The following is a 57,764-nucleotide window of genomic DNA, read 5'->3' on the forward strand; positions in this document are numbered from 1 at the left end:
GCCCCGTGACATTTGTCAATCATTGATGACTCAAATTTTTTTTTAAAGGTACTCAGGCCTGTCTCAGCATGACAATGCCCCGGTGCACAAAGTCACCTCGGCAGGTAGTTAAACTGTTGGGCTAGTAACTGAAAGGTTGCTAGATCGAATACCTGAACTGACAAGGTAAAAATCTGTTGTTCTGCCCCTGAACAAGGCAGTTAACCCACTACTCCTAGGCCGTCATTGTAAATAAGAACTGACTTGCCTAGTTAAATAAAGGTTCAAAAACAAAATGTAAAAACATAGAACATCTTTGGGATGACTTGGAACCCCAACTGCGAGTCGGGCCTAATCGCCCAACATCAGTGCCCGACCTCACTAATGCTCTTGTGGCTGAATGGAAGCAAGTTCCCGCAGCAATGTTCCAACATCTAGTGGAAAGCCTTCCCTGCAAAGAAGAGGCTGTTGTAGCAGCAAAGGGGGGACCAACTCCATGTTAATGCCCATTTTGGAATGAGATGTTCGACTAGCAGGTATCCACATACTTTTGGTCATGTAGTGTATTCATGTAGTGTACTAGCCAATTGCCCTGTCCACAGCAGAGCAGCTGACTCATATATACCACCGGAAGGCTTGAGTCCCTGAGAGGAACAATGTGAGGAGTGAATCCTGGCATCACGTCTGGCCACCTGACCATAGCGTCAGCCTGGACCCAAAGTAACCAATCAGACCACATTTTGGACCCAAAAGAACCAATCAGACAGCAGCCTGGACCCAAAAGAACCAATAAGTCTGGACCAAAGGGAACCAATCAGACCAATCCGACCACAGCCTGGACCCAAAGGAGACAATTAGCTCCTCTCCGAGTCCATAATTAAGGGAGTCTTCTTCCTTTGGCCTTTTTTCGCTCAGTGTTCTGTGCCAGGGGAGTTTCTCCTGAATGTTGACTTTGATTCCTGGACTGGTCTATTGTCTGAATGGGTCCATTGGTCCTTATGGAAGACAAACAGAATGTAAAACAGCATAGTAAAACATTTGACTATATCTATTGTTATTCTTTCTGAATCGGTTATTATTTTCTCACTTTCTTACTTCTTTTGAGTAGTGATTTTTCTATGTACATACGTCAGTGCTCAAACTCTGTCCTCTCCCTCAAAAACAGGAAGTATTTCTAGTGAAGAGAAACATTGACCAAGCAGCACCTTGCCTCCCCTCTGGCTTCCTGAGAATGCTGGGAGGAAACTGGCCGCAGGGGCAGAGTGGGAGAAAAACTGTGACTTCAGCACATATTTCTGCCTCTCAGGCAGGACCTGAGACACCACACACACACATATGCATTCACAGCACGCACATACACATGCACACACACAGTGCCCATGCATGTATAGTACGGCATACACACACACATGAGCGCGCGACCTGGCCAGATGCCCTCTGGACTACCTCTCTCTCTGCCAGTCGTTTATCACGGCCCAGGGAAGAGAGAAAGAGGGGAGAGGGCAGGCCCCAGATTGACTGGATTTTTTTTTTTGGGGGGGGGGTTGACTTGTGTTTTGTTTAAAGAGTTGCGAGCAACTCACTGCTAACTCAGCATAAATTGCTGGCAGCTTGGGCTGGGAGTTTTCATGTTTTTATTTCTGTTTTTTTTTCTCAGATCTGGAGAAATTAGGTTGGGAACACTAGGTACACACTCACACAGTACTACAGACATATATAACATGAGTACAGCACATACAACACATTGATTATACACGTAGCAATACTAACAATAAATATGTGACCAACATTTCTTCAACATGTGACTCTTTAAATAATCCACCTTCAAATCAATATTGATCAAATCAAATCACAACTCTTGTCACCTACGCTTAATACAACTGGTGTAGGCTTTACCATGAAATGTTTGCCTATGAGCCCTTCCCAACGGCGCAGAGTTTAAAAAAATAAGAATAAAAGGAAAAATAGTAACACAAGGAATATAATACACACGAATGAAGCTATATACATGGAGTAGCAAAACCAGATCAATGTGCAGAGGTACGAGGTATTTGAGATATGAACATGAAGGCAGGGTAAAGTGACTAGGCATCAGGATAGATAATAATAAGAGTAAAATAAAGAATAGCAGCAGAAAAAGATGAGTGATCAAACTAGACTTAAACAGACCCCTTTAGTTTAAAAGATCTTCATCCAATAGCCTACCTTGCTGACTGTCTGAGCTTTTCACTCTCTTGCCCCACATCTCTTGATCTCTCGTCATTTATCTAAACACAGCAAACTCCTGCTTCCTGTTGGAATCACATGACTGCTAGATCATTCCGTGGAACATTGTGAATATTCTGAAATGTTCTAAGCTAAAAAAAAATTCGAGGCTATGTTTTATCATACTGTACATATTGTACTTTTGTCATGTTGCACAATATGCCCTACTGTGGTTTCTCCATAAATGTTCTAGGATTACAAGAGTGCAGTTTTTATTTTCAGAGTGATTTCAATGTTTTTAACTCAAAAGCCACTTTAATGCATCAGTTCCAGACGGATCGAGGCAAAATGCTCTCCTCAGTTTTCTAATGTGTCTAGTGTTGCCATCTTGTGGGCGTGTATTGAAACAACAAGCACTACAGACCCACACATGGCCCAGTTTGTGGGAGACAGATTTGGGGCTGGTTTCCCAGGTACAGATTAAGCCTACTACTGAACTAAAAAGAGTTTAATTGAGAATCTTCCTTTAGAATGCTTTCCCAGAATGCTGTCTGGGAAACTGGCCCAAAATGTTTGGTGGACTGTTATGTCAATAGTTTCCATCCATTTGGATCAGATCTTCATGCAAATATTCTAAAATATCACAAAGAAACTATGTGTGTTTTCCCACCAGTGGTGTTTCAAACAAACGGATTTGTGAATAAAAGTCAGTGATGGGTGACGACATAGTGCACACAATTTTTTTTAACCTTTTCGCTTAAGTTTCCAGTTACCGAAAAAAAAATCTGAAATTCAATGTGTTTCCATCACATTTTCAACTACTTATAGTTTTGTCACAAAAACTGTTGCGTTAAATAGAAAATGTGTCTACTCTGGTCTTGACACGTGTGCTCCAGCCAACAGCTCGCAGATACAGTGCAGGTGTACATGATGGAAGTATTATGGATAAGAGCGAAAATATTTTTATTTGTCAACTGGTAGTCAAGCATCAATCAACATGTCACCAACATAATACCGTTGATATTCATTGGAAAGCAGCATCAAGATCACCTTTCAACACCCTGTGAAGTTCATCATAATTTATTTAATCATGGCGTGACTTCAAGTTTACGTCTATATTATGGTTATTATGTAAATATTAAAGGCCTTTCCGCTTCAATTTCTGGCATAATTCATTTTACTGACACAAAAACATCCCACCATGTCAAACGAACACATTATATAAAAAAGAAAGGAGGACCAAGGCACTCTTCATATAATTAATTAAAATGCCTTTATTTGTATGGCATGTTCAATAGAAACAAAGTTTTAAAAACCCGACGTGTTTCGGCTGCATGGCCTTCGCCAGGGAGTACAAAGAAATAATACAATGTCCTCTTTTGAACAGCTTTTCCAATTAGCACTAATTGAAAGAGGGAGTGGTTACAAAATGGATTGGACACACCAAGGAAGCAATACTATACACATTAAAAAGTGAAATACTGTAGCTATGTTATCATAAAAATACAACTCCAAGCTAGAAGTATAAGAAAACTTAGAAAGGTAGTTCTAACCTTATATATGACTGGGAGAAGTGTCAATAATAAGAAAGCAATATATTTCATAGTACACTAGAACACACAAAACATGAACAACAACAGTCTAAACATAGCTGAGGGCAATTAAGTAAAAAGTCCACTAGATGACAGCAAATGGACCTATCACGACCCTACAGGAAGGGGGAGAAATCCATATCTTCATTTAAACCAGGGTATTTAGTGGCCTGTAGTTTGTAAATCCAAAAACTTTCCCTTTGTTTTAGCTGTTTCAGACGGTCCCCTTTTCTAATAGAGGCCGGAATATGATCAATACTCATAGGTTGTAGGGAGGCAGGGTTGCCATGGTGTAAGGACATGTAGTGTCTTGCCATGGGGTAGTCTTCATTGCCTACCCGAATGGTGTACTTGTGTTCCGCTAAGCGGTCTTGAAGGCTTCTCTTTGTCCGTCCAATGTAGAACACCTTGCACTGTGGACATTCCAATCTGTAGATGACATGAGTGGTTTTGCAGTTAATGAAATGCTTGACCGTAATACTCCATTTTGGAAGCTGTGTCAACAAAATACTTTTTCTGTGCAATGGTTTCACTGGTTACATTTAAAAGAGCCCTTGGGTTTGTGGTCAAGCCAAGTTTTTTGAGAGTCACCCGGAAGATAACTGTGGACTAATTGGTCATTTAGGGTAGGACATGACTGGTGGCTCAGGAAATACTTGGCGTAGTAGCGTATCACTTTGGATGATTCCCAATTATTTTTAATGATTATTTTAATGTTCTCTGCTTCAGTGCTGTATTTTGTAACAAAATACACTCTCTGATGTATCACAAGGCACTCCCCTTCACAACAAGTTCTCTCTGTCAAGTAATCCAGCCCTTATACCGGCATCTTTCAGGACCTGAACGCTGTAGCCCCGATTCAAGAAGATATTCTCCAATTCAGCAGATTTTACACTGTAGTCTGTTTCCTGATCGCAAATTCTGCGGACTCTTTGGAATTGTCCATATGGAATATTGTCTTCTACGGACATATTATATGTTGGCATATTCAAATTGTACCGAAACTACCTGTTTCCATCACAGCTGTCCGATTTTGTTTTATATGTTATGACTTTACTCGCATAAAAAATATGGATGGAATTATTCAAATTATCTTGCTCTTTTGTCGATAACAATATTATAATGTAGGCTATATATGCGCTGTAGCCAACAGCATGCAGATATAATTGTTGGCTAGAGCGCATGTGCCATTACCAGAGTGGGCACATTCGCTAAATACCGCAACGTTTTTTTGTGAAAAAAGAAAACTTCAGTAGTGTTGAAATGCGAATTATTTTATTTTATTTTATTCGGTACATCGGAATTTAACCGCTAAATGTATTTTTATGTGCGCTATGTCGTCACGCACAGACTTTTACTACCGAGGGAAAGACAGTTTCAAGTTGGAGATCCGACGGATATTCGCGCTTTCAATCCACTTGAGCCACAGAGTCCAATGTTGGAAAAATTGAGCACAACATTGCACAGGTCTTATTTTCACGATATGGGCATGAATTCCCTTTCCAAAGCTAATACACGTGGAAATGTGAGCAGCATTTTGTATTCCAAGTTGAATTAGTTAGGGAGTGTAAACAAAGTACAAACTTTTTTTACATTCAAATTTCAAAAGCTCCTTGGTCATGTGACCCACTGACTTCAAACAAGGTTCAGAATGTCCACTCACTACCCTTCTATATTGCACACACTTTAGTTTGTCCATTTTCATCTCACACGTATTTACATGAATTTTTCAAATTGTCCAAGGAGCTACTGAAATTTTACATTTAGAAAAATCCATGTAAATACATGTGAGATGAAAATGGACAAACTAAAGGGTATGCAATATAGAAGGGTAGTGAGTGGACATTCTGAACCTTGTTTGAAGTCATTAGGTCACATGTCCAAAGAGCTATTGAAATTTTACATGTGACATAATGACTTCAAACAAGGTTCAGTATGTCCACTAAATGGGCCTAGATATTGCACAACCTTTAGTTTGTCAATTTTCATCTCACATGGTTTTACATTAATAAAAATAAAAAATAATTTCAATTGCTCCTTGGTCATGTGACCTGGTGACTTCAAACAAGGTTCGGAATGTCCACTAAATGGGCCTACACATTGCACACCCTTCAGTTTGTCCATTTTCATCTCACAAGATTTTAAATACATTTTTCAAAATGTAGAATTTCAATAGCTCCTTGGCAATGTGACTTCAAACAAGGTTCAGAATGTCCACTAAATGGGCCTACACATTGCACACCCTTTAGTTTGTCCATTTTCATCTCACAAGATTTTACACACATTTTTCAAAATGTAAAATTTCAATTGCTCCTTGGTCATGTGACCTAACCTCCGCTGACTACCCTTCTATATTGCACACTCATTTGTTTACTTTCATCTAATGCTGTTAGACTTAAATCTGTAAGCTTTGCAGGCCTTCATTTTACATGGGTGTTAATTTTTTATTTTATTTTTAAATCAGATTTTTTTTTTACATTTTAAGATCCGCAAATTGTTGTATTTGGTTTGGATCAAGGACAGGAGAGGTGTTCAAACAGAGGTGCTTAAAGGAAGGCGCTCAGGTAGGCCTCACGAAAAACAATGTTTCATATGCTCTTTTTAATCACAGTAATAGGCAGTGATTTGTCAGTCACAGTGAGCTTGATAACGTGATAGAATCCTTTTCATAGCATCACTTTCATATACTGTACTTTAAGACAAATCCTTCTACGTTGAGTATTAGAACGCAGTTTACAGAACCTGTTAATGACTTGATATTTGAGTGCATTCACAGCAAGCCACCTGCAGACAACTTACAAAATGCAATAGCACATTTGAGGGTTCGTTTTTCTGATGAAAATAGTTATTTGATGCATGGCCTACTATTTCTAACTGGGAAAATAAATTCTTACGTCTTTTGTGAGTAAAATCCTTTTTCCAAAATGGATTTTGGTACATTTTTGGGAAGGGGTATGAGGGTTGTGATATGGGTCATTTAATAGTAAAATCATTTAAGGGATCAATACATTTCTATATTCCTTCCCCGGTATCTGCATGAACCATCAGGCCAAGTGTTTTTGGTTGACCCTGCTGGACAGAAAGAGAAGGAGGAATCGGAACACGCTGCATTCGAATTCAGGTCTTAGTTATTCCATTGTACTGGATCTAATACATATTAGCATTTTACATACATTCCTAAGTGTAATACTTTTTTATGACATACTGTGAAAAACCCCTGGCTGCTGGCTCTGTCACTTTCAGACATGCTCAGAGCAGACTTGAACCACAGGGGTTAGAGAGAGTAATCCAAAAGGCACAGACACACCCCTTGACTTTCTATTGGCACCGTTGACCTGTATGTATTCTCTCCCGATTGGCTCTGTGGTGCACAGTCTGGCAGTTTGACTAAAGTGCCAGAGGTATGAGGAGAGACATCATCCTTTGTATTTATGGGAACAAATATTTCCTAACACTTTGGATCCTATTCTTGGACAGTTAGAAGACACAATGCATCAATGGAAACATTTTTTAAATTATTAATAATTGTCCATGAGTAACCTCAATTTTGTGGGTCTGTGGGTGTTTGTGCCTATAAAGTGCCAACTCAATTCTACCACTGACTAGTCTCTCATGCCCCTATGAATGGGGACACAGGGCAATAGTTTTGAATCTAAACCAGACTTTTTTACCGGAGTACACTAAGCCCTAATTGGGGCTCTTTTCTTGACACACAGTAGCAGTTTACCAGATAAGAAGTCAAGAAGATCAAAAAGTAGCTTGTTGTAAGGGTGTATTACATCCTGTGCTGCCCCCATTGTCATATCCATTCTGGATTCTGAGTGGTAAAATCATAGCTGAAAAATGCCTCTATGTATGTGTATACATTTTCCGCCAAGACAGAACCTCCAAAGGGGGTGGAGTTGCAATCTACTGCAGAGACAGCCTGCAGAGTTCTGTCATGCTATCCAGGTCTGTGCCCAAACAGTTCGAGCTTCTACTTTTAAAAATCCACCTTTCCAGAAATAAGTCTCTCACTGATGCTGCTTGTTACAGATCCCAATCAACCCCCAGCTGTGCCCTGGACACCATATGTGAATTAATTGCCCCCCATTTATCTTCAGAGTTTGTACTGTTAGGTGACCTAAACTGGGATATGCTTAACACCCTGGCTGTCCTACAATCTAAGCTAGATGTCCTCAATCTCAACCAAATGATCATGGAACCTACCAGGTACAACCCCAAATCCGTAAACTCGGCCACCCTCATAGATATCATCCTGACCAACCTGTCCTCTAAATACACCTCTGCTATCTTCAACCAGGATCTCAGCGATCACTGCCTCATTGCCTGCGTCCGGCAATGGGTCCGCGATCAAACGACCACCCCTCATCACAGTCAAACGCTCCCTAAAACACTTCGGCGAGCAGGCCCTTCTAATCGACCTGGCCCTGGTATCCTGGAAAGATATTGACCTCATACCGTCAGTAGAGGATGCCTGGTAATTCATTAAAAGTGCTTTTCTCGCCATCTTAAATAAGCATGCCCTATTCAAAAAATGTAGTACCAGGAACAGATATAGTCCTTGGTTCCCTCCAGACCTGACTGCCCTTGACCAGCACAAAAAACACCCTGTGGCGTTCTGCATTAGCATCGAATAGCCCCGCGATATGAAACTTTTCAGGGAAGTTAGGAACCAATATAGACAGGCAGTTAGGAAAGCAAAGGCTAGCTTTTTCAAACAGAAATATGCATTCTATAGAACAAACTCCAGTCCATGGAGAATAAGAGTACCACCTCCCAGCTGCCCACTGCACTGAGGCTAGGAAACACTATCACCACCGATAAATCTACGATTATCGAGAATTTCAATAAGCATTTTTCTACGGCTGGCCTTGATTTCCACCTGGCTACCCCTACCCGGTCAATAGCTCTGCATCCCCCACAGCAACTTGCCCAAGCCTCCCCAATCTGGACCCTCTCTTTCTAAAATTATCCGCCGCAATTATTGCAACCACTATTACTAGCCTGTTCAACCTCTCGTTCTTATCATCTGAGATCCCCAAAGATTGGAAAGCTGCCGCAGTCATCCCCCTCTTCAAAGGGGAAGACACTCTAGACCCAAACAGTTTCAGACCTATACCTATCCTACCCTGCCTTTCTAAGGTCTTCGAAAGCCATGTTCACAAACAGATCACCTGCCATTTCGAATCCCACCGTACCTTCTCCGCTATGCAATCTGGTTTCCGAGCTGGTCATGGGTGCACCTCAGCCAAGCTCACGGTCCTAAACGATATCATCATCTCCATCGACAAAAGACAATACTGTGCAACCGTATCTATCGACCTGACCAAGGCTTTCAACTCTGTCAATCACCACATTCTTATCGGCAGACTCAACAGCCTTGATTTCTCAAGTGACTGCCTCGCCTGGTTCACCAACTACTTCTCAGAGTGAGTTCAGAGTGTCAAATGGGAGGGCCTGTTGTCCGGACCTCTGCCAGTCTCTATGGGGGTGCCACAGGGTTAAATTCTGAGGCCGACGCTTTTCTCTGTATACATCAATGATGTCGCTCTTGCAGCTGGTGATTCTCTGATCCACCTCTACGCAGACGACACCATTCTGTATACTTCTGGCCTTTCTTTGGGCACTGTGTTAACTAACCTCCAGATGAACTTCAATGCCATACAATTCTCCTTCCATGGCTTCCAACTGCTCTTAAATGCAAGTAAAACTAAATGCAAGCTCTTCAACCGATCGCTGCCCGCATCTGCCCACCCGCCTAGCATCACTACTCTGGACGGTTCTGACTTAGAATTTGTGGACAACTACAAATACCTAGGTGTCTGGTTAGACTGTAAAGTCTCCTTCCAGACTCATATTGAGCATTTCCAATCCAAAATTAAATCTAGAATCGGCTTCCTTTTTCGCAACAAAGCATCATGCTGCCAAACATACCCTCGTAAAACTGACTATCCTACCGATCCTTGACTTCGGTGATGTCATTTACAAAATAGCTTCCAACACTCTACTCAGCAAATTGGATGCAGTCTATCACAGTGCCATCTGCTTTGTCACCAAAGCCCCATATACTATCCACCACTGCGACCTGTATGCTCTTGATGCCTGGCCCTCACTTCATATTCGTCGCCAAACCCACTGGCTCCAGGTCATCTATAAGTCTTTGCTAGGTAAAGCCCCACCTTATCTCAGCTCACTGGTCACCATAGCAGCACCCACACATAGCACGCGCTCCAGCAGGTATATTTCACTGGTCATCCCTAAAGTTAATTCCTCCTTTTACTGCCTTTCCTTCCAGTTCTCTGCTGCCAATGACTGGAACAAATTGCAAAAATCACTGAAGCTGGAGACTCATATCTCCCTCACTATCTTTAAGAAGTAATGACTCAGAGCTTCTAAATGGTGTATAATAAACTGTAGTTGGAGGAAACATGAGGAAGTAATGACTCAGCGCTTCTATCTTTAAGCATCAGCTATCAGAGCAGCTTACAGATCATTGCACGTTGTAGCCCATCTGTAAACAGCCCATCCAACTACCTCATCCCCATTTTGTTATTTATATTTTTATTTATTTATTGCTCCTTAGCACTGCAGTATCTCTACTTGCACATTCATCTTCTGCACATCTATCACTCCAGTGTTTATTCGCAGAATTTTAATTATTTTACCTGGTTGATTAAAGGTGAAATATATATATTTTTTAAATACTGTATGTGGGAATGTCTTATGTCCATCCTACATTAAGTTTTGGTACATGGAATATATATGCATATATCATAAATTGCTATTGCAAATAAAAGTATTATGTTCAGCAATTGTCATTTTCAGGTATTATTTTGACAAACACACTTTGGTGCTTACAATTCATTCTCTATTGTCATAGATTTGGTGGAGACTGTCATCTTTGATCTTTGTGATATGTTTTTCATTAAGCACAAATGGACAAACTATCACTTAATATTTTTTTCTTAAAGTCTACAAACGCTCTACATTTATTCACTCAGTGATACGGTTGGATCCTATATGCTACTTTTATTATTGTCCTGTAAATGGTTCAGTGGCTATAATTTAGGCTATGTAAAATGGGGAATAAATGAAATTACCTCCACTAATAAATTACTACTAGATTATAGAGATAAGGAAAACAGCATACAAATTTGGCTTGTGTATCCATTTGCCAATAACTAATCATAATTACATGTATTTTTACATAAAAAAAGAGAATACTTCAAAATGAGAAGATCCTGCCATGGAAAAGATGAGTGGGCGGACATAAAGTGGAAAGGAGGGGAAATAACTCCCACCATGCAGCAGGACACCTTCATCTGTGGGGTCTTTGTAATGCAGCTTTGACAGTTATATTTTCAATAATGAATGGTTAGCTGTTATGTGACAATTAGGTCAAAAACTCTATTTTAGTTTTTGGTGTACATGGCCAAGGAAGTTGCACATATCTTCCCCAACATCCCCTCCCAAACTGATATGGAACCTTCAAACACACATGGAGCAACTGCAAAAAGAAATGTCTGAGGATATACTAAAAATGTCTGGTATGTAATGACATCTAATTCAAAGTAAATGTAAATTCTTTATTTTTATGTAGTTGTGTGGGACAGCCGTATGTTCAGTTCATGCCTATGATTTAAGAGTTCAACAAAGCCAACAACTGCTTCATGTGTGCCACTGATAAAGAACCTGGATGTGGCCCAAAGACTACCTCTAACTTTATTTAACATGTTTATAATCTTTTGACAACAGTGACAGCATTTAAGACAATTTATGATATAACACAATGGATTGCCAATTCGTCATTCGTCATACTGCATTGGTATTTGATATAATTTATAACGTGCTACATTTTGTTTTAGATTGAATGTTTTGCGTGGATGGGTGCGTCCATTACATCCCCCAGCACCTCCGATCCTACACCTATGGAGCTCAGAGGTGCTGCTCTAAGGATGACCGGAGGGGGGGGGCTGTTTCTTGCACTACCTGTGACCGCAGAGGACACACTGCTAGTCGGTGCTGGAGAGGTTCCCCAGGAAGTCGAGGCAGCAGGCAGGGCACTGGTGGATCATCCCAGGTGAGTATGCACCCAACTCACCCAGAGCTTCCTGTTGCGCACATGTGTAGATCTATAGAATTTCCTGAGATTTCCCAGCATAAGGCGCTAGTAGATTCAGGCGCAGCTGGGAATTTTATTGACCGGTCGTTTGCTCTTAGATTAGGGATCCCTATTGTTCCTGTTGATATGCCCTTCACTGTACATTCCTTAGATAGTTGTCCTTTAGGGTCGGGCCTGATTAGGGAGGTCACAGCTCCATTATGTATGATAATGCAGGAGGGCCATAAGGAGAGAATAAGTCTTTTTCTGATCGATTCTCCTGCGTTTCCTGTGGTGTTGGGGCTTCCCTGGTTGGCTTATCATGACCCCACTATTTGGTGGCAACAGAAGGCTCTCAAGGGATGGTCACGTCAATGTTCAGGGAGGTGTGTAGGTGTTTCCATAGGTGCAACTACGGTGGAGAGTCCAAACCAGGTCTCCACCATCCACATCCCTTCTGAATATGCCGATTTGGCTCTGGCCTTCTGTAAAAAGAAGGCGACTCAATTACCACCCCATCGACGGGGGGATTGTGCGATAAATCTCCTGGTAGACGCAGCACTTCCCAGGAGTCACGTGTATCCTCTGTTACAGGAGGAGACAGCGGCTATGGAAACCTATGTCACCAAATCTATGGGACAGGGATACATTTTCCTTTATGGTTGATATTAACGACGAAAGGAGATATTATCTGTCTCTCTCACTGTTAAAAACTGTGGAAAAATAAAAAAAAACTGGGAAAATAGGTACTTAGAACTACCAATTATTGTAGATAAATATTAAAGAAAAGGGTAAACACAACACTGGACTGAACCCCCTAATTGTAAAACTAATATTAATGTACAACAATATAGAAGATACATGACTAGAGGTTATGTAATATGGGTGTATATCCACTGCATGCTTCTTAGGTCTGTATTTGACATGACCAAGGAGCTATTGCAAATTTGAAACTATGAAAAATGTACGTTACGCCGCGTGATTTTACAGTACACAAACAAGATTGTGCAATATAGAAGGGTTGTCAGCAGACATTAGGTCACATGACCAAGGAGCTATTGAAATTTTACCCCCAAAAATTGTTGTTGAAAACCATGTGAGATGAAAATAGACAAACTAAAGGGTCCGCAATGTGTAGAGCCACTTAGTGGACATTCTGAACATTGTTTGAAGTCACCAGGTCACATGACCAAGGAGCTATTGAAATTCTACATTTTGAAAAATTAATGTAAAACCATGTGAGATGAAAATGGACAAACTAAAAGGTGTGCAATGTGTGTCTATGCCATCGGGTTAGCTACATCCAGTTTTGAAAGTATTTGGAGTAATGGTTAAAGAGCTATTAAAATTCAAATTTTGATTTGTCACTATGTTGACGGTCCCTAACTGCTGTTGGTGGATATAAGGAAAATTACATTCGAATATCCGTTGAATATCCAACCTGAAACGGTCTTTACCTCGGAACTTTACTGTCAATTTGATGGAAACAACACTCGTGGGAAAGTGCGCAAATTATTTTTATACGGATTTTCGAATATTCACATGAAAATCTGTTGCCAATTGGATGGACATTTAGTGAATAACACCACAGTGTAACCAGAATATACAAATAAAGAACTACTTTAAATATTTGCCCTTCTATTCCCATAAACTCCAATGGTCAGGGGGGGCAGCATACCATTTCCCCTAACTCTCTTGCAACAATAGCTTAACTTCGCATATGTTATATGTAGCTAATTGTAATAATGTGTTAATGGAAGATACAGTACATACACTGCTCAAAAAATAAAGGGAACACTAAAATAACACATCCTAGATCTGAATGAATGAAATATTCTTATGAAATACTTTTTTCATTATATAGTTGAATGTGCTGACAACAAAATCACACACAAATTATCAATGGAAATCATATTTATCAACCCATGGAGGTCTGGATTTGGAGTCACACTCAAAATTAAAGTGGAAATCCACACTACAGGCTGATCCAACTTTGATGTAATGTCCTTAAAACAAGTCAAAATGAGGCTCAGTAGTGTGTGTGGCCTCCACGTGCCTGTATGACCTCGGCGGATGGTCTCCTGAGGGATTTCCTCCCAGACCTGAACTAAAGCATCCGCCAACTCCTGGACAGTCTGTGGTGCAACGTGGCGTTGGTGGATGGAGCGAGACATGATGTCCCAGATGTGCTCAATTGGATTCAGGTCTGGGGAACGGGCGGGCCAGCCAAACGTTCTCCACGGCGTCTCCAGACTCTGTCACATGCTCAGTATGAACCTGTTTTCATCTGTGAAGAGCACAGGGCACCAGTGGCGAATTTGCCAGTCTTGGTGTTCTCTGGCAAATGCCAAACGTCCTGCACGGTGTTTGGCTGTAAGCACAACCCCCACCTGTGGACGTCAGGCCCTCATACCACCCTCATGGAGTCTGTTTCTGACCGTTTGAGCAGACACATGCACATTTGTGGCCTGCTGGAGGTCATTTTGCAGGGTTCTGGCAGTGCTCCTCCTGCTCCTCCTTGCACAAAGGCGGAGGTAGCGGTCCTGCTACTGGGTTTTTGCCCTCCTAGGGCCTCTTCCACGTCTACCTGATGTACTGGCCTGTCTCCTGGTAGCGCCTCCATGCTCTGGACACTACGCTGACAGACACAGCAAACCTTCTTGCCACAGCTCGCATTGATGTGTCATCCTGGATGAGCTGCACTACCTGAGCCACTTGTGTGGGTTGTAGACTCAGTCTCATGCTACCACTAGAGTGAAAGCACCGCCAGCATTCAAAAGTGACCAAAACATCAGCCAGGAAGCATAGGAACTGAGAAGTGGTCTGTGGTCACCCCCTGCAGAACCACTCCTTTATTGGGGGTGTCTTGCTAATTGCCTATAATTCATTTGCACAACAGCATGTGAAATGTATTGTCAATCAGTGTTGCTTCCTAAGTGGACAGTTTGATTTCACAGAAGTGTGGTTGACTTGGAGTTACATTGTGTTGTTTAAGTGTTCCCTTTATTTTTTTGAGCAGTGTACATTGTATTTCAAGAATATATTCTTAATCTGCAATAAAATGCAAAATAGGGGATAGTCCAGTAACTCTCTTTACCATGAGTCCACTGATTACATTCTGGGTTGGGTTTTTCAATCAATCAAAATACAAACGCAACACTGAAAGGGCAAACCACCACGTTTAACCATGGCAAGGTGACTGGGAACATGGACGTGTACAAGCAGACCAGCTATGACCTTCGTAAGGCAATCAAATAGGCAAAACAACAGTACAGGGGATAAGTGGAGGTGCATTTCAACGGCCCAGACAGGAGACGTATGTGGCAGGGACTCCACACAATCACAGATTATAAAGTGAAAGCCAGCCATGTTGCGGACTCCCTCGCCTGGCTCCTGGACAAGCAAAACAACTTCGCATGGTCTCGTTCTCCATGGCTGTCGTGAGTGAATCATTTATGCTCTCAAGGCTGCAGGCCAGACAAGATCCCAAGGCGCATCCTTAGAGCATGTGCAGTCCAGCTGGCTGGAGTGTTCATGGACAATCTCTCTATACCAACTGTTGTCCCCACTTTTTTCAAGATGTCCACCATTGTTTCTATACCCAAGAATGCTAAGGTAACTGAACTAAGTGCATTGAGGTGCTAGTTAAGGATCATATCACCTCCACCTTACCCAAGCTCATCATTAAGCTCAGGGCCCTAGGTCTGAACCCAACCCTGTACAACTGTGTCCTCGATTTCCTGACTGGCCGACCCTAGGTGGTAAAGGTAGGTAACAACACCCCCGCCACGCTGATCCTCAACAAAAAGCCCCACAGGGGTGTGTGCTCAGCCTCCTCTTGTACTCCCTGTTCACCCATGACTACTTGGCCACACTCATGTCCAACTCAATCATCAAGTTTGCTGATGCACAACAGTGGTTGGCCTGATTACCAACAATGACGAGACAGCCTACAGGGAGGAGGTGAGAACCCTGGCAGAGTGGTGCCAGGAAAATAACCTCTCCCTCAACATGAACTAAATGAAGGAGATGATCGTAGGTTACAGGAGACAGCAGAGATAGCCCGCCCCCATCCATATCGACAGGGCCACTATAGGGTCAAAATCTTCAAGTTCCTCAGCGTGCACATCACTGAGGACCTTTGACGGTCCCTCCACACCGATAGCATGGTGAAGAAGGAGCAAGAGCGCCTCTTCAACCTCAGCAGGCTGAGTAAATTCGGCGTGGCACTTAAGACCCTCACAAACTTCTACATATGCACCATTGAGAGTATTCTGTTGGGCTGTTGTGTTATTATAATTGCTTAATTTAACCTTTATCTAAATAGGCAAGTCAGTTAAGAACAAATTCTTATTTACAATGACGGCCTATCCCGGCCAAACCCTCCCCTAACCTGGACGACGTTGGGCCAATTGTGCGCCACCCTATGGACTCTTGATCACGCCCGGTTGTGATACAGCCCGGAATCGAACCAGGGTCTGTAGTGACGCCTCTAGCACTGAGATGCCACTGTGCCACTCAGGAGCCAAAATCACCACCTGGTACGGCAACTGGACTGCCCACAACCACAGGGCTCTCCAGAGGGTGGTGCGGTCAGCCCAATGCATCACTTGGGGACACACTGTCTGCCCTCTAGGACATCTACAGCTCCCGGTGTCACAGAAAGGCCAAGAACATCATCAAAGACCTCAGCCACCCGGGCCACAGCCTCTTCACCCCGCTACCATCTAGAAGGTGGAGAAAGTACAGGTGCTTCTATCTCCAGGCCATTAGACTTTTAAATGCTTCCCTTGGCACGCTCTCCGTGAGTGTTACTACACATCCTTATTGTCTGTTTGAGTATGTGAATGAAACGTATAAACCTAGTGATATTCGTCCGTGAGATCTGATATTGCCATCTGTTGAAGTCTTGCCATTGCCATCTGTTGAAGCTTTCCTGGAAATAATTTAGGCCTATGGCGATTTGTGCCTGTCTTGTGACACAGAAAATGAAAATAAATAGTTTTTGCACCCTGATATTGTTGTCTGATTCCCATGCTCCACTCCTTGATGTAAATAACCTGTTCTGTGCAGCTTAGTCCAGAGGACCTAACCTCACGTATAATATATATATATATAAAAAGGTGCAGTATGGCTAAAGAAATAGTATTTGATGTGTATTTTCCCCCACGTTACACACCCACGGCCATGTCTCTCTTTTACACTTCACATCAAATGTTATTTCTCACATGCTTCAGAAACAACAGGTGTAGACTAACAGTGAAATGCTTACTTGCGGGCCCTTCCCAACAATGCAGAGAGATAATAGAAAACTAATAATGAGAAATGAATACACAACGAGTAATGATAACATGGCTATATACACGGGGTACCACTACCGAGTCGATGTGCAGGGGTAAGAGGTAATTGGGGTAGATATGCACATATAGGCAGGGATAAAGTGACTAGGCAACGGGATAGATTAAATAGTAGCAGCAGCGTATGTGTCAAACGAGTCAATGAAGATAGTCCGGGTAGCTATTTAACTATTAGCAGTCTTATGGCTTGGGGGTACAAGCTGCTCAGGGTCCTGTTGGTTCCAGACTTGGTGCATCGATACCGCTTGCCATGCGGTAGCAGAGAGAACAGTCTATGACTTGGGTGGCTGGGGTCTTTGTTAATTTTTCGGGCCTTCCTCTGACACCACCTGGTATAGAGGTCCTGGATGGCAGGGAGCCTGGCCCCGGTGGTTTACTGGGCCGTACTCAGAGCAGTTGCCATGCCAAGCGGTGATGCAGCTAGTCCAGATGCTCTTCACTGTGCAACTATAGACATTTTGGAGGATCTGAGGGCCCATGTCAAATCTTTTCAGCCTCCTGAGCGGGAAGAAGCGTTGTCGTGCCTTCTTCGACTGTGTTGGTGTGTGTGGACCATGATAATTCCTTAGTGATGTGGACACTGAGGATCTTGAAGCTCTTGACCTGGGGGTGTGCTTGGCCATCTTGTTTCCTGTAAGTCCACGATCGCCGCCTTTGTCTTGTTAATTTTGATGAGGTTGGTGTCCTTGCACCACACACTTGCAAAAACATTTAAATACACTCACACAGTCAGGAATCGTGAATTTGCCCAAAGTGTGGAAATGCTGGATACAAGGATAAAGCAGACTAATTATATACTTTAAAAGGTTTAATAGACAAACAGACATACAGGTGCAACTGGAGACAGACACGATCCTCAGATGCTTGCATCAATCTACTCCAGAGTGAAGGACAAACGTCTCGTTATATGCTCATTCCTTATCTGTTCGTTCCCTCAGTTCCAGGCCCATACCATAACAACTGTCAGAGCTGGGTCAGAGTGAACCATAGATTATTCGATCATTTGGACGGGCCTTTAGCTGAGTTACAGCCACCAGCCTCAGGAGAAGGTCTCTCAGGGTGCTAAGTCTTGAGTTATGGTGACATTTAACCTCAGAGGGGGTCATCCAGAGGCCACTAATAGATTTAATGGGCAACTACAATGTTGATCCTGACCACACCCACACACACACAACTATGTGTTACTATACTTGTGAGGATTTTTGGGGACCAGCAATTGATTCCCGTTAAAAAAAAACTATTTTCCCTAACCTTAACCCTAATCCTAATGATAACTCCTAACCCTAACCCTAATTTGAAAGCTAATTCTAACGCTAACCCTACCCCTAAGTCAGAAATAGCCTTTTTAAGGCCGACAAAATGTCCTCACTTTGTCTGAATTTCTGTTGGTTTACTCCTCTTGTAAGGACTTCTGTTACTCACAAGTATAGTAAAACATGCACACACTCAACACCCACTCTCCTTCCCAACTCCAATGGCTCGGTCTCCTCAGATGAGTAGGGCAAGGCGCTGGTGGATACGGTGATGACTGCAGTCAGAGGCGGAAAGTCGAATGGAATAGAACTGAACCGAAACAAACTGAATGTTACAGTAAGTCAGTTTGCTTTCCTCCTGTCTGTCTCCACTGTCAGCCGGAGCCCATCCAGACCCTGATCCCACTGAGCATTCCCAATGCCAACACCAGGAGGCTTAACGTGCAGAGAGCCACTCGGGAGTACGAGGCTGAGTACATTATGTGCAAGTGTAAAGAGCTCTACGCAAACGGAGCCGAAGGAGATCAGTTTGTGTCGCGTTCCAGAAATTCAGCCGCACAAACGTACAGACCTCCTTTGGCTCTGTTTGCGTAGACCCCTTAAACCCTGACACAACAGGGGCACTCTGGATCAAAGAGGTGTGGGGGGCTGCTGTAATCAACATCCACAGCACACAAGGAACAGTGGGTTAACTGCCTTGCTCAGGGGCAGAACGACATTTTTTGTTTTACCTTGTCAGCTCGGGATTCAATCCAGCAACCTTTCGGTTATTGGCCCACCGCTCCAACCACTAGGCTACCTGCAGCCCCATTAACACTCCTACACACACATGCACTTTAAACATTGTTTTCTTCTTCAGATAAGGATACTAAAACCCCAGTGGAGTGTTCCTCAGGAGGTGATCTGGTCGTGTTGGGCAGCAGTGAAGGAAAACGTACTAGGATCTGCAGCTGCAACACACAGGGCTTCAACTGGCGCCACCTGCAGGGGAAACACAGTCAGTGAAGACTACTGCGGAACACACACATGTTTTGATGACACAGCACTCATGCACACGCACTCACACAAAAATGCCTATTTAATTTTGCGATGCCTATTTAAAATTGTATCGACTCCCATGAAGTAGGCCTAGTTGTGTTCTACAAAGAAACATTTTTCCAATAAAGTTGGACCTCTTAAGTGCATCAAAACATGATCCAATGACATTACGCACGATACGTTCCCTCGTAATCTCAACAACGTGTTCACTGGTGGACTGTGGACTGGAGTAGCCCAGTTTGACTGATCATCTAACAAGAAAAATGAGGCCGTCTTGTGGCTCACAGTGGTTAATATAATTCATACGGTCCTTCGAGACCTTAGGTACAGTATGTTACTGATCATAATGAATATCTTTCAGAACCTCATAATCTTGGGAATTTAGGAAAACGGAGACGGAGACAGCCGTATAACATCTTTGAAAGGCTAATGTGTTTTATCCCATTCAAATTAATAAACCAAAACCTATCATTATGGTTTGGCACTCATAATATTATGATCCTAACTTCAGGAAACAAAACTGTATCTAGAACCATAATAGTCTCATATTTAAATATATATAAGCAGTTGAATACATTCTCCATAAAGAAGTTATGCTCTTTTTTTCTACTAAGGAAGTGTAACTAACGGCACTGGAGGGGCGTACACAGTACATTTAGAGAGACAAAATATGCCATTAAATCTTCTCAGCCCCTTGATATCACAAACAGAAAGAGATAACTAACATTTCAAACTAATTTTCCAAAACCGAGGAATCTTTCATGTATCCTCCTTTCCAAATATGCATGAAACCATTAAAAGTCACCCGAAACAGCCTCGTTCCCTTATCTAAAACACAGTGCTGTACTGCTGTGTGTCTTTCCACTTTGGCCAACTTCAAATAGTGTTGGGTAAAGTATGTATTAATGGTGTAATAACTCATCTTTAAAAACATGGCCACATTCCAAGCAGCTACGCCAGTGGAAATGAGAAACAGATGGAGCTGAAGCTTCAGAGAGAGATAGCAAGAGAGGGAAAGAGGGGGGGACGGGGGGGACGGACGAGAATTGAGATCTGGACAGGACATGGAGACTGATGAATGAAGGTGCTTGAGATTCCAAGATGGTTTATCTTAACATGGACAGGGGGTAAAGAAGAATGGAATAGAGCGATATCAAGACCTCATAAATGACGGTTGCAGTATGTAGTAATCTTTGGCTAACATTAGGTATGCATACAAAGAGAGCTTTCTTTCGATACGAACATATTTGGGCATTACCTCTCACATAGGCATGTTTATCGTTTGGCACAAGTCTGAACTGGTAACAGCAGTGCTCCTAGATTGAGCAAACTAGAACCAGACAGGCCAGGTCAAAAATATTTTCCTTATCCTGATCCTCTCTGGTCCTCTCCCGCTGGTCTCTGTGTCCTGCTGGATATAACCTGAATAACGATTTATCTGGGGTTTCACAACCAAAAGGATTGAAAGTGACAGTGGATGTTGAGGTGGCAGAACGATTGCATCTTGCCATTGTTTTTACCCTCTGCTCATGACAGTACTGATACACAGACTTATGCTGCGTATGGCCTACGCACACACACACACACACACGCACACACACGCACAGACACGTTCCATTCACAACCACAGGGTAATAACCCTGTTACTACATAGCACTTCACTGTCAAGGCCATTTTGCCTTTGTTAAAGCCTCTGCTAACAACCACAAATGTCCTGCCCCATTTTGTGACTTTGTGTATATGCTTCCATCAGAGAGCTGTGAACAAAGCTATTAGCACTGGGCTAATGTTCCTCGATCCTGCTCTCACAATGGGTAGAAGGGACTTGAGATGAACTGTGATATTTGCCTAGCTCAGCTGGCTTGGATTTGCCTGTTTGCTCTCGGATTTAAATTGAGTCATTTACCGTCAACACTGCAGGCATGACTGGAGATCCTTGTGCCTGAGCCAAGCTTGTTAAACAAACAGTGGTGGAGTGGTGGAGAGCGGAGAGAAGGGGAGGATAGAGAAAGAAGGGAGAGAAGGGGAGGATAGAGAAAGAAGGGAGAGAGAGAGAGAGAGAGAGAGACAGAGAGAGAGAGACAGAGAGAGAGAGAGAGAAAGTGAGAATGTGGGGGTGTCGAAGTGTCATTCTGCTTACAAAAGCAATGCGAGTGCTGGCTGCCACAGTTGCACAGTAATACCTCAAATGAACTGCAGTCCAGCAGCATACCTTAAAAGTGTGTGTTTATAACACATTTAAAACACTGGCATGAGATTTTGTAGGCGAGCTTTGCAATGTGATCACTTCTCCATTGCTGTAATGGTTAGGTATGCATGAAACAGAATATGAGGGTGATAAGACTGAGTTGCTTATCTTGTTTCAATAGACTCTCTCTCTCTCTCCTTAAAAGCCACATACACTTTTGGCTTCAGTCATCAACCTTGTTCTCTCTCTCTCTCGCTCTCTCTTCACTCAAACTCTATTGTTCTTTCCTCTTGTAATTCCATGCCATCTATCTCTCATATCCAGTGGCTCTCCCTTCCTCTCTCTATCTCTCCATCGCTTCCCCTCTCAAGGGTCTGACCTACAGTTTGTTTTTCAAAAATAACACCATCGATCCTCCCTCCCTTTATCGCAAAAAAAGAAAGACACAGAGCATAGAGGAGGGAGAGAGAGGGAGGAATGTGTGATGGATGAATACCTAGTCGACGGCAGCTAGGGGGGGGGGGGGGCCCCTGGCCCTCAGGATGTCAGGATAATAGAGTAAAGCTTTAGGCCCCCATTCAGCTTAGAGAGACCCTATTCACTGCCGACAGCACCCCAGCCTCGAGCCATTATCTTAGGTTAAAATGTGTTGTTCTCGCCGCTCTCTACAACAAAATGGTTAGCAGAAAATAATGAACCTCTCACCATCGATAGACTCTCCCAGTTCTCTGTTTACTCATGTTTTTTTTTTATATCGGTTAATCGTTGAGCACGCAAAAGGGGAAAACGACTTTGAAACATTATTTGAAGGAAGAGTATAGTTTTGGGAGTTGTTTTTCTATTCTGTTTTTATGCTAAAACATGTTGGTTGTGTTATAATTGGCAATCTGAAAGTTTGAGGTTGGTTTAGTGATGACATGAGTTTGAAGAAGGGAAGGAGAAGTTAAAAACCTTCACTGCAAAACTTTCTTGATTCAATAACGACACACAAAACAAAAACATGTATAGCAACAGCAATGTGAAAACTGGTCAAATGACATGACATCTGTATCTCAACGATTTACTTCAAAATGAAATGGACAATAATAGTTATTTCACAAGAATGACCATGCACTCAAATCCTATTTAGGTGCCCTATGTATCTACTTGAGGGAAATGATGTGGTTTCCTATAGGCTGTGTAAAGTCATGTTCCACGTTAGAATAGATTATTTTCATGTTTGTACATTTTTCAAACACCTATTTGCAACTTACAGGATGGTGACAATAGCTAAAAGTAAAATAAATAACGGTCATCTAACTTTCCCAAAAATACTTTCCCAAGATCAAAACTCTTCCGTATTTGAGCTGTATTTAATTAGGCAAGTCAGTTAAGAACAAATTCTTATTTTCAAAGACATCCTAGGAACAGTGGGTTAACTGCCTTGTTCAGGGGAAGAAGGAGATATTTCTACCTCCTCAGCACAGGGATTCGATCTTGCAACCTTTCGGTTACTAGTCCAACGCTCTAACCACTAGGCTACCTGCCGCCCATATAGGGATGTGTCTGATTGTTTCCCAGCTCATTGATCAAACAGCTATAGAACTAAGGAATGAATTCTAAGTTTGCTTTAAAAATGACCCATTGTTGTCTCCTTGGACCTAAACACACAGACCCCCATACTATCAAACCTTCTCCTCTTAGAGAGGTAAAGGGGGGTATATTTCTTTAAGACAAACCCCTGAATGGTGTGAAAGGGGCTCCACTCCCTGGTCCTCTCCTCTAAACGGCTGGACACAGTTGGAGTCTCCCCCCCCCCTGGGGTCAGTGAAGCCATTGATGTTTTAGAGCGCCGCCATGGCAGATTACTGCGCACAGCTGTCCCAGCACCGTGGAAATGAAGTTATGCCCTGTGTCAGCAACGTTTTGTGTTCCTTCCTTCCTCCTCCTCCTCTTACTCTACCCCCAGCCCAAACTCAAAACCTACGCTTCACTCCCCACCCCCTTGGTCTTTTCAAAACTATTGCGTACCTCTATTCGTCTTCTCTGGCCCAGTACGCAGGAGGGAGAGGCAGGAATGAGGAATCAATCAGGGCGCCCCGCTGAGCGCCAACATCCAGAGTTCCAGAGATCCCTGGGTTAGGAAAAGTTACCTGATTGGCCGGGGTGAATATCCCTATTCTTTAAACGTGTCCAAAATGGCACCCTATTCCCTATCTAGTGCACTACTTTTGACCAGAGCCCTCTCCTATTCCCTATGTAGTGAAAGTAGTGCAGTACATAGGCAATAGGGTGCCATTTGGGACATTGCCTGTGTGTCAGCATCATCATTCAGAGGTCTGAACAACATTCACTCCCCCCCCCCTCACCCCACACTCCCTCTACAGACCCCAGTCCGTCACTCCTCAAACTCCATACCCTTCCCCCATACACTTAACAACCATAAATCAGCCCATCCCCCACTGTAACCCCCCCCCCCCTCTTCACCTCTCCTAAAGCTCAGGGTGAACCAGGCAGTGCCCTCCCTAACCCCCCTATAGCCTCCACAGACCTCAGTTGGCCGCTGCGGTGGGGTTTACGTACTCAGTTTGTCTGTGGGTGAGTTTGTTTATTCTCTGGTCAGTCCTGAGAGGTTTAAGTAGTCAAGACTACTGGCAGACACCCCGTCCACAAGACGTGGTGTGGTTTAATACAGTCATGACAAGCAAATATGTGTCAATGAAAGAGGAAAAGCAGTGGTAGAAAAAGTACTCAATTGTTATACTTGAGTAAAAGTAAAGAAACCTTAACAGAACATTTCTCAAGTAAAAGACCCTGTAAAATACTACTTGATTCAAAGTCAAAGTATTTGGTTTACATATACTTAAGTATCAAAAGTAAATGTAATTGCTAAAATATACTTAAGTATCAAAAGTAAAAGTATAAATATTTTACAATTAAATATATTAAGCAAACAAGACAGCACCATTTAATTTATGGATAGCCAAGGGCACGCTCCAACACTGAGACATAATTTACAAATGAAGCATTTGTATTGAGTGAATCCATCAGATCAGAGGCAATAGGGATGACCAGGGATGTTCTCTTGGTGTGTGAATTGGACCATTTTCCTGTCCTTTTGGGTGTTTGGGAAAATGTATGGAGCAAAAATATATATTTTTTTATTTAGGACTGTAGTGAAGTAAAAGTACAGAAGTACAGATACCAAAAAAACCCAACTTAAGTAGTACTTTAAAGTATTTTTACAACACTGAGGAAAAGTTACCCCTAAGATCTTGCATTTAAACAAATATAATATAGCATGTTTGCTTTATACTTTTAAGTTCAATTTCAAATCAGCATAGTTTCTAAGATAGGCTGACTGTTTATACATTACTAGGAAATCAACCTTCTCTTTGAGAGAAACTTAAATCTTACCTTTCCCACTTTTTTTTCTCTCTCTCTCCATCTCGCTTCACATGAGGCACAAGGAAGTCTAACTGGATTAGAGACAGTTTCCCTTTTTTCAAAGGCCGGTGAACTCAGAAAGGACTTGACGTGACAGAATCAATGTGGCAGCTTGGAATTTTGAAAACTTTTTGGAAGAGTTTCACAGAGGCTTAAAAGAGAAAGAGAGTAATTTAATTACTGACCATTGTGGGCAGTTCATTGAGTAGCCTACACATGCTACGAAAACAACATGGAAAATAGTTCAGGGGCCGCAAATGTTATTCTCATATAACAACTTTATAAAACATATAATATGCTCCTTTTCACACACAATCTACCTTCTTTATCTGATACTTATTTCCTGACTCCAGTTTACATAGATTAAATGTACCGTTTGTATATGTACAGTATGTTTGCCTCACCTACAAATGCTATGTCAACTGAGAGAAAGTTCTAGAAGACTTCACAGGGGGAAATGTGGCCAGTATGCTCAGGGGTATGTTAGTCATGATTGTTCCAAGAAGCATCAACCATAAGTCATCTCATCGCCTTAAATTGCGTCTAGATTGGAATGTCCACTAATGTAAGACTATTAGCCTGCTTCTGCGTGTGTGTATGAAACATCCGAGTGTGTGTGTGTGTGTATATATATGCGTACATGCCCGTGTGTGTGTGTGTGTGTGTGTGTGTGTATACAGGAGTATCAAGCGCTTGTGTGTGTTTGTCTGTGTGTGTAGCAGGGTTACTAGGAGTAGGGGGTTGCAAAAACAGCACTTTGAGTTATGATGAGGCTACTTTAATGAGGTACTGTGTCCCGCAGCGCCGTCCCCTGTCCGGCTCTAGCCTCTCCTCTGTTTCAGCATGATGGGAGGAAAAAAACAACTCGCTTATTTTCCTCCGGTGCCAAAAGTTAATTGAAAACATTTCAGGGGAAAGTATGGTTTTGGGGGCCCCATATGACTCTCATTCCTTCATTATCCCCAGCAATAATAAAGAGGCATTACAATTATTAATGGTTGGAACCCAGGCCTGCTCTCTTAAAGCGGCAGTACCCTCTTTTGTGACGGCTAACAAAGGCCCAGAAATGCATTCGCCACATCACCGTGACAGAGCTGCAGGGTTTCCACAGTGTGCGTATTTTTCTTTTCTATATTCAGTGGGAAGGAAACCGATAGCAATTGAAGCACAATACATCATTGGTTCTATTTAGGACTGCAGTCTATTTGAATGTGCACTCCAGTAACAATCAAAATGCTAAGTGAATCAAAGTGTTGAGTGGTGATACAGATCAGCTAATTGTTTTTACGTTAGCATCAGTGGCAAATGACTTTGAACCTCAGTATCTGCTATGCAGCTTAAAAATGCGGTAGCCGTAAAAAGGCTATCATATCACGTAATTGTAGTTCTGATCATAAGCTATTATCTCAAGTGTACACTTCCTAAGACTGCATTTATAAAGCAGCAATAATAAAACATGTGCCATACAACTGTTCACAGACCAGTATCAAATAGTTTGTTCGCCTGATTATATAGCATATTTAATCATTGATTCATGTATGCTGTACCTAATACATGTCTGATCATAAAGACGTTTACTCATGTACATCATAAACATCAGGCCTTATAAAATGTATTATGTTTAATAGCTGACAAAATAACAGCTATTAACCTGTAGAAAAAAACTGTTTGTAAGCACACCTTCAAATAAAGCCAAGTGAGCGTCACCTAACGTTGAGCATGGAGGCACCACATAGAGAAAGAGAGATACAACGTTGACAGAAGTTTCTCAAGTCCTTCCAAGAAGCCTCTATCTGCAGTAGCAGTCTCGGTCTCTCACCGAGCTCCCCCCCCCCCCCAATCCATCCCCCCCGAGGAGATTCTGTCTGTCAGAGAGAAAGCGAGTGAATGAAGTGCCTGCACATTGTGCCGCTCCACCATTGTGTGTTTTACATTTCCATGACAGTAGTGCCACTCGACTTCTCCTCCATTCACTGGGCCGGAGGGCCCTTGTCCTCCTCTTGAGAGAAACAACATGGCTGCCATCATTGCTCTCAAGTCCCTCTTGTGACAAGAGTTGAAGGAGAGGATGATGTCCCCTCTCTCTTTTTCTGTCTCTCAGTGGTGCCAAACCAAAAGAGAAAACAAATGTGATACACAAATTAAATGGTTTCTTTAGTGGTGGTGGGTGAGGCTACAAGCTTCTCCAAGTAGACCTGGGTCTATAACCAGCCATTTAACTTCTGTTCAGGATGATAAATAATAATAGTAAAGTTGAAGCGAAAGGGTTTAAAAAAAACAAAAAAAAACACTTCTACTTTGTTAGACATACATAGCAACGGCCGGTAGCTAACACACACCACACACTGCAACAGCAGTCCAATCAGAGTGCATTTGTAATGGCTACTTAAGTCTCCATTCATCCGGACACAGCTTTCCTTTCGCCCCTCTCCTCTCGGTGTGAAGACTTCTAACAAACACACAGGGTGAGGATAAATAAACTGGCAAGGCCCTTCTTGGCTCCATTTGAGCAGCAATCCTCAGGAGATGAGGCTCTTTATTCCTTATGTTAAAACAGTCTTCCAGCATTAACAGTTTATGCCTTCAGCAAACATTGATGTTTACAAGGTCAAGTGTATATCGATCCGACTAAGAGCTTTTCTTTTACTTGACTCTTTATTTGCTCTGGGATTTAGGCGGAATTCAGTAGCTCAGATTAACTGATCGTTCGTAATCAGGGAATTTTGTGATAGTAGAAAGGATTGGTACAGCTGTCCAAAGACTTGAGAGACACGGTACTGAAATAGCCTGCTGCCCAGTGCCCATATGGTCACTTAAGGCAGAGTGAAGAGTGAAACAATCAAGATTCATATGGCACTTTAAATGGTCAATCCCCTTTTGAAACAATAACAATGCCTACTTCCCGCCACTGCTTCTGAAGGAATGGGGCTGGAGAAATGTACCCACTCTCATATTCACAGACAGAGCTATGAACGCACGGAGGGATCGTCCATGATATCAAATGTAGTAGTTTTAACCATGTTTTTAGGCTGTACGGTGCTTCTTTACATTTACTTTGTTCACAAACATTGGAGTAAAACAAGCTTGTATTTTGGGTGTTGACAGTGGAACTAAGCTCATGAGGCATTTATAAGCTACATTCGTCAAGAATCAAAATGGGTGCATCATTTACAAGTCCAAAAAGGGATGAGGTTAAAACTATTATTTTTGATATCATGGATGGCCAGTCCTTGACGTCCATAGCTCCGTCTATGAATTTGAGAGTCTTTACATTTCTCCAGCCCCGTCCCTCAGCTTTTTACCAAAACAGGTGAGGAGTATGCATTGTTAGTCTCAACTGCTGATTGCCGCTTTAGAGCAAGACTTAGATTGTTATATTTCCCTATAGTAGTGAAATAACCTGCTGCCCAGTGCCCATACGGCCACATAACATGGAACCCAAACCGGCTGCGCGCGTGCGCCATCGTGCATACATTTATTTTGTCCCCCCCCTACACCAAATGCGATCACAACATGCAGGTTAAAATATCAAAACAAACTCTGAACCAATGACATTAATTTGGGGACAGGTTGAAAAGCATTAAACATGTATGGCAATATAACTAGTTAGCTTGCACTAATTTGTCCTATTTAGCTAGCTTGCTGATGCTAGCTCATTTGTCCTGGGATATTAACCCTTGAGTTGTTATTTTACCTGAAATGCACAAGGTCTTCTACTCCGACAATTAATCCACACATAAAACAGCCAACCGAATCGCTTCTAGTCATCTCTCCTCCTTCCAGGCCTTTTCATCTTTGAACTTATATGGTGATTGGCATCTACACTTTTACCACGAGAACCGGCAAAACATTTTGTCTTTCAATCACCCACGTGGGTATAACCAATGAGGAAATGGCACGTGGGTACCTGCTTTTATAAACCAACGAGGAGATGGGAGAGGCAGGACTTTCAGCGTGATCTGTGTCAGAAATAGGAATGACTTCTATTTTAGCCCTTGGCAACGCAGACATTCGTTGACGCGCGAGAGCAGTGTGGGTGCAATAATTGAATAACATGGATTTCTAAATTTATTTTGCGACGCTCGAACGTGTCCGGCCTGGTCAGCATGTAAGGAAGAGAAAAGAGTGAAACAATCAAGAGACATATGGCACTTTAAGCAAGAAGACTTATATTTTCACCTCTGTGGACACAAAAGAATATACAATAGTCACCGTGAAGCACTTCACGTCATTTCTATACAGTGCAAATCTCTTCTTAGCAGTAATAAACAAATATCTCTGGAAACAAAATCAATATCATACAATAAACTGTACAATTTAACTTTACAGATTTTGACATATAAAAATAATCTCCCTTAAAACTTTTTGAAAACTTGTCATTGATACTGAGTTTAAGGAAATGTGTGTGACATGATTAAGGCTAGTAATGTAGGCTAACCAACCAATCAAAATATTTTCAGGTGCTTGCATCAAATGCATTATCCACTGACTAGAATTGAAATGACATCATAATTACACGTATGCCTATGTCTATTGTCTAGCTCATAAGAAAAGAAGAACACTTGATTAGTCTCTCCACATTACAACGAAGTGACTAACGAAGAGAACGCTTTAAATCCTTGCCGTTTTCATTATTGTCTCGAAACAGCTGGAAAGCAGCGTAAACAAGTCCCTTGTCTATCCACATTTTTGACTATTTTGTGATGATAGGCAATAGCTGATGAAATGAGTGTATAACATTCTTCAAGGGTTGGTTCAACTATGACATAGCCTAGAGGTGCACAGCTGTCTGGAAATGTATCTATAAACCTTTTGGATTCACCCCCCAAAAATGATACATTTGAAATATATAAGTGTTTACCTAAATTACTGACCCATAGCAGATCAGCACAGAGACAGAGTGAGACAGAGACCAGATGGAATGTTGAGAAGAAACCCCGTGAAGGTAGATAGCAGAGCAAAGGCCATAAAATCATTCATACACAAAACGTATATGCTAAAGCAGGTGTGCTGGTGTTACAACTTTCAGGAGCTATTATGTCCGTGTCAACATTTCACTGGCCACTCTTTCTCAAACAACGTTCCCAACAGCTGAATCAACTGGGGTAGGCTGCCCTATCAGATAAGATTCATTAGAACCAAAATGGTGGCCACAGAGGCAGTCCATACAACACCCTGACAGGCGGATCTGGATGAAAAACTTTTGTTTTCCACATATATATAATCCTCCATCTCGTCATAATCATCTTCAGAGTCGTCCTCTGAATCAGACAACCCGCTGCCCGCGTATCTGTCCATAGAGTCAAAGCAAAAGTTTTTCATACTAACTTTGACGTACTCGCATATGGTCCTCTCTGTGCCATCACAAACACAAGTATCAAGTTGTTGTGCTTTGGGTATATTGCGCATGTTGGCAATAACCCTCCTGCAGTCGTCCGAACATCGCTCCCCTCCGAAAAGTTTACGGCAGTGAAACAAATAGTCGCGCATCGCCGAACTGCATTGGGAGTCTCTCTCGCATTGCCGCCGGGCTTCGGTGCAGCCCATGTTACTTGTCCGAGGCAGGCACGGCTCTATGGCGCGTTTGGTGCTCCGGCAGACGGGGTCCGAGGCGCAGTCACAGTCCTCCAGAGACGGGCCGGTCTCGGTTAGATTCAGCTGGATAAGGGACGAGATGCAGTGGCTGGGACACTTCTTCCTATCCCCGTTGATAACAGGCGCACAGGCGTAAAGGTATTGGTCATATGCGTAGTGGCACTCAGACTCTCCATGACACTTCATGATGGCTTGCCAACAGATGAGCCGACGACCATGAGTAGGGGACGCGATGCAGAGAAAGCCGAACAGGACAAACGCGCAGCATAAATACAAAGTTGATCTCCCAGTCCACTTTATAAACCCGGCAAAACTTGCCATTTCGATGTAGACTGAACCAAATAAGACTTCAACATATGGATTTGTGTAGCGGTATCTACATTAAATATGTGTCCAAATGTTGTCAAGCAAATCCATTCCCTCGCATTCAGGCCGCTCCACTGGAGAATGAACGAGGTTCAGCAAATTATTTGCCGTGATACGCCCAAGGTGTGAAAACCGCACATCGCTTGCAATTTGTTAGATTGTCACTTGATACACTCACAATAAAAGTTAAAAGGCACAAATTAACTCTCCACTTATCTTCACAACAGTCGCGGCTTCACGAGAACTCTTCAACGTCTGCGTCCCATTGCTTTGCCGCACTCACAAATTAAGCAGCAAGAAGAGAAGTTTTCGTCGTTTTACCTTTCAGAAATATAAACTCCGCTCTGGGTAAAGTGTTATGGTGTATCCGCTCATGAAGCATGCATTCGGTGCCTTCTTCAGCTTTAAAATGATGTAAAGGAATGAGGAATGCGATGTAAACGATACGCCCCATAGAATAGTTACGACTGTTGAGTGTCTTTCGCGTTCCTCCGCATCCCTTGACAAGTGCCCTATTGGTCAAATTCGTTTTTGGGATTTTCTACTTGGTTCAGGGGCAGTGACGTGAAAGTTGAAACGTGACCAATGAATGAGCAGGGGGATAATGCATAATACATTTTAATACTATATACATACAACTTCTGAACTGAACTGCTATAACTTCCTATGAGTGTTTTCTTTATTTCATCTCCCAATTCTAGCTATATTGTCAATTATTTCCCAGACATTATTCAAACTTTATATATTACATTAAAATCATAGGAAACATGAAGATACTGTTTAGGCCGATAGATAATGAAAGAAGACATTAGAGCTAGTATGCCATCCATCACATTAGGCGAACCTATGGTTCAACTACCAGTGAAACAAAATGGTGAATACTGACCTTTAATCACACAGAATAATGACCAGTCCTTCTGAAGGTGGTGAATCAAATCAAATGTTATTGGTCACATACACATGGTTAGCAGATGTTATTGCGAGAGTAGCGAAGTGCTTCTAGTTCCGAGAGTGCAGTAACATCAAACAAGTAATCTAACAATTCCACAACAGCTACCTAATACACACAACTCTAAGTAAAGGGATGAAGTAAGAATATATCCATATGAACATATGGATGAGCGATGACCGGTGTCCTTGGAAGAACGGTGTCTTTAGAAACGCTGTGGTTATGTTGACTAACTCCTCGTAGAGAGAGGCTGGCTGTATCCCAAATGGCACCCTCTTTTCTATAAAGCACACTATTTCAGACCAGGGCACTATGGGCCCTGGTCAGAAATAGTGCACGACATACAGAATAGGGTGCCAATTGGGACACAACCTCTGAGGACAGCTGCTATAACAGATGCTGCTCCTCTTCACCCCTTCCCTTACACCGTCCATGCAACATAAGTGAGTATTTACACAAGCCTTAAGAGCCTTCCCATGTTACAGCACACGCGTGAATTCCACAAGGCACCACATGGACATGCCAATAAAGACATGACAGCCAGGGAGGACAGGAGGGTGAAGAAAAGAGAAGAGCCAGAGCTGTAAACAGAGCAGTGAAAAAGACAAGTGTAACCTTCTTTCACTTCATAAAACAAACACCTCAATTATCTTGCGCATATATACTCAGCTGTTCACCTCTTATAGACAGCTCTTCTTTTGATAACATTATGTCCTAGTTGTTGATGGTGCATCAAAAGTCCGTACAGGCCAGGGAGGGTGAGAATGATCAACGGGGGCACAGTATCAAAGCACATAAACAAACGTGCGGCCAGTGAGTGACTGAGTGGTCAAACCCAGAGCCACTGTGTCTGAGTAGGAGTGAAATGTGATAATTGAGTGATAGGCTAAATGCATCCATAGGTGTTAGCGAATCACCATAAATCACAGAGGCTGTGTCTGAAATGGCACTATTTGAACAAGGCCCAGAAGAAAAAGAAAGTGTGTGTATGGCCGTCTGTGTTTCCTCTGTCCCCTTCAGCCGTCGCCAGCCGCCTCAGTGCCCCTGTGACCTGTAAGACCAAGTCCCTCCGTCCAGACCAGAGGCCAGGCCAGAAGGCCAGCAGTCAGACAGAACCAGACAGAAACCAGAGGGAACCACTCAGTCACTGTGATACCCCTGACCCCCTGACCCCCTGTCAAATCAATCTGCTCTGACCACAAAGATCTGGCAGCTGTCTGGAGACCCCAGGACCCTCTACCCCAATTACTGAGATTAGAGAGTATTCAAGCTGGGCACAGGCAGAGCAGAATAAGAAATCCCACCCCTGACTCCTCGAGTCTCTCCCCCTCTCTCATACCCCTCAACTCTCATCTTCCTCCTCTCCCTTCCTCTCCCCTCTCTGTCTCTCTCTCCCTCTCCCCTGTATATGTCCCTCTCCCCTCCCTGTCTCTCTTTCCCTTTATCTTCTACAAATTACCCCCACATCACCCTAGCAGCCCCAGCCACACCAGCTGGCATACCAGAGCAACAGGCCTGCAGGAGAGTCATCTTACAGTCACATCAAAGACGAGGTCATCTGAAAAACGTGACATCCTCCAACTGGTTGAATCACTCAAGGGTGTCCACTATCCCCTCCAAGAGGGTGACGTCATGCCATATTAGCCTTGAGTGTCTACTTGCAGATAAATTAAAGCTTATTCATTTGGCCAAATGGGCATACGGTTTAGCCGGGGGAGGGGGGGCAGAAAGCGATTTTACTGCAAGTTAGCGTATTGTCGTTGTTTGTAGGAGTGAGGATGCGAGGTAAGGTTTGGTACACTCCAATGAGATGATTACATTTGTTTTCTATTTTAGAAAATAGTTCCAACAACATACCATAGAACCCCCCCCCCAACCAATCATTCTCTCCTCTAATCGAAAGCTGCATGCCTTAAAACAGAGCAGTCATGTCATACACTACATATATACCCAGTTGGTGTGAAAGTGTTGTTTTGACTGTTTGAGCTCTTTTGTGACTTACCCCCATCCTGCTGATCAAAGACACAAGACACAGGGCATGCTGGGGGGACTCCACTGTACGCTGCAGTTTAACATGAGCTGGTCTGTTCAAGCCAAACAGATGGGGACCCAAAAGAATACACATGTTTATACACACTTCAATATGAGTGTTATACATGTTTCACGCCATCAATGACTTTCTTCGAAGTGGTCTCTGGTTAAATGTAATGCACTATGTAAGGGAATAGGTGCCATTTCAACGTGTGCAATTTCAAACGCAGCCATTGTGATTTATAATCATTCACTCCGACAAATGGCTACATTTTCCACATGACTGAAATATTACATTGCACTCATACACTATCTTCCTTGAATTATGTGAATTTTCTAAAAACACTCAAGTAAGAAGTCTTCACACGCGGTGTTCCTGACCGCGTTTCACTTTTACGGGAAGAGAGCATAACACATAGCAGAAATCCCATCAGCGTTGGACTGAGGCCAGGCACGAACAAGGCCCGGATTCACTGAAGCCAGTGTGCCTGTGTGTGTGATAGAGCAGGCAGCTGCTTTCCCCCCTCTATGGACCCCTCAATTACTATCTCCAGTATGTTACTGTCTGACATTCTTTACTCTTATTACCTTACTCTTTTGTTTCAGACTGTTTCATTGGGAGAAAACCTAGGATATTGAGGATAATGTAGTTTCAAGATAATGTATCCCGGGTTCCTTCCTTCAACTGTTAAAAGTTCACTATCCTCCATATTTATACCTTACTATGTTTTCTGCTCGTTTCTTTGGAAAAACCTTTGAGATTGAGGATAATGTGTGATAATATATGTATCCCTTCTGAACATTACCTCCTTCAACTGTTAAAAGTTCACTGACTGACTATCCTATCCTTCCCCATTTGTTTGGAAGGAGTCTTTCTCCGGTAAGTTCAGTGTCCTGTACATGCGGTTGCTCGTGGCGACTCGTGTATAATAACGATTCCAGAATTGGAATGTGGTTCTCAAGAATAGATGCAGAAATACTCATGCAAAGACAGACATGCTCTTCACTGTGTCTCCACTGCTGTCAGAAGTCATTACATACAAGCGGCCGTGCCAGAATCCCTCACTGAGCTCTGCATTCAAGTTCTTCCAACCCTGGAGAGAGAGGGAGGGAGAGAGGGGGGGGGGTGAGAGAGAGAGAGAGGGGAGGGTGAGGGAGAAAGAGGGGGAGAGAGAGAGAGAGAGAGAGAGAGAGAGGGGGGGTGACAGAGAGAGAGAAAGAAAGGGGGAGAGAGAGGAAGGGGGAGAGAGAGAAATGGGGGAGAGAGGGAGAGAGAAAGGGGGTGAGAGGGAGAGAGAGAAAGGGGGGAGAGAAGGAGAGAGAGAAAGGGGGGAGAGAGGGAGAGAGCGAGTGGAAGGTAGGGAGAGGGGGAAGAAGGCCAATATTAAAAAGTTGCCAAATGTTTTCTTCCCTGCTTTTATTTAAGCTCTCTCCTTCGTTGCTAATGGAAACTGCAATAAAAAAAATCTCGATCTGGCTGATTTCAATTTCCTCCTTTAAAAAAAAGCATAATCATTACCATTGATAATGATGACATTAGTATAAGGGTGTCTTTGTAAAAATCAGAACATTTAAATTAATCAATGACTTATGATTTCTTGTTCAGACATGTGGCTTTGATTGTACTTTAGGGGGAGAGAGAAGAGAGGGAGACAGAAAGAGAGAGAGCGAGATAGATGGGGAGGGAGAGAGGGAAAAGGAGAAAGAATGAAGGAGAGAGGTATAGGGAGGATAACAGGGAGACAGATAGAGCAGGAAATAGGGTGGGAGAGAGACAGAGAGGGGGACACAGAGAGGGGGAAACAGAGGCAGGGAGGGGAAAACAGAGACCGAGAGGGGGAAACAGAGTCCGAGAGGGGGAAACAGAGTCCGAGAGGGGGAAACAGAGACCGAGAGGGAGAAACAGAGACTGAGAGGGGGAAACAGAGGCATGGAGGGGAAACAGAGAAAGAGAGGGCGAAACAGAGACAGAGAGGGCGAAAGAGAGGATAGTGAAAGGTATAAGGACAGAGAGAGAGAATGACAAAGTGAAAGAGAGAGGTAGAGTATAGGCTAGAGAGGGACTGTGTGTGAGACGGTAAGCCGACATTTTAAGTCAGAGAGAGTAACAGCTTTTCTCCTGGCTCAAGGTGCAGACCAGGTATGATGTCATATCTCCTTTCTCTCCACAGGCCCAGGAGGGACCAGGGTCCTGGACAGCATCCTTGGCTTCTCTCCACGCACGCACGCACACACACACGCGCACACACACAAAACACAACACAACACACACTCCCGTTCCCTCCCGGACTCTGTGCTCTTATCGTTGGGCTCAGGAGATTGTTCCAGGCCAGGCCAGCACCACATGTTCGCACACTGAGTGGATCCCTCAGGCGAGTGAGGAGAGGAAGCACCGGTCTGGGACAGAGAGAGAGTGAGTCAGGCTTTGAACCTCACAACAGAACAGAGCTAGCTGCTATGTAAGTTCACACACCGGTCAGAGCCAACAACAGCTCTATAGCCAGGAGCATCAACATGTGGAACCACCACAACTTCTACAGAGAGGTTTCACTGTGGTAGCAACCTTGAGTGTGTTTGTTAACTGCTTTGCCTCAGAGTACACCATGTAAGGATAACCCCCTGGTTCGGAAACACCAAAGTAGCTCATTTTATTATATTCTATTCTCACGGTGCGTTCTAAAGCTAAACAGATTACAAACTACCTCAGCCCAACTAGTCATTTATTTTCAACCCCACTCATCTTGGTTTCCTGTAAACAAAGCGTACATGGGCCAAGGTCTCATTGTCTCTAACGGAATTAGCCAGAAGAGATCAGCACGCACCCCAGGAGACAGAGGCACTGAGAGGGAGATGGAAGGGCTTTTGGAAAAACAATAACTATGAAAATCATCACATTATCATTCTGGAAGGACCCTTCCCAGCAGGAAACCAGAGGGGCTGTGGAACAGGTTGGAGACAGAGGAAAGTTGAGCTCCAGAGCCAGACATGCTGTATAGAGAGAGCCAGGCAGCCAGGCCCTGCTTTAGCCATTACCTAGCGCCTCGATAGGAGGAGACGGGGGAGGGGATGGGAGACGGGGAGAGATGGGGGAGGTTGAAGGTTGGAGACTTATGGTATGTGCAGTGAATTGTGGTTTTAACCTTTTACTGCAGTGGGCTAAATCAGGGTCACACAGAGTGATTCTTAAACAAATCTACTTTGAAACAAAAGTATGCACCTCAAACACATGGATTCGGGCTTAAAAAAAGAAGACACCTGTACCATGTCAGATATAGAGATGAAATGTATTACATTTTGAGTTTGCATCCCAATATTACACTTTATATACACATCACTGAAGACTGAAATATAACAAAACTGTTTGACATAGAAACACCACATTTTCATCGTTAAAAAATTATTAAAAGCATTCCCCCATGAGGCCAAAGTGGGTGCGCTTTTGATCATTGACTGCAGGAAAGGGCTATAGCAAGAATGAAAACACAGAGGTAGACTCGGATGACATGACAATCACCTGCTCGTGAAAAGAAAGTAAGCGTCTGTCTGTCAGCTGAATTTACATTTCAATTTTAGTGCATTTCAGCTGAGACAGGGAGGACATGACATGCTTATGACAGGCTATAACCTGCCATGCTGATGAAGTACAACAGGTCAGCTATAGTACCACTGTATATCAGGCTGACAATGCATCAAAAGCAAGTAAACCACTAAGACCTACCCTGTAACTGCATATGTCTACTTTCGGTCTCTGTGAGCCCCTGTTAGAGTCTAGAGGCCTTTCCTTTTCAACACACAAGGACAACAACCAGACAGAATACCCCGGAGGCTAGACCTAGTCCTTAGAGTATTAATTCACAGGAAGGTCTCCATTTCAAGAGAAAAATACATGGGGGGGGAGAAAGGCGTAAGTGAAAGACTTGGGGAGAAAGAGGGAGGGAGGGAGGGAGGGAGGGGGGTTTAAGATAAAGACATGAGGGAGAGAGAGAGGGAGGAAGGGAGAGGGGATTAAGAGAAAGACATGATAGAGAGAGAAAGAGTGAGGAAGCGAGAAGGGAGGCTCAAGGTTTTTGGGGGGGAAATGTGACCTTCCCTCCCTCTCCTTGTCTGAGATCTCGTATCTCACTGTCAGGAAATACCTGTCCAGGACAAGATAGGCTGACAGGACTCTGACACAGAGGTACCATTGTTCCTCCTGTGAAGGCCATCGAGGGCAACGTGAAAGGGGGGAAGTCACAGCCCACGACACAGGACCAAACAGTACCCTACTGACCAAATCTGAGCCAGAGAAGAAGGAGTCGCACTCAACACCCACACTGTACATTAAATGACTGTGACTCATTCAGTCATTGAGGACAGTAGAGAACAAGTTTAAAATCCTAAGTGGCTGGTAAGGGCTATTGTGTGGACTGAGGAGAAGTCAGCAGCCAAAAGGGATCTAAAAAGAAAGATCGGAGATCCTCAAGCAGCACAGGAGTCATTTGTAATCGCACAGAACCTCGATCAGTGCTACTGTATTCTCAACGAGCATAAACACAGTCAGTCCTCCTGATCACACACTCTCCTTTTCACTGTGGCACACTGGCTCTTCAGATGAGGGTGTAATGACTGTTTATGCTAACCACATGGTTTAGACTTAGCGAGCGCTGAGGATGCTGCCAGAGGATATGGGTTTGGATGTCAAAGACCACGGCACCGCATACCCCGCTGTGTGTCTGAGTAGCTAGCTAGTCATCCTATGGATACTTTGGTTCATACAAACGACAGACACATGAGAAGCACATACACTAAAACTGGAGGTAAATCACTGTCAAGTTGGTGGATTTGTTTTAGCAGCCATTAATGAGACTCTGTTTCTCTACAGAGGTCCTTGGAAACTATATTTGGGCGTCAAATAATGTTTAAATCTGTTATTTGACATCAGTTGAGTTCTTTTAATTCTGGTCATTCTGATAAACCACAGAGACTTTCTTAGCCTGCTCATTTGTTAAGATAGATTCTGTCAGGGCTTGGCAGTGGAGGCCAGGGTGTGACTGTATTGAGGGTGGGACCATTAGTCTATCTGGCTGTGTTTGTGAGAGGTCATTGCACACACACACACATGGCAACATGATATGGGTGAGTTTCACATCCACACACACACACACACACACACACACACACACACACACACACACACACACACACACACACACACACACACACACACACACACACACACACACACACACACACACACACACACACACACACACACACACACACACACACACACACACACACACACACACTAATGATGCAGGGGTCATGAAATATTGTGTGGATGAAGGGCGGATGGGTGACGGGCAGGTTGGATAAAGAGAAAACAATACCTCGTAAAAATACATAAATGTATCATTCTTGTGCAATTTATACCTATAAGCTGCATTGTGGTTTTTCTTTCATTATTTTAGGCTATCTGGCATTAGTGCACAAGCCTAAGCTTTATGTTTGTTTTGATTTGTTTAACATGTTTTGGTTACTATACATGATTCCATATGTGTTATTTCATAGTGTAGAAAATAGTTTTAAAAAATAAAGAAAAATCCTTGAATGAGTAGGTTCTAAAACCTTTGACTGGTAGTGTACATTTATGGATTTTTTAAGTTAGTGTTTTTCTCTTTATTCAACCATCCCACGCCCAACCACCCTTTATTCACACAATATTTCATAACCCTAAATCTGCCCGCCCTGCAGATATAACTGTGGGGACTGCAGGTTATGAGTCAATGCGCACATCCCTAAAACACATACAGACAGACAGACACACACACACACCTGATTGCTCAGTGTACCCAGGGTTGGGTAGAAAGCAGAACGTTAGCATCTGGGACCTCAATTCCAGGGTGCATAGCGTAGTGTAACCCTATCCCCCTTGCTCACACACACACACACACACACACACACACACACACACACACACACACACACACACACACACACACACACACACACACACACACACACACACACACACACACACACACACACACACACACACACACACACACACACACACACACACACACACACGTACACCCACCCACTTACACACACTGGAGTGAGCAGGTCCTGAGGGCTTGGCCATCCGCCAGCCTTGTATGGGCCTCATGCTAAGCCATGTCTTTAAGGCGTAGCCATTGTTTCAGAGAGAGAGAGGGGAGAGAGAAAGGGAGAGAGTGAGAGAGAGAGAGAGAGAGAGAGAGAGAGAGAGAGAGAGAGAGAGAGAGAGAGAACACACAGCGAAAAATTAGTTGTGACCCAGGGCTTTCCTGACATCCGCCTTAGTAATCGGAGTGCCGAGAGAAAGCACTGCTGCTGTTGGAATAACAGACACAGGACATACCGTTGTTCCCGCCCATATCATCATCATGAAGCCAGCCAGCCCCCGCTATAACCCAGCACACACATACAGGCACACACGAACCACGGGCACGCATGCAAGCATAGACAGACACAGCCCCAACAGTATGCCGTTTTGGTGTCCTCCCTGTCTCAGTATGTTTGGCATCAAGTCTCTTTATGTTCAGCATAAGTCCTGTTATGTTGTGGACGCTCAAGTACGTCTTTCCCTTATCTGGAAATACTCTATTGTCTGTAGGATAGTGCTTGGCTTGTTCAACCAGACAGTTGTCAAAAGTGTGAAGGTCAGTCAAGTGTCATGGGTAGATACTGTCTTTCTGTACTGTCCTGACAACATACTTTGGTGTAAGCAGTGTGCCCCTAAGCCCTGAATTTATCCTCACAACGGTCTATCATATAGGTTAGCAAGCAAGGCATTGTCAAAGCAAAGCAAACCAAAGCACTAAAACAGTCAATTATTGGATGCTGTGAATTTTACGAACACTGCTTGAGGAAAAGGAACGTTGCTGGCCGGGTTGTGACGTGTTGCAGCCTGTTTAACAATGTAATATCATTGTTATGGCCATTGTTTCGATGGCACCGATGATGAAGGCTGATGTTTTACATGTTCCTATCCAATTGTGTTTTTTGTTTGTTTCTTTGCATTGTTTGTTTGTTATTTTTTTAAACTCATTTTTTACATAATGTTGCTGCTACCGTCTCTTATGACCGAAAATAACTTCTGGACATCAGAACTGCGATTACTCACCACTTACTGGCAGAATCCTTTTTTTCCTTTAACGAGTCTGACCAGCCCGACGTGAATGACATACTGCTTTCCCGGGAACAGGCCTAGATCCCCGTCATTTGCGTGAAGAGGAGGCGGAAAAAAAGGGCCCGGAGGGCGGGCTGTCTTCTGAGAATTCGTAGGCTGCCTTCTGAGAATTCGTAGGTGATCCCCACTGCCTTCCATTCTGCTTGCAAACGTGCAATCTTTGAAAAATAAAATTGATGACCTACCAATGGTACATTCAAAACTGTAACATCTTATGCTTCAAGGAGTCGTGGCTTAACGACGACATTATCAACATACAGCTGGCTGGTTATATGCTGTATCGGCAGGATAGAACAGCGGCGTCTGGTAAGACAAGGGCGGCGGACTACGTATTTTTGTAAATAACAGTTGGTGCACGATATCTAAGGAAGTCTTGAGGGTTTGCTCGCCTGAGGTAGAGTATCTCATGATAAGTTGTACAGTAGACCACACTATCTACCTAGAGAGTTTTCATCTGTATTGTTCGTAGAGGTTTACATACCACCACAGACTGAGGCTGGCACTAAGACCACACTCAATGAGCTGTATTCCACCATAAGCAAACAGGAAAGCGCTCACCCAAAGGCGGCCTCCTAGTGGCCGGGGACTTTAATGCAGAGAAACTTAAATCCATTTACCAAATTTCTATCAGCATGTTAAATGTGCAACCAGAGGGAAAAAACTCTGGACCACCTTTACTCCACACACAGAGACACATACAAAGCTCTCCCTCACCCTCCTCCAATCTGACCATAATTATATCCTCCTGATTCCTGCTTAGAGGGCAAAAATGTATGTATGTAGGAGGCACCAGTGACTCGATCAATAAAAAAAAGTGGTCAGATGAAGCAGATGCTAAGCTACAGGACTGTTTTGCTAGCACAGACTGGAATATATTCCGGGATTCCTCCGATGACATTGAGAAGTACACCACATCCGTCATTGGTTTCATCAAGTGCATTGATGACATCATACCCACGGTGACCGTACATACATATCCCAACCAGAAGCCATGGCTTACAGGCAACATCCGCACTGAGCTAAAGGCTAGAGCTGCTGCTTTCAAGGAGCGGGACTCTAACCCGGAAGCTTTTAAGAAATCCAGGCAAGCGTCAAAACAGGACTTAGATCGAATCGTACTACACCAGCTCACCATTACAGACTACAAAGGGAAGCACAGCTGAGAGTTGCCCAGGGACACGAGCCTACCAGATGAACTAAACTACTTCTATGCTTGCTTCGAGGCAAATAGCACATGCATGAGAGCACCGGCTGTTCCGGAGAACTGTGTGATCACGCTCTTCGCAGCCTATGTGAGTAAGACCTTTCAACAGGTCAACACTCACAAGGCCGCAGGGCCAGACGAATTACCAGGATGTGTACTCCGAGCAGGCGCTGACCAACTGGCAAGTGTCTTCACAGACATTTTCAACCTCTCCCTGTCTGAGTCTGTAATACCAACATGTTTCAAGCAGACCACCATAGTCCCTGTTCCCAAGAACACTAAGGTAACCTGCCTAAATGACTACCGACCTGTAGCACTCATGTCTGTAGCCATGAAGTGCTTTGAAAGGCTGGTCATGGCTCATATCAACACCATTATCCCAGAAACCCTAGACCCACTCCAATTTGCATACCGCCCCAACAGATCCACAGATGATGCAATCTATATTGCACTCCACACTGCCCTTTCCCACCTGGACAAAAGGAATACCTATGTGAGAATGCTATTCATTGACTAAAGCTCAGCGTTCAACACCATAGTGCCCTCAAATCTCATCAATAAGCTAAGTACCCTGGGACTAAACACCTCCCTCTGCAACTGGATCCTGGACTTCCTGACGGGCTGCCCCTAAGTGGTAAGGGTAGGTAACAACACATCCGCCACAATGATCCTCAACTCAGGGGCCCCTCAGGGGTGCGTGCTCAGTCCCCTCCTGTACTCCCTGTTCACTCATGACTGCATGGCCAGGCACGGCACAATCATTAAGTTTGCCAATGACACAACAGTGGGAAGGCCTGATCACTGACAACGATGAGACAGCCTACAGGGATGAGGTCAGAGACCTGGCCATATGGTGCCAGGACAACAACCTCTCCCTCAACGTGATCAAGACAAAGGAGATGATTGTGGACCACAGGAAAAAGAGGACCAAACTACCCCACCAATCTCATCGACGGGGCTGTAGTGGGGCAGGTTGAGAGCTTCAAGTTCCTTGGTGTCCACATCAGCCAACAAACTAACATGGTCCAACAAGCGCACCAAGACAATCGTGAAGGGCAGGGCACAACAAAACCTATCCCCCCTCAGGAGACTGAAAAGATTTGGCATGGGTCCTCAGATCCTCAAAAAGTTCTACAGCTGCACCATCGAGACCATCCTGACTGGTTGCATCACTGCCTGTTATGGCAACTACTCAGCCTCCAACCGCAAGGCACTACAGAGGGTAGTGCGTAGGGCCCAGTACATCACTGGGGCAAAGGTTCCTGCCATCCAGGACCTCTATACCAGGCCCTAAAAATTGTCAAAGACTCCAGCCACCCTAGTTATAGACTGTTCTCTCTGCTAGCGCACGGCGAACAGTACCGGAGCGCCAAGCCTAGGTCCAAGAGACTTCTAAACAGCTTCTACCCCCAAGCCATAAGACTGCTGAAAATCCAATCAAATGGCTACCCAGACGATATGCATTGCCTGCTCCCCCTCCTCTTTTACACCACTGTTACTCTCTGTTGTTATCATCTATGCATAGTCACTTTAATAACGCTACCTACATGTACATATTACCTCAATTACCTTGACTAACCGGTGCCCCCGCACATTGACTCTGTACCGGTACCCCCCCTGTATATAGTCTCACTATTGTTATTTTACTGCTGCTCTTGAATTACTTGTTACTTTTGTTTCTTATTCTTAGTCATATTTTTACATTTAAACTGGATTGTTAGTTAGGGGCCCGTAAGTAAGCATTTCACTGTAAGGTCTACTACACCTGTTGTATTCGGTGCATGTGACTAATACCATTTGATTTGATTTGATTATGGTGCATGTATGTTACATAATACTGCATAGTAATAGGTAGTATTTCGAAACACACTATGCCACCTTGCTTTGTTCTGTTTGTACTTATATGGGTCCATCCATGCGGCATGGTGATACATAGCTAATAATAACCAGGCCTTTTCGTGACTGAAAAACCCTGGTGATGAGCCATGCGCGATGCTGCTAGCAGAAAAACCATGGAGGGATTGGAGACTTACAGTGACTTTAGTGGATGTCATACAGATGAGTCTGTCTCCCAAGACAGTAACCACACACTTTCACTCTAAACACACTCCCCTACTCCAGGCCCTGCAGCCGTGGTGGTCCCAGGGAACTGTCCTCACTCCTGACACCATCTCGTAAGTCTAAATAATGCCCACACAGACCCAAATGTCTCGTTTGTGCCCGAGCGCGCACACACAGACATGTAGGCATCCGCACAGACACACATACACACACTGTTTTCACACACACACACACACATTTTCTCTCACTTTCGATTCACAGCCAAAGATAAACACTAGGAAAATCAGCATTTTTTGCAACCAGAGGGGTTAAAAACTCTCAAGTTCAAACTACTTCTCCCTGGCCCAGCCTGTTCTCCCCTGGGCTGTTCCAATCTCTCTCTGGAGCTGACTGTGTTTGATGATCAGAGGGAACATCTTCAGGGGTGGTCCGACTCAGGGAGGGGTCTCTTTCTCTCTCTACCTCCCTCGCTGTTTCTCCCTTCCTCTCTCTCTCTCCCTCTTTATCTCTGTCTTTCTCTCTTTCTCTCCTTCTCCCTCTCTGTCTCTCCCTCTGCACTTTGGAAGCAGGAGGCAAGCAGCAGTCATGGGAGGCACCAATGGGTATTTTCTGACCTGTATATGACCGGCAGAAAGCACAGACACATGCTCTCGCTCCTTGTATTGCATGTGATGTGATTACAAAGTACTTGCTTGAAAATGAGATGGTATTTTTGTCCCGTCAATGCAATTTTTAATCGTAACATAGATGTAGCTAGCAGCAGACGGATTCACTATGTTGGAAATCTGAAGGTACTGTTGTCTCCTTCAATGTATGATTCAAATCTGATACTTCCATGTAGAATAAAGAAAATGGTATGATTTTTTCCTGTGTGCTTAACAGTGCCTATTAACTAGGCACTGCCCACAGCGGTTCATAGATTTTTCTCAGCAGAACAGATGACACATTTGCATGCCTCCCAAATGGCACCCTAGTTTGTATAAAGTGCACTACTTTTGACTAGGGCCTATAGGATAGTGCACCATGTAAGGAATATGGTGCCATTTGGGATGCAAAGATTCAGATGGATATCTCATGATGAAGGATCCTTCCTATCAGAGGTAGACAGGAGGAGAGAAGGGAGACCTGAGTTGTTCCGGGAGCAATTGCTGCTGCGTTGCCTAGCTACCGGCACAACTTTGGACAAAACATTTCACTAGAAAATGTACTTTCAAATGTTTTTCTACTGGAGCTGGATGAATAAATACCCTATGCCCTTATAACAGCCGAGTGGACTGCAGCAAAACTTTCTCCATCCAACTTAAATTGGCTCGCAAAGCCGGGTCGGGGCACATTTGTTTCATTCCGGATTCCAGACCTTAGCTAGCTCTACTGATTTATAGGGTAGCGGTTTCCCCTGAGCAACCAAAAAGTTTCCTGATTGAGGTAACTGGAGCGTTGAGGGAACTTTATTGAAGCGCATGGCATGCTGGGACTAATTTGTGTCGCCCCATTGAGACGTCCATATGAATTTAAGAAGCTGGGTGTCCCAAATGGCACCCTATCCCCTATATGGTGCACTACTTTTGACCAGATCCCTATGGGCCATTTTCAAAAGTAGTACACTATATAGGGGATAGGGTGGGATTTGGTATGCAGGCAGTGAAAATCTCAAAGCTGACTATTAAGGGAGAGGTGACTACACTTAAATATAGTGTTGTGTCACTTCCTAAAGGAGGAAGTAGTTGTCCGTAGGGGAGAATGAAGTACATTTTGTGTTGAACGTTGAACCAACTGCACAGTGTGGCTTTGTATGCGTTTACTGTATTTCTGTGTCCGTTGGGCCCCGTGTAGGTCTCTATATCCAGATACATATATTATGTCTGAGTCCCAAACTGCACCCTATTCTCAACCTAGTTTACTACATTTGACCAGACCCCTATGGGCCCTGGTCAAAAGTAGTGCATTTTATAGGGAATAGGGTGCAATTTGGGTCGCATCAAACATCATTCCATGCTACAGAGGTGGACGCAGGCAGGCTGGAGGGTTAAAGAGAGAGAGAATCTGAATTTGTGTTTAGCTCTGGGCGGTCAGGGTGGTCTGGTCTGTGACGACATTTGGTTTATGTTGTGTTTTTTTTAAACATGACTACCTACCCCTCTGCAGATCATCCTGCTCTGTTTACTGTCACTGGTAGGAGAGGAGAGGAGAGGAGAGGAGAGGAGAGGAGAGGAGAGGAGAGGAGAGGAGAGGAGAGGAGAAAGGCCACCTTACCCATTTACAGGAAATATGAGATCACTGGCCAGACCAGTGCCCTCACATAGTGGGTGAAAGAGCTTTAAGTAGATACTGAGTGTACAAAACATTAGGAACACCGGCTCTTTCCATGACATAGACTGACCAGGTGAATCTAGATGAACGCTATGATCCATTATTGATGCCACTTGTTAAATCCACTTCAATCAGTGTAGATGAAGGGGAGGAGACAGGTTAAAGAAGGGTTTTTAAGACTTGAGACAATTGAGACATGGATTGTGTATTAGTGCCATTCAGAGGGTGAATGGACAAGACAAGTGCCTTTAGACGGGGTATGGTAGTAGGTGTCAGGCGCGCTGGTTTGTGAGTCAACAACTGCAACACTACTGGGTTTTCCACGCTCAACAGTTTAGACATCCAGCCAACTCGAACACAACTGTGGGACGCATTAGAGTCAGCATGGGTCAGCATGGGTCAGTGGTACGCTTTCGACACCTAGTACAGTTCATGCCCTGACGAATTGGGCAAAATTAGGGATTGCAACTCAATATTAGAAAGGTGTTTATAATGTTTTGTAGAGTCTTGCCTGAACGAAAGGTGAGGGGAATGATGAAGTGTGCTTGAGTTCCATTGGCCATGGGGAACGTACAGTTTTGGAAGCGCTACAGATTACAGTGGGCTCTAAATTACTAGCAAAGGAGAAATTCATGTTACCTGATCGTAATGTTTTTGGGGGGAATAGTCTTTTCCAAGAGCAAAATAGCATTTGTGACAGTTTTACAAGTGTTACATAAATGTATCTTCTGGTAGAATTGTTCAGCTAAACTGACTGCCGACCCTACTGTAGCTATTCTCAAATGACCAGCAGAGCAGAAAGCACAGCATCTCCACTGTGATTGAACAAAACACAGGCTCTGAACACAAAGCATGGTGAGCCAACCCTAATGCTGTAACGCTGTGTAACATGAAGATAGGTTTGGGTCTCTCCATGAGAACCAACGTGTTCATCTCTCTACCAGCAGATAGCAGCGCCGACAGCCATCACTGCCCTGTTTTGTTTGTGTTAAGATTTTTTTCTGGACAGGCATAAATGAGGGGTTCGTTGTCTTCTGTGGACCCGGTAATCATTTGTGCCGGAATGTTCCCACGCAGCCAGGGCCCTGGCCACCTCCCTGCCAATCACCAGTGACAAAGCTGAGCCGTGTCTGAATGACCTATTTTCCCCCCACTGAGGGAGGGGATTTGAAGGGGGTAGCGATCGGTTTCGCTCAGTGAGCCCCATAACCAGTACTACCAACACCACCACAACAGGAGTTCTGAAGGGGAGGGAGCTGGAGGTAAACAGTGCCAGAAAGAACATCATCGAGGCCATGGACTTGAGGGAGGTTCTTAAGGTTCTCAGTTCTGGTTGCAAACGGGTTGTAACGATGTCATCAAGGGGAAATGCCTTCCCCCAGTGCATAAGGCTATGTCTCTAACACATGTACTGTAGACACGGGTAGCTATTGTAGGCAGCTACATGATAGGAAAATTAGAATGGTTTCTTGTTTAGATTAAAATAAATAAATAAATGTGATACTAACTGGTAATAGGTCTACTCTGTTGAGCTGAAAATGAAGAATACTTTAGTTCCTTCACTTTAGATACGTTCACAAAGTTTCATACATATTATCATGCTGTGCCTTTGGCTTTAAAATGTGTTTTTTTTTATGTGGCACAGTTTGCAGATGTATTGTACACATTTGTGTACATTCCCCACAGCAGTTAAACCTTGATGATAGGCAGGGAATTCCTACAGCGCTGTAGACAACACTTCACCAGCTCCTTGGAGCTGCAGTGGAAAATGATGGAGAGAAACGCCAAACATTTCCAGAGTCCTTCCATGCTCTTCCTCCACTTCCATTGTTTCATCCCCCTGGGGGTTAAACCTAAATCTGGCACTATGCTGTTTTTACTGGAAGACAAAACAACATTCAATTTAATCACCAGTCAACGTGAGCCAAGTGAGATGTAACACATATCCCCACTGCTATGGGAAAATGGAGGCAAAGCCCATCTAGATACTCTGAAATGATCGACAAAGACATGCACGGCAGCCAACTGGAAAAACACAACTTGTAACCCTTAAAGTTGTAGCCCTTCATACAGAGGTCATGCAGGGCAACGACTCCTGTGACTATGTAAACATGGGTGTAATGGGGCCAGACTTTAACAAGTCCAAGCCAGGTTCACTTCTTTACCAAAATAGAGAGATTTATCCAACAGTCTAGAATTCTGTAGTGACCATACGGTAGGTTACATACACAGCAGCAGCACTCAGCCTGGCGGCATGACTCTGACCTTACAGTATGTGTTGTTCCGCTACCAGGTTACAGATGTAAAAGGATACAAGGACACAAGGAGATAAGGTACGGTCATAGACATAGGACACATTCTGCCACTTCTGTAGCTGTAGCTTGTCAGGAGCAAATACTAAAACGCCTGACATTCAGTGAATCTTAATCAAAATAATCCTCTCACAAATGCTTTAAACAATGGCGCTAAAGAGTCCTAATCAGTCTCTAGCCAACGACTCAAACTATCTACAGACGTAAATCTGAGGCTGTGTCCCCTTTTCTCTTCCATCCCTCTGTCCCTCCCTCTATATGTTTACAGCAGGCGGTACGTTAGACACTGGCCCGTTTCAATTGTTTATTCTTAGACATGAGCCCACCTCTGAGTACAAACACTAAAACCCCAAACCCTCTGTGTCTTTGTGGTTGAAACAACAGGACCACCTCATGCTAATGATAAACATACATGGCGATATAAAGTGCATTCGGAAAGTATTCAGACCCCTGACTTTTTCCACATTTTGTTACGTTACAGCGTTATTCTAAAATGGATCAAATCAAATCGCTTCGATCTACGCACAATACCCATAATGACAAAGCAAAAACAGGTTTTTAGAAATACCTTATTTACATAAATATTCAGAGCCTTTGCCATGAGACCTATATCTCAGAGCCTTTGCTGTTACAGACTTATATCCATCCTGACTTGCCTTTCTAAAGTCTTGGAGAAGCCAAGTGAACAAACAGACCACCGACTATTTCGAATCCCACCGTACCTTCACCGTTAGGCAATCTGGTTTCCGAGCTGGTCACATGTGTACCTCAGCCACGCTCAAGGTCCTAAATTATATCATAACCGCCATCGATAAAAGACAGTACTGTGCAGCCGTCTTCGTTGACCTGGCCAAGGCTTTCGACTCTCGTATTCTTATCGGCAGACTCAACAGCCTTGGTTTCTCTAATGACTGCCTCGCCTGGTTCACTAACTACTTCTCAGATAGTGTTCAGTATGTCAAATCGTAGGGCCTGTTGTCCGGACCTCTGGCAGTCTCTATGGGGGGGGGGACCATAGTGTTCAATTCTCGGGCAGACTCTTTTCTCTGTATATATCAATGATGTCTCTCTTGCTGCGGGTGTCTCTTTGATCCACTTCTACGCAGACGACACCATTCTGTATACATCTGGCCCTTCTTTGGACACTGTGTTAACAAAGCTCAAAACGAGCTTCAATGACATACAACACTCCATCTGTGGCCTCCAACTGCTCTGAAATGCTAATCAAACTAAATGTATGCTCTCCAACCGATCGCTGCCCACACCCACCCGCCCGACTAGCATCACTACTCTGGACGGTTCTGACCTAGAATATGTGGATAACTATAAATACCTAGGTGTCAGGCTAGACTGTAAACCCTTCCAGACTCGCATTAAGCATCTCCAATCCAAAGATCAATCTAGAATTGGCTTCCTATTTTGCAACAAAGCCTCCTTCACTCGTGCTGCCAAACATACCCTCGTAAAACTGACCATCTTACCGATCCTCGACTTTGGCGATGTCATTTACAAAATAATACCAATTAAATGGTTTTGGCGACGAGTATGAAGCGAGGGCCAGCCAACGAGTGCGTACAGGTCGCAGTGGTGGGTAGAATATGGGGCATTGGTGACAAAACGGATGGCACTGTGATAGACTGCATCCAATTTGTTGAGTAGAGTATTGGAGGCTATTTTGTAAATGACATCGCCGAAGTCGAGGGTAGGGACAGTTGACCGGGGTAGGGGTAGCCAGGTGGAAAGCATGGCCAGCCTTAGAAAAAAGCTTATTGAAATTCTCAATTATAGTGGATTTATCGGTGGTGATACTGTTTCCTAGCCTTGGTGCAGTGGGCAGCTGGGAGGAGGTGCTCTTATTCTCCATGGACTTTACAGTGACCCAGAACTTTTTTGAGTTTGTGCTACAGGATGCAAATTTCTGTTTGAAAAAATTGAATTGAATGGACATGATTTGGATAGGCACACACCTCCATCATTTCTAAATAGCAGAAGTTAATAACCACCAAGACTTCTCCTACAGCTGGCTGCTTGGCCAAACTGAGCACTTGGCTGAGAAGGGCCTTGGTAACGGAGGGGACCAAGAATGCGATGGTCACTCTGACAGAGCTCCAGAGTTCCTCTGTGGAGATGGGAGAACCTTCCAGAAGGAAAACCATCTCTGCAGCAATCCCCCAATCATATTACGTTTCAGGTAAGACCCAGATGCAGACAACGTCGAAGAAACAACAGTTTATTAATCCAACAGGGGCAGGCAAAGACAGGTCAAGGGCAGGCAGAGCTCAGTAATCCAGATAGGTGAGGCGAAGGTACAGGATGGCAGGCAGGCTCAGGGCAGGCAGAAAAGGTCAACACCGGGAAAACTAGAAAACAGGAACAAAAACAAGAGACAGGAACAAAGGGTAAAACACTGATCGGATTGACGAAACGAACTGGCAACAGACAAACAGAGAACACAGGGATAAATACACAGGGGATAATGGGAAAGATGGGTGACACCTGGAGGGAGGTGGAGACAATTACAAAGACAGTTGAAACAGATCAGGGTGTGACAAATCAGGCCTTTATGGTAGAGTGGCCAGACAATAAAAGGCACATGACTACCCACTTAAATTTGCCAAAAGGCACCTAAATGATGACTCTCAGACCATGAGAAACAAGATTTTCTGGTCTGATGAAACCAACATTGAACTCTTTGGCCTGAATGCCAAGCTTCACATCTGGAGGAAACCTGGCACTATCCCTACGGTGAAGCATGGTGGTGGCAGCATCATGCTGTGGGATGTTTTTCAGCAGCAGTGACTTGGTGACTAGTCAGGATTGAGGGAAAGATTAACAGAGCAAACTACAGAGAGATCCCTGATGAAAACCTGCTCCAGAGCTATCAGGACCTCAGACTGGAGAGAAGGTTCACCTCTCCAACAGGACAACGACCCTAAGCATTCAGCCAAGCAGGAGTGGTGTCGGGACAAGTCTGTGAATTTCTTTGAGTGGCCTAGCCAGAGCCCGGACTTGAACCAGATGTAACATCTCTTATGAGACCTGAAAATAGCAGTGCAGCAACGCTCCCCATTCAATCTGACATAGTTTGAGAGGATCTGCAGAGAAAAATGGGAGAAACTCCCCAAATACAGGTGTGCCAAGCTTGCAGCGTCATACCCAGGAAGACTCTAGGCTGTAATCTCTGCCAAAATTGTTTCAACAAAGTACTGAGTAAAGGGTCTGAATACTTATTTGAATGTAATATTTCATAAAAAAAATACATCTTTAATACATTTGTAAAAAGTTAGAAAAACCTGTTTTTGCTTTGTCATTATGGAGTATTGTGTCTAGATTGATGAGGGGGAAAAAAGTAATTCAATCAATTTTAGAATAAGGTTGTAACGTAACAAAATGTGGGGGGGGGAATCAAGAGGTCTGAATACTTTCTGAAGGCACCGTACATCAAGAGAGCATATGGCAAAATGATGCTAACAGTAACCTCTCGATCTATATGGATGATAACGGTTATCTAAAAGAAACTACAACAGTTTATACTACAGGGTGTGATTTGTGAGACCATTGACATCCCACTTTGTCCGCAGCTCTCTGAGTCAACACACACATACAGTAGCGCGAGGAAAATAAACAGGCTGGGCTGTGCTGTTCTCCACAAAATCTAAATATTGACTCTGCAACCTGTAATCATACACAGTCTGGACAGAATAGCAATAAACATGTGTGTGTGTGTGTGTGTGTGTGTGTGTGTGTGTGTGTGTGCGTGTGTGCGTGCGTTCGTGTGCGTGCGCATGCCATACAATTAAGATTTATTGAATTGCTATTATTATTAAAGCACCATGGCTTCTTTATCTGTGACTATTTGAAGTCAAGTTGAAATATTTCTTCTTTCCTTTAGTCTTTCGACACAAAGGGTTTCTACAGATGGGTATTGTGAGCTCAAGGCCTGCTACACACACAGGCATCTGCTGTTAATTCTCATCCTTTTCATTTCATATGAATCACATACCAACATCTGACATCAAGGGACTTTTATCAATGGCCAGGAATAAAATGAAGGGAGCAATAAAAAAATCCAATAGGTTCTCAGAGGAGCATTTATCCCGAAATGCCAAGTTTCCACTGAACTGAACTCGTACATGACATCATAATAACAGCCATTAATCATCGCAATTACATGTGCATGCATGTGTGGCTCTGTGTGTGTGTGTGTGTCTAAGTATGTCTGTGAAACTGGTCCGTGAAAAACACACTCACACACCGGAAATTTGCACTAATGCTCCCAAGCCCTGCAGTCTCATATCAGGCTGTGAATCTAGATGATTTTGGGGCTGAAATGGACCTCTCTGCTCTGTTCGTCCTAAGTTGTTTCCCTCCCTACAGTTTAGACATAGGAGCATTGTCTTTCAAAGCCCTGTTGTTCTGTGGACTATAATGACGGCTTGCCCAAATACACTGCCATTGAATGAGACTGTTGAGCTAGCATTGGATTCTTTCTTTCTGGGTGAGTCTTTATGGCCCATTAGCGCCGTGGCGATGCTAAAACACTTCTGGCTCCGCTACACAGAGCCTGTATGAAATGTGTGTGTGTCTGGGCTATGTGTGTGTAAGGGTTTGTAAGGGTGTGTATGGGTGTGCTCCCGGTGCCAGAGGCAATCAGGGGAGTGCAGAGAGCACCGCACCTGGCAGAGGACCTGAGTGTCAGCGGAGAGAGAGGGGAGAGAGAGAGAGAAAGGGGGAAAACCTTTGACTCAGGGGAGAATAGATGAACAGACAGACAGACGCCTCTTTCACTTGACTGCATAACCTCTCAGTCCAAACTGAAGGATGTTCCATCGAAGTACTGATACTTGGACAAACCCAAAACAAACATATCGGACACTAAAATAAATTAAGCTACCACTATGAGCAAGGCCATTCAAGGGGATTTTTGCTTTCATATTGAGAACTTTAAAATACAGAAGGAAACAAAGTGGCCAAGAGTTTGTGTAAGTAGTGTGTTAGCTGTACATCAAAAGAGCAGGTAGTTTTTGGCTGCCTATAAACTTCTACTTCTCTCTATCTCTACGTCTCTCTCTAAAGTCACTGCTGAAAGTCTGTCTGGAGACAGTAGCCCTTCATTCATTAAATGGAGAGAATGGAATAGAGAGAGAGCTCTGAGTCTGAGGGCTTGTACACTGCAGCAAGTCATCAAAATAGAAATCCAATTTGCCAACAGAAATAACGTTTCTCATTAATTGAGCTCTTATCTCAAGCTGTGCTTGTGTTGTTTGTCTCTAGTTTCAGTACTGTGTCAATAGACTGCAGGCACTCAGAGCAGTGCTATGTAATGGATGTATAGGGTGAAAAGGGCTACGTTTGTGGACTTGTGTGTGTGTGTGTGTGTGTGTGTGTGTGTGTGTGTGTGTGTGTGTGTGTGTGTGTGTGTGTGTGTGTGCGTGCGTGCGTGCGTTTGTGCGTGCGTGCGTGTGTTCATGGGGCAGTGTGTTTCAGCTCATGTTAATTTGAGAAGACTGGGCGGGCAGAGAGAAGCTGTAAAAACTTCTTCAAAACAACCTCATAATGTCTCTCACCCAGGAACATTGAGGTCAATCCCAGTATGAGAACTGTGTGAAAGTTCATTAGAGGAATATTATCCCTGTGTTTTTATTTTTACGTAGAGTCTATTTCGTTGAAACTGACAGCTAGAGGAGTAAAGTTAACATAGGGTTTCATACCAAACACAAGTTTACCCTTCTTTAGTTTTATTTAATTAAGTCACAGCCTGGTCTCATAGACTAGACATAACATAGTAAAAGTAAATCCGGGACACTGAAATTAGTATGATAAGTTACGTTTGGTATGGCTACATTAGACAAAACCCTAACCTTAACCCTTTAACCTAACCCCTAACATCTAGCCTAGCTAACGCTAGCTATCATTAGCATTAGCCACCTAGCCACTTAGCTAATGTTAACAACAACAAATTGGAATTTGTAACACATCATACATTTTTCAAATTTGTAACATATTGTACTTTTAGCAAACTTTGTAACACATTGTATGAATTGCAATTCATAACATATCATACAAAATGGAGGATGGACATCCACGAATAAATGCATACCATACAAAACGTAACATATCATACTAAATAGAGTGTCTTGGATTTACATACAGAATAATACTAAATTCTCTGAGACCAGATTGCAAGCCAAGTTCTCATTTGTCACAGGAGGCTGAACTTGCATCTAGTGTGTGAGTGTTTCTGTTCATGGTCGGCCTGGGATCTACTTCTGAGTTGACTAACTGTTAGAGGTCGCCCTCTAGTGGGAAAGAAAGATGAGAGCTAAAAAATATGTGTATCAAATACTGAAATGCTAAGATTATTGGAAAACTAACACCTAAAATGTTTATGTTGCTTTCTGACTTTATCATTTGTAGGTCCTGTTTAGAGAAGCAAACATAAGTCACTGATAGGCTAGATACGGTATATTACGGATATTACGGACTCAGTCGTGATCTGCTCAACAATGCCTCGCTACCAGATGAAATCAATGCATTTTTAGGCACGTTTTGACAATAACAACATTGTGCTGGGTGTAAGTGCTGTCACGGACCCAGAGGACTGGTTGATCTCACTCTCCAAGGCCGACATGAGTAAGGTCTTTAATCAGGTCAACACCAGCTGGGCTGCAGGGCCAGACGGTATTCCTGGGCGCATTCTCAGAGCATGAGCAGAACAGCTGGCAGGCATGTTCATGGTCATTTTCAACCTCTCCTTGTCCCAGTCTGTAATCCCCACAAGTTTTAAGATAACCACCATCATTCCTGGAACTCGAAGGCCTCATGCAACAATGACTGCTGCCCCGGTAGCACCCATATCTTCCCTGGTGCGGCAGGGTAGCCTAGTGGTTAGAGCGTTGGACTAGTAACTGAGAGGTTGCAAGTCCATATCCCCGAGCTGACAAGGTACAAATCTGTCGTTCTGTCCCTGAACAAGGCAGTCAACCCACTGTTCCTAGGCCATCATTGAAAATAAGAATTTGTTCTTTTTATTTTTATTTCACCTTTATTTAACCAGGTAGGCTAGTTGAGAGCAAGTTCTCATTTACAACTGCGACATGGCCAAGATAAAGCATAGCAGTGTGAACAGACAGCAACACAGAGTTACACATGGAGAAAACAATAAACAAGTCAATAACACAGTAGAATTTTTTAATTTACAAAAAGGGTCTATATACATTGTGTGCAAAAGGCATATGAGGAGGTAGGCGAATAATTACAATTTAGTGATAAATGATCAGATGGTCATGCGCAGGTAGAGATACTGGTTTGCAAAAGAGCAGAAAAGTAAATAAATAAAAACAGTATGGGGATGAGGTAGGTAAATTGGGTGGGCTATTTACCGATGGACTATGTACAGCTGCAGCGATCGGTTAGCTGCTCAGATAGCAGATGTTTAAAGTTGGTGAGGGAGATAAATCTCCAACTTCAACGATTTTTGCAATTCATTCCAGTCACAGGCAGCAGAGAACTGGAAGGCGGCCAAATGAGGTGTTGGCTTTAGGGATGATCAGTGAGATACAAGTCTTAACTGACTTGCCTAGTTAAATATAGGTTAAAAATGTAAATAAAATAAAATCTGTAATCGTGAAGTGCATTGAGAGACTGGTCATGGCACACATCAACTCCATCCTAGGCACTCTAGACCCACTCCAATTTGCATACTTCCCCAACAGATCCATAGACACCGCAATTGCACTCTACACAGCTGTCACCCACCTAGATAAGAGGAATACCTATGTGAGAATGCTTTTTATTGACTACAGCTCAGCGTTCAACACTATTGTCCCCTCCAAGCTTGTCACCAAGCTTAGGACCCTGGGACTGAACACTTCCCTCTGCAACTGGAACCTGGACTTCCTGACGGGCTGACTACAGGTGGTGAGGGTAGGCAACATCACCTCCGCCAAGCTGACCCCCAACACAGGTATCCCACAGGGGTGTGTGTTTAGTCCCCTCCTATACTCGCTGTTCACCCACAACTACGTAGCTGATGACACAACGGTGGTATGCCTGATCACCCACGATGATGAGACAGCCTGGATGTGTGGTGCCAGTGCACGCTCCCATCCACATCGACGGGCTACAGTGGAGTGGGTTGAAGGCTTCAAGTTCCTCTGTGTCCAAATCAATAAGGACTTAAAATGGTCCACACACACGCACAGTCGTGAAGAAGGCGCAAGAGCACCTCTTCCCCCCAGGGGGATGAAAAGTTTTGGCATGGGCCCTCAAATCCTCAAAACAATCTACAGCTGTACCATTGAGAGCATCTTGACTGGCTGCATCACTGCTTGGTATGGCGACTGCACCACCCTCAATCACATGGTGCAACAGAGGGTGGTGTGGACAGCCCAGTACATTATTGTGGCCGAGCTCCCTGCCATCTAGGACCTCTACACTGAGCGTACAAACATTAGGAACACCTTCCTAGAATTGAGTTGCACCCTCTTTTGCACTCAGAACAGCCTCCCTTCATCGGGATATTGACTCTACAAGGTGTCGAAAGTGTTCCACAGAGATGCTGGCCCATGTTTACTCCAAA

The 57,764-nt window shown here is 43.7% G+C and overlaps 1 protein-coding gene across 1 annotated transcript; it reads right to left on the reverse strand.

The window, feature by feature from the left end:
• Window positions 1-29,290: 29,290 nt before the first annotated feature.
• On the reverse strand, window positions 29,291-31,609 carry LOC135517658 (growth arrest-specific protein 1-like). The gene has a single exon (XM_064942163.1). It carries the CDS (start codon window positions 31,056-31,058, stop codon window positions 30,261-30,263), a length of 798 nt encoding a protein of 265 aa, XP_064798235.1. The 5' UTR covers window positions 31,059-31,609; the 3' UTR covers window positions 29,291-30,260.
• Between the last annotated feature and the right edge of the window lie 26,155 nt (window positions 31,610-57,764).

This window comes from Oncorhynchus masou, chromosome 28, assembly GCF_036934945.1.
Source record: "Oncorhynchus masou masou isolate Uvic2021 chromosome 28, UVic_Omas_1.1, whole genome shotgun sequence".
Classification (NCBI taxonomy): Eukaryota; Metazoa; Chordata; class Actinopteri; order Salmoniformes; family Salmonidae; genus Oncorhynchus; species Oncorhynchus masou.

What these genes read in the sequence shown, in the direction of transcription:
- LOC135517658 (XM_064942163.1), bottom strand. Translation starts at nt 31,058, where the DNA reads ATGGCAAGTTTTGCCGGGTTTATAAAGTGGACTGGGAGATCAACTTTG.